The 64662-nt window shown below is 41.1% G+C and overlaps 1 protein-coding gene across 1 annotated transcript; it reads left to right on the top strand.

Annotated features, from left to right (window-relative positions):
- Positions 1-10721: 10721 nt before the first annotated feature.
- Positions 10722-58903, top strand: UBE2N (ubiquitin conjugating enzyme E2 N). The gene is made up of 4 exons (XM_079774241.1): positions 10722-10901; positions 56908-57154; positions 57342-57482; positions 58184-58903. Exons 1-4 carry the CDS (start codon positions 10872-10874, stop codon positions 58222-58224), a joined length of 459 nt encoding a protein of 152 aa, XP_079630367.1. The 5' UTR covers positions 10722-10871; the 3' UTR covers positions 58225-58903.
- The last annotated feature ends 5759 nt before the right edge of the window (positions 58904-64662 follow it).

Below are 64662 nucleotides of genomic sequence, written 5' to 3'. Positions count from 1 at the left end.
AATGCTCTATTTGCTGAGCCAAACTGACTAGGACAGGACTTCTTTAGATTATTAAAGATCCTTACAATATAGTTTTCTTCCCCCCCCCACCCCCGCCCCCACCTCCCATAGTTTTCATTTTAAAGTTATTTCATTATTAGGTGCTTTTCTGCAACTCCTAAATTTTAAATTTATTCTATATTCATTCATTTAACAAATATTTATTGAACACATATTAGATGTACAAGACACCAGCACAGTTTCTCTCTTCATAGATTGTACATCAAATGGCGATGACAGATATTAAGTATATAATTATATAATTAATTATCTTATTATCATTGCACTAAGTGTCTCAGAGGAAAGGAATTCCATGGAGCATATAACTAGTCCACTGACATCTGACTAGTCTGTTGGGGTTAGAAAAGGTTCCTCTGAGCATATGAATTTAAGCAGAAATCTGAAAGAAGGGTAGAAATTAGGAAGAGGAAGAGGGCAAGAGGGAACAGTCTGTGTGAAGGCCCTAAGATAGGAAGTAGTATGATTCCTTCAAGAGTCAAAAATAAGGTCAATGTGCCATGGCTCAGTTGGTTGGATGTCATGCCTGGCCCCAAAAGTCACCAGTTCCATTCCTGGTCAAAGCATATGCCTGGGTTGTGGGCTTGATCCCCAGTAGGGTGCATACAGGAATACAGGAGGTGGCTGATGCCGGTGGGTGTTTTCGGTATCTAGAAGGGTTAGGAATCTGGAGAAGGTGCTGCGGCGTAAATTAATAAAGAGACTAGAAATATAATATAAATTTGTAATCCATGGGGGAGCCAGAGGAGCTTAACTGTAGGAACCAAGTTCTCTGAGTCTCTGGACCCCTAGCTCTTTATTAATACAAATTGCCCTAAAGCAAAGCAGATATACATATCAAAGGTTAAGGTTTAGTCTACAGTAGGCATTGTTAGATTGGGAGAATTACCTTTGGCTGTTACTGTTTGACCAGCAGGAGGCAATAACATGTAGATTAAAATGCCCTCAGCTGTCTGATAACAGGCAATAATATATGCAGATCTTCAGGTTTGGGGAAATGCCTTCAGCCATTCCAACAGGCGATAATATGTATCTTCAGCCCTGCTGAAGCCTCAAGGTTCCATCAACCTTTTGATGAAACTTCTTGCATTTATGACATGCTAGGATTAGCCTCTGGCTGGCGACCAATCCAATAGATGATCTCTCTCTCTCTCTTTCTCTCTCCTTCTCCTTTTTTCTCTCTCTAAAAATCAATAAAATATTTTTAAAAATAATAAGGTCAATGTAACTAGAATACAGAGGGCTAGCAAAAAAAATAATGGGGTTGGTGATGGAGGCAGATCTATTGTATGTTTTTAAAAAATATTTCACACATGACAGGTGACACCGAAAAGGATTTTCTGTGTCTTTTTTGAAAAAATGTCTATTCATATCCTTTGCCCATTCTTTAATCAGATTATTTGGTTTTTGGTTGTTGAGACATACAGATGACCACCAGGCACATGAAAAATGTTCACTATCACTTTATTATTAGGGAGATCCAAATACAATGAGATATAAAATGGCTATTATAAAAAAGACAAGAAATAACAGGTGTTGGAAAAGATGTGGAGACAAGTGAATCCTTGCTCGCTGTTGGTGGGAATGTACTTTGGTACATGTGAGAAATGCTCACCTGTCTGAATTCAAATAACGGACTCAGAAACAGAAGTATGGTGAAAATGAGACTTTTAATGCATCCTCGAGAATGGGTGTCCACCCGGTTGTACAGGCACACCTGGGGCAGTGAATACAGCCCATTTATTCAGTCCCTCCTCCAGTTCCTCATTGGCTGAGCACTATGGGGTCACCTGTTTCCTCACAGGTCGCCTAGGTATTGCTGTCTCCCATTGGGTCGCTTTAAAAAATTGGGCTGAGGCCTTTTCTAGTTGCCTCCACCTACCTCTCTGTCTAGCTGAGGCAGGCGCCTGGGGATTTCCACCATGATGCTGGCCCACGTCCATAGTTCCTTGCTCTTACATCCTCCTCCCTCCTCCCTCCGACCTACATTCTGTTTGCCCTGGGGAAATTCAGGAACCGTTTCCATCAAAAGTCGACCATGGTGGAGATGGATCACAGCGGCCCACTTCCTGAAGTACAGCCACTATGGGAAACAGTATGGATATTCCGGTCAAGGGCACATGCCCAGGTTGCGGGCTGGATCCTCAGTGGGGAGCGTGCAGGAGGCAGCCAATCATTGATGTTTCTCTCTCTCTCTCTCTCTCTCTCTCTCTCTCTCTCTCTCTCCCTTCCTCTCTGAAATCAATAAAAATATATTTAAAATAAAACACTAATCTGTGAATAATCTCCTTGTGCAGGAAAGCTGCCTCAAAGACACCAAAATACTCATATCAGCATAAAGATGTTCTTGCCCTCTTCTCTCAAAAATCACACCTGAACAATGAGAACAAGGTTGGTAGCCAGCAGATGTAGGTATGGCACCTGACTTAGCAGAACACAGGAAAGTTAAGCCTACAGATTCCACCAAAGCTCAAAAAGTTGGTGGCACCACACATATTAAAGAAGAGGAAGTGAGTAGGGGGCTGAAATTTACGGAATGCTTAAAAGTCAGTGTAAGATACAATTAGACCTCAGACTCTCATACCCATGAGCCCACCCTGCTTTCCCTATTAGAAAATAAGCTCAAGATCAGAGATCTTACCTTGTTTATTTTTATTTGTTTGTTTGTTTGTTTGTTTAAATTATATCTTTATTGTTGAAAGTATTACATATATCCCTCTTTCCCCCATTGACCCCTTCTAGCCTACCCTCACCCCCACCTTGTTTATTTTTAAAACCCAGTTCTTAGGGAGGGTCCAGTACATGCTAGGTAGAGAATAAAGGAGGCAGGAAGGACAAAATATGTGCCAGGCATGATGTTACTGCTGGACTCACAGCACAAAGAATATGATGGTCCCTGCCTTAGAAAGGTGGGCAGTGTGGTGAGGGAAGTAGGTAAACAGATTACTGCAGTTAACATTTTTTAGAACATAATGTGCAAGATGTTTTATAGAGGATAGAGAAGATTTCTCAGAGCGGGGTGAGAGACTAGCAGGCAGATGGAGTGGGGAATTGCAGTTGAAAAGGCAAAATGAGGTGGGTGAAAAGTCAAGATGTGAAAATTATGGTGTTAGAGTGTAGGTATGATTGATCACAGGATATCCAAAGCAACAAGATTGTCCAGACTGTGGTCTGAGGTGGCCTCTGAGATGGAAAGTAAGCAGTAGGTTAAGAAAATATCAAGTGCTTTTATGATTAGAAGGGAAGAGGAGTAAGTTTTCTGTCTGATGAATTTAAAATAAGGAGCTTGGTCGCTGGGTCTGCTCGGCCTTGCCTCTTTCCCTCCTCTCATTCTCTCTATCCCTTTTCCTCTAAGTGACTGGGTGGCTATGCCTAAAATTGGGGAGCTGATGGAGGAATATTAGTATGCCCAAATTACTGCTGACTTAGAGCTGTGTTCTCCAATCAACTTTATTGGTAATGAAGGCAATATTTTTGTCTCCATCTCTTTCAATTGGTTATAATTTGAGGAGCGGAAAAGGGGTGGGGGGCTATTTAGTGATGAGGAACAAGTGAAAATAGGGAATATATAAAATGGGGCCACTTTAACCAAGCTGCCAAAATCATTAACATTATGAAAGTGGAGGCATGAGGAAATGATTCTGTTTTTGTTCTAACTAGCCTGGGAACTTAAACTTTTTGAACTATCCAGTCCTGTGTCAATGCCTGGTTATACATCTGGACATGTGCCAGAACTCCAGATAACCCTCTGAATACTCCCCTGAAGGACTCACGTAACTAAATCACCTGGCATCCATTATTCAGACCACAGGATGTGACCAGACCTCCTGGCACCCATCATCCAAACTGCCTGACATCTGACTGATAACTGTCCTGATCCAATCCTAAGGCTAAGAATGCAGGACTGGGTTCACAGGTGTCCATGTATTATTATGCTTCACAACTTACAGCTTACACATGTACATGTATATGTATGAAATTATTATGTAATAAAAACATTTTATGCACACAAAGAAGAATGCAGACTGATAATTGTCAAGAATGCACTTTTTACTATAAGAACTGTTAACTTTTTTTTCCTCTTTGGTACACTTCTGGGGTTCTTTTTGGAAACTTTAAAACCTTATTAAAAATCTTCACCATGCCCTCGCTGGTTTGGCTCAGTGGATAGAGCGTTGGCCTGCGGACGGAAGGGTCCCAGGTTCGATTCCGGTCAAGGACACATGCCTGGGTTGCGGGCTCGGTCCAACGTGCAGGAGGCAGCCAATCAATGATTCCCTCTCATCATTGATGTTTTTTCCTCTCTGAAATCAATAAAAAAATATAAAAAATCGTTATAATTTATTTCTAGGCAAAACCTCCAAATTCTTTTGAGTTCATTTGACATTGGCCTTCTCAAAACCTGGAATACTGAATAATATGGAATACTGAACACTTGGGCCAACTGAAGTCCCAACAATCTGAAATATCTAACACTTGGAGCAAGAGAATTAGACTAGGCAGGAGGAAATAGGGATCAAAAGGATAAAAAACAAACAAACAAACAAAAACTGGAATAAGAACCCTGGCTGGTGAGGCTCAGTTGCTTGGAGTGTTGTCCTGTACACCAAAAGGTGGTGGATTCAATTCCAGGTCAGGGCACATACCAGGTTTCTGATTAGATCTCCAGTCAGGATGTGTTCAAGAGGCAACCTGATAGAAGTTCCTCCTTTCCACCCTCTCTCCCTCTCTCCCTCATCCCCTCTCTATCCTCCTTCCCTCTCTATTTTCCCTCCCTTCCTCTCTTTCTCTAAGATCAATTTAAAAAACCAAAAAAAAACAGGAACGAGAAAATATAAGTCAAGGTTGATGTTGCAACTGTTTTGTTTCCTTGCGCAGATCAGACAATGTAGGACAGTGACTCTCAAGCTTCAGACACTTCAGTGGTACCTGGGAAGCTGTTAAAAACAGATGCATGGGGCCTATGACTACCACTCAGAAGATCTTGGGTGGGGCAGCGTGCAATCTTTTCTTCCTCCCCCACCCACTTCCTCCCTGAGTCAGTGTTCATGAACCCTCTTCTCACAGATACTTCTGTCTTGATCGCTCATAGTTTTCCTATGTTGCAGGAAATGATAAGGGTAGTTGCAAACAAATACTTCTGCCAGATGGCTATTGCTCATGAATGGAAACAGGGCCTCTATTAAAGGTGACTGATTTACTCCATGTTGTCTCTGAAAAGCATTAGGCAGTTTGTGAAAAAACCTCTGTTGCTGTACAGGAAGTCAAGTTGAAAAGTTTAGGGATGAACATAAACATCCTATGCTTTCCGTAAGCATTTACTTATGGATCATGAATCTACATCAACATTCTCAAACAGGTATTTATTTTCAGCCTGCAGTTATTGATACATTCCCTTGACAAATATTTATTTTTTTTGGAGATCTCATGTTGCAGGCCCTACACTGAAGCCTCAGGGATACAGTGGTGACCATATTGGAAGAAATCCATGACTCTGAGGAGCTCAAGTATAAATGCCCTAAGATATTACCTGCAGGGTTATGCATTCACTATTTTAGGACCAAAGTAAGGAACCTGGAATATTAAAGGGTAGGGGGTGGGGAAGTAGCAGGAGGCAGTGAAATAATGTTCTGGGGAGTAAAAGGTTTGCATAGAACAGGACTCCTCTAATTCCTCCAACACTGCATTCTTTTTTTTTTTTTTAATATGTTTTTTTGTTGTTGTTGTTAATCTTCACCTGAGGATATTTTTCCATTGATTTTTTTTTTTTTTTTTTGAGAATTGGAGGGAAGGAGGGAGGGAGGGAGAGAACATGGATGTGAGGTAGACCCATCTATTGGTTACCTCCTGCACACCCCTTCTGGGAACAGAGCCCGAAACCCAGGCATGTGCCCTGACAGAATGGAACTGGCGACCTCTAGGTACATGGGACTATGATCAACCAACTGAGCCACACCGGCCAGGGCTCCAACACAGCATTCTTGCTTTCTCTTTCCCTATATTATAATTAAAAGGCACTTGTAATCTGAGTCCAGGAAGGAACATGGAAAAAAAAAAACACATGGATGACAGTGAGGCCTGACAAATTGCTGAAGAAGGTTAATTAGCTAAAAGTTCTGCCTAGCACTGTTCAGCTCAGTGAAGCTCTCAATCACTGTAATTTACTCAAATGCCATGGACCAGCATCATTTTTATAAGTTTTGAGGATATAAGACTTTTTGATCAGTGTTGAAAGAACTTTGAATACCTCTTAGGCTGTTGAAATTAGTGAATTGGATTCTTATTTTAATGTTTTTGAATAGGTATCCACATGGTTCAAACTAAAAAGGGTACAGGAGTGAAGAGTGAAAATTCTTCCTTTTACCTCTGGTCTCCAGCTGTCCATCACCTCTCCTCTGAAAAAAATCCATTCAATTCATTTTGTGGATATCCTTATTTTAATCCATATTTTATGGATATCATAAGTAGAACTCTAAAGCAGCTTTCCAATGTGAGAATAAACCTCATCTTGGCCCTGTGGCAACCTGTCCTGGAATATATCCTGTTCGACAAAACTTTCATCAATCAGAAGTTCAGACTTTATTTTCCTGGTGACTACAATATGAACTGTTCTCAAGGAGGAAGAGTGGGAAAAACACCTAGCAGAGACATGAACATATACAGTGTTAATACCCTAACAGAATTTCTGCCATCAAACAGTCTCTGCCAAACTAGGTTATACTGTCAAGTTTTAAAAATCTGGTTTCCTAAGGAAATTATACCTAGTTCTATCAATATTCTACCTAATAAAAGGGTAACATGCTAATTGACTGTACCTTCGCTATGCCCACAGCCAATCAGGGCGCCATGCAAATTAACCAAGATGGCGGCCCCCACGCGCTGCCCTGCTCCCCATATCTGAGCGGCTGATGGAACCCAGCCAGTGGGAGGGGCGGGGCCTCCCGCCGCTCCAAATGCTGAGTGGCTGATGGAACCAGGCCAGCGGGAGGCGCCCAGATTGCTGCTGGCGGCGCGGGGCGGGCAGCGCCTGCCCTGTGCCACCGCCGCCCGGGGCCAAGCCCCGACCCTGAAAGAAAGTGGAAGACTTGGCCAGAGCCAAGGCCTGGGTCCCCCTGGTGCCAGCGGAAAACTGGTGCAGGCAGCCAGGTGAATGAATGTCTTGCACAAATCTTCGTGCAAACGGGCTTCTAGTTACAAAATAATAGCCATGCTAAGTGCTATGTCATCTTCTATACACATATAATTGAAACTTCACAAAAATCACCATAAAGTACATTTTATAGATGAAGAAAACCAAGGACAGGCAAAATTTGAAATCTGGGCAGGGGCTCCAAACCCCTCACTTTTTAAAAATTGATTAATTCAGAGAAAGGAAGGGGGAGAGAGAGAGATAGAAATACTAATGATGAGTGAGAATCATCCATGGGCTGCTTCCTGCACACCCCCGATTGGGGATAGAGCCTGAACCCCGGGCATGTGCCCTGACTGGGAATTGAACTGTGACAGGTTCACTGCTCAACCACTGAGACACACTGGCCCAGCAAACCCTCATTCTTTTTGTTTGTTTTGTAGTTGTTTTTAATCCTTACCCGGGGATATTTTTCCATTGATTTTTATGGAGAGTGGAAGAGAGAGGGAAAGACAGAGAGAAACATCGATGTAAGAGAAACACATCGATTGCTTGACTCCTGCACAAGCCTAGACCAGGGCCCAGGCCGGGGAGGAGCCTGCAACCAAGGTACGTGCCCTTGACCGGAATCGAACCTAGGACCCTTTGGTCCACAGACCAATGCTCTATCCACTGAGCCAAACCAACTAGGGCAGCAAATCTCTCATTCTTAATCTTCATGATACTTACCATTCTAATAGAGAATAGCCAAAAGAAGGTGGGTGACATTATTTTCTGTTTATATAGTTTGTTCTTGTTTATTCAAAAATTTTCACTCAAATATTAGGATCCATTAAAATTACCCATGCTGTTTATGCACACGAACAGTGTGGTGATTGTGAGGGATGGGATGTGGTGAACACACAATACAGTGCACAGATAATGTATTGTAGAACTGTGCACCTGAAACCTGTATAATTTGGCCAAACAGTGTCACTTCAATAAATTCAATTAAAAAAAATTACCCATGATGTTTAAATGCACATACCCAGGTCTCAGCACTGACCTAAAGAATTAGACTCTCTGGTGGGGTGAGTGGGGGGAGGGAGGGGAAAGTCAGCATCTGGGAGACTGAGGCCCAAAGGGAAACAGAGGCAGTGGTGGTCAGGGAAAATGGCAGCTGCTTTTCTGGCAGGGGCATGGGTGCCAGGTACAGCACAGAGAGCTGGGCCAAGCTTACTGAGAGCCTGGGAGACCAGACACTGCCTGGGATTATGTTTCTCTCTCTCTGTATATATATAAACTAGAGGCGGGGGCTTGAAGTTCATGCACAGGTAGGGTCCCTAGGCCTGGCTGGTGATCAGGACCGATTGGGGCCTTCCTTCCCCTTCCTTCTTTCCACGCTGCCCCCTGGTGGTCAGTGCCTGTCATAGCGAGTGGTCGAACTCCTGGTCTGTTGAACTCCCGAGGGGACAATTTGCATATTAGCCTTTTATTATATAGGATGAGTCCCTTGGTACATGTATTTAACCATGGGTACACATATGTGTCTGTGCGGTGTACATGTGGTCTTGCCACTCTACTTTCAAGAAGTGGAGTCTATGCCCCCTATTTTTTTTTTTTTAAGTTTTTCATGGATTTTTTTTTTGTTAATCCTTACCTGAGGGTATTTTTCCATTGATTTTTTTTTTTTTTTTTTTTTTTTTTTTTTTTTTTTTTTTTTTTTAGAGAGAGTGGAAAGGAGGGGGAGAGACACACACACACACACAGAGAGAGAGATAGACATTGATTGGTTACCTCCTGTATGTGCCCCGAGGTACGTGTCCTTGACTAGAATTGAACCTGAGACCCTTCAGTCCTCGGCCAATAATGTTAGGCAATAATATTCACTGAGCCAAATTGGTAGAGCTATGCCCCCTACCTTTGAATTGGGTGAGCCTTTGTAACTTAATCAGTAGATTGTGGTGGGAATGATGCTATGTGACTTCTAAGGCTAAGCCAAAAAGATGATTCAGCTTCTGACTCTAGTTTTGCTAGCTAGAACAATCACTCTTGGAACCTAGCCACCATGCAGTGAGGAAGCCCAAGCTGCCTCAGGGAGAGACCTACTTGGAGAGAAATTAACAGCCAGAACCAACTTGCCAGCTATGTGAACCGTGGTGGAAATGGATCTATCCCCAGTTATGCTGCCCAGACTAACGTAGCATGGAGTAGAGATGTGCCTTCCTGCCAAGTCCTGCCCAAATTTGAAGATTCAAGAGCAAAATAAATGCTTGCTGTTATTTTAAGCACTAAGTGAGCTGGTTTGTTAGGCAATAATACACTTCTAACCCAATAGTCATTCTGCCTTTCTTCCTATATGGATGAATTCTCCTGGGCTCTCTCTAAATATTCTGATAGTGTTAGGGGCAGAAATAGAATAGTGGGGACTAGCAATCATTATAAGAAGTATTAATCATGCTCTGTTAACCATGATTGCTCTGTTCTAATTAGAGAAAGCACATTCTAGCCTGGCTGAGTTGTATGCCCCTGGACATGGGAGTTAAGGAATACAGTCCATTCTCCTTCTCTGAGAACTGCCTATTATCATGGAAAGATTAACAACCTTATGACCTAAACAATGGAGTCATGGAGATGCCCCAGCCCACATTGCCAGTAACCTATAACCATTATACCCACTCTTATTCCTTTTGCCTCCTTCCCCATGCCTGTAATTCCATTTGCCCACTTCCCCATGTCATCTGTAGACGAAAAGGGGCCACATGCTAACCTGACTAGTTCAGGGAAGGCCTGTGTGGCAGCCTTGCAAACTCAGAGACCTAAAGGAACCACAAAGGATGGTACTGTTGATATTTGGCTCTGTTGACTAATGAGTTTGCCGACCACTGCTCTAAGCGATTACTCTGGGCTCTCTAGCCCTCTCCTTGGTCTTTCCTCTAGCTAATAACTCTGCGTTTCAACCACCTGGTCCAGGGGTTCAGAAGCCATTCTTCTTCCTTGCTCCCAACTCTCTCCAAACCCTTCTGTTTTAGCCTTCCCCAGGCTAAAGGGTGTGTCAAAGACGCCTGATTTTTTGCGAACTTTAGATATCAAAAACTCTCTGGCTGGGGTTTTCCTGGGTAACTTGCGAGCCATTAGAAGATTTGCTACCAAATTTTGGTCCTCCCACTCTATGGGAAAGAAGCCTGCGTTTCAACTACACCGAGGCCGTTCTCTGCAGCGCCAGCCACGGCCGCGCTCAGTGCAGGAACGTTGAATGGACAAACGAACGAACGAATGAATGGGCTACGTCGGCGGCCGGGCCTCTGTGACGTTGCCCCGGGCGCGGGCGTGGCCGCGGAGCGCACCGCCCACTCCCCCCCCCCCCCTCGCCCGGAAGGTTCAGCCTGGAGCACCGAAGCTCCCGCCGCCCTGCGCGCCTCCCCCGCCCCCCAAATCCCTGCCCCGTCGCGTTGCGTCACTTCCGCCACCTCAGGGCCGGGGCTGGGGCGGGGAGCGCGGGGGAGGGCCCAGGTCTGAGGGAACCCCACCCGCATCCGCGTTCGAGCAGGGACTACATTTCCCGAGGGGCCTCGGCGGCGGCGGCAGCGGCGGCGGCGGCGGGCGCGGCAACGTCCCCCCGGAAGTGGAGCCTGGGACTTCCACTCGTGCGTGAGGCGAGCGGAGCCGGAGACTAGACCGGAGGCCGAACTTGGGATCTGACAAGATGGCCGGGCTGCCCCGCAGGATTATCAAGGTAACCGCCCAGACCGGCCTCCGGCTCCCTGCTCTGCTCTTGCCTGCTCGGCAGCCCAGGCAGCGTGGTTGCTCGCTTCCGCCGGCCCGCGCTGGGAGGCCGGAGGCAGGCGGAGAGGGTCTGGCCAGGCGGCGAGCGAAGTCTGCGCTGGGGAGGGGGCGCGGGGAGACTTCCGGCCGCGGTGGGGCAGCCGGGCGGCGAACACCCGGGGCTTCCAGGCGGCCCCCTGAGAGCCGGGAAGGCCTGGCCTGCGCCCGGTGGAGGGTGGGGTTGTGGGGTTCTGGTCTTGGGCGCGGGCCTCCGCGGTCTTTCAGACCACCCCCAGGCGGAGGCCGCGGGCGCGCGGGAATCGCGGCGGGGCCCGGACTCTGGGCGGGGGTTGTGGCCCGACACGGTTCCCCGATCCTGGATCCCCCTTCTCAGCCGGGGCAGGAGCTCAGGGGCGCAGCAGCCGCAGGTTCAGAATGAATGAACCGGGAGGGTGAGGCCGGGCCGGGCCCTGCACCCAGGAGGGCCGCGCGTCCTGCCGCCGTTGGCACATGCTCGCACCTGGCATCCTGGGTCCGGGGACTGGGGGGCTCCGCGTCCGACTGCCGTAGCTTCCACGATCTCTTCCTTAAATACGTTTCCGCTCGTTGTCTCCGCGGTGATTTTACTCTGGTTTGCAAACTCAGACCTGTTTTTGTTCAGAGGAAATAGTTTAATAGGGGACTGGGGGGGGGGGGGTTCAGGTCTGGGGGGCCTTATGAAAACTTTTGCCTTTTGATTTTGTACACTTTTAATTATTAGACCGTTCTTCTGCTCTTTGTTAATGGCATACTTTGAGAAGTACATATTGAACCCTGTACAAATTCGGAATCTCGGTTTTGTAAATTCTTTGCCTAAGTCCTCAAAATGTGAAATGTTACTTGAACTCACAAAAAACCTTGCATTTTTTTTTTTGGTCAATTTTAATGAAGGAAATAAGTTGAATCTGTCTTGTTTAATATTAGGTGGGGCAAAAGTAGGTTTACCATTGTGAGTACGAGAAGCACTTTATTCTTGTATTATTTTTATTAAAACTACGGTGTTTTCCTTAGGAATACCTACGTTTGCCCCCACCCTGTATGTAAGTTAACGTGATAAAACCAGGTGAATGCGTTTGTTTCAAAGTTTGGGGGAGGAAACTACTATGTGAAAAGAAAGAAAGACCTGTTGAAGGATGATGTGTTGGGTAGTGCTTCGTGCAGTTTCAGTTAAATATGTATGGGTGTCTCTGATCTAAAAGGTGCTTGATGTAGAGAAACAGGACATTTTATGAGATAGAAATTATAATAATGTGGACCTTCATAGTGAGAAATTTGTTGTACTGTATTACAGATTTATCTTGGACTTTGTCCAAGGAAGTTTAATTGCTCTATGCATTGCGAGGGCCTTACAGTGTGGTTTTAGTTATAATGCAATCACACGGCTCCAATGGTCATGTTGATTGAGGGCTCAGTTGAAAATGAGGGGTGGAGGGAGGATAGAGCTGTACACCAGATATTCTCGAGTTATTATTTACTACTCAGGTTATTGATTAAGTGCATAATATAATTTGGCATTCAAGATTATTCTTCAAAATACATAATGAATTAAAGTCTTAACGTATTTTTCCATATTTGCTTCATTCTTAAGATACTGTGCAGTAACATGAAAGCCTTGGATGGAAAAATAAATTCTGTCTAACCTTGTTTAAAGTGATAATGACTTAAGGTAATAAGTTCAAGTTTTCATAATTCAATTCATTTGGCACACAATAATTTTGTTTACACTAGGCATTTATATTTTACTATTTAAACCAAGACAGCGATAACTCATAATTTTAATTTTACAGTATTTTGTTGGTATCATTGAACGGTGCTGTGATTTGGGTTTTATCTTATAAAACTTAGGTGGTTCTTACTTTATGCCATTTGTAGTTTAAAAGAACTGCTTTCTCCAATCTGTAGGAAGGATTAAAAGATTATGCTGTGTGTGTTTTTTAATGCCCATGCTTATATGATGTAGGTTTTTCCATAATCAATGAAAATGTCTATTTTTAAATATCAGAATTTTTTAAAAAAGTTTGCTGCTTCTCTCACACCCACAGTACAAATTTCTTTGTGGAATTTAATGGTGGTGGTGGTGGTATGGGTAACTCTACTGTCCTGAATGATAGGAACATACTATCCTTCATTGGACAACTGTAATATGATGCTATCTATCTCAAAATGGTCATCATTTACATTTGAAAAAATTCTCTAACCATTTGATACCTGCAGGAATCTTGTGATGTAGACAATACAGTTTGTAGTCTAAAAACCCATTGAAATCACTTTTGGCAAGAGGAAGAATTTGAATATTGATTCAGTGTGACCTTCCTCAGTGTCTTGTTATGAAATGAAATAATGTACTAGTATGTAAGAGTACCTTGAGATCTGTAAGTAACTATACAAATATAAGAATTACTATTCACCCAGTTGGATTTCCGTTTCCAATCCAGTAGCAAATCCTATAGGCTCCACTTTCAAAATATATCCTGAATCAGACTCATTTCATCATCTTTCTGAAACCATTGGTCAATTCCATCATTTGTTGCCTGGCCTACTATATCAGTCTCCTTTCGGCTTAAAAGGAGATTTTTAAAAATATAGATCATGTCACTCCCCTGCCCAGAACTTTACAAAGGTTCTCCATCAATCACACTTAGAATAAAATCTTGACTACCCCCCCCCCCCCCCAATACCTACAAGGTCCTTCATGTCACTGGGATCTGCCTACCTCTGAGATTATCTCCTGCACTTATCTCTTTGTGTTACTCCACTTCAACCACACTGTTGCTTTGCTGTATCCACTGGTACCTTGTTTATTCCAGTCACAGGGCTTTCCTCCTGTTTATTGCATTGCTTATTGTTCAGTTCTTGACTCACATGACATATCTTCTGAAAGTTTTACCTTAAGATTCCTAAAACACAGTTTTCCTCTCCCCCTCCCCATAGTTTCTCTTCATTCTCATATTTGCCTCCTCTTGGTTCTTGGGTCCACACTCAACCACCGAGCCACACTGGCCAGGCAGCACTGATATGTTGATTGGATGAATGGATGTGCTTCAGTTTCTTTGGAAGAAAGTTTTAGGAAAGTTATTCTATATCATAATTTGACAGTGTTACTACTTAGTAGATTCTATCTGAACCAATCATTGAGCTAAAAATTAGTCTCTTTTTCCACCCATAATCATTAAAAAAGAAGCCAATTTTTTAAAAATATATTTTATTGGTTTTTTACAGAGAGGAAGAGAGAGGGATAGAGAGTTAGAAACATTGATGAGAGAGAAACATCGATCAGCTGCCTCTTGCACACCCCCTACTGGGGATGTGCCCGCAACCAAGGTACATGCCCTTGACCGGAATCGAACCTGGGACCCTTGAGTCCGCAGGCCGACGCTCTATCCACTGAGCCAAACCGGTTTCGGCAAAACAAGCCAATTTTTTATTTTGTTGCCTAGGAAATATTTTAATTGAAAGGTTCTGAAAGGTACATATGAAGATTTAAGGTTCTAAAAGGGACGTAGAGGAAGATTTAAGACTCTCATCTGTCCTTCAGCATTCCAGTTATCCTTCCCAGACAACCACTATTTTCATTGTATACCCTTCCAGAAAGACCAGAGACTTAGTGCATGCATATATGTTAATCCCATTCCCTTCCTCATGCAAATACCTTGATTCCCTGCTCTCCCCCATTATATAGAGGTGAGTAATTTTTTTTAAAGGCGGGTTTTGTGGAACCTTGTGGTTAGACCTTTATTTAACTATTTGTTGATAACTTTTAGATTGTTCCCAAAATTTTGCTGTACAAACAATGCTGCAATGAATAGTCTTATATATAGTGGTATTTTGCACATGTGCGAGTTAATACTGAGTCTTAGCAGTTCCATGTTCAGCTAGAAGTTAAATTTTTATTTTCCTCTTCCCTCCAGGGCCAAAGCTCCTTTAGTCCCTAAAAGGGACTGAGCAATTAAAGCTTAAACTCATATAGGTTAAAGGGTACCTAAAGTAAGAGGTCTTTCCTAATTCCTCTGTCATAAAAAAGAACCAGTTATTTTGGGAACAAATAAATGAGATCAGTAGTTGTCGCCTTGGTCAAAAACAAATTTATTTCAGCTTTACATGTTGCACTGACAGTGACAGTCCTTTGTCTTCTCAAAATTAATCATGAAAACAATAAAATATAACCTTAGGAAACTGGTTAACTTACTCAAGGAGTTAATTACTTGGTTAAAACTTAGCAAACTAATCTGAGATTAGAATTTCATCAGTCTTTCCTAAAATTTACTTTTCTGTTTGGTGAGGTTTAGTTTCAAATTATGAAAAACCTGATATGGGAGTCTCAGGCCCGGTGCCATCTTCCACACTCTCATCTTGAGAGGCTCTGAGGGGACTCCCCTCTCACCTTGCTTCTGGGCTTTTGGACTGTTTTAATTCTGCTGTGATTTTTCCCACACCCAAATCCTCTCTTTCCTCACATCCCAGGTAGCTGAGACTCAGCACTGCCCTGACCAGGGTCTGAGGCTGCAGATGACCAGTACTCAAAAAACAAACAAACAAAAAAACATGATATGATCTGACTTTGCATTGAGACCTGAGTTCTGTTTATTTTTTACTTCAATAATTTTGATTTTAAAAATACAGATAGCACTTTTTCCTATCACTATTTAAAAGCCACTCATTTAAAATATGTAAGGCAGTTTTTAGTAAGAAAAGTGATTCAGAAAACTTGCGCCTTTAAAAAAAAATCTTCAGCGAGGATATGTTTTTATTGATATGAGAGAGAGAGAGAGAGAGAGAGAGGGAGAAAGAAACATCGATGTAAGAGAGAAATATTAATTGGTTGCTTCCCCTTAGCACCCTGATGGGGATTGAACCTAAAACCTAGGTATGTACCCTGACCAGGAATTGAACCCTTGACCTTTCTCTGTATACTAGACTAGACAATGCTCTAACCATCTGAGCCACGCTGGAGAGGACAAACTGAGCCTTTTTTTAAGCACTGAAAATCATTGATGAGTAAAGTATTGCCGTCGTCATCCGTCGGCTCCCCTCCCCCAACCATTTAAAGAAAGATATGAAAAACTTACCATGATGATGATGGACTTGTTATAAATTGTAATTAAAACATCTTTTTTTTTTAAAATTGATATTTTACAGAGAGGAAGGGAGAGAGATAGTCAGAAACATCGATCAGCTGCCTCCTGCACACCCCCTACTGGGGATGTGCCCGCAACCGACGTACATGCCCTTGACCAGAATCGAACCTGGGACCCTTCAGTATGCAGGCTGACGCTCTATCCACTGAGCCAAACCAGTTAGCTAAAGCATCTTTAGGAAACAAAATAAACTCATAGGAAAAATTTGACTAGAGACAGTATGGTTCTTAACTCTTTTGGTTGTTCCATTTGAGTTTTCTGACCTTCTTAGGACAATAAACCATGGTTTTTGCATATGACTTCTAGGGATTCTGTCTCCATGGATTCCAGGTAAGAATCCCTAAACTACTTTTGGTAATGATTAAACCTCCAAGCTTATAAAGATATTGTTTAATATACCACCTAATGTTTTTATTATTAAATATGAGCATAATTGAAAAGAAGTTAAAATAGTAGTTGAGCGTTATTTTTTAAGTTTCTCTGTGTCAAGCACTTTCTTCAGTTTAGACTGATCAACTCCCACACTATAGAAATTATGAAGCACTTTCTGAGTGCCCACCATGCTAAATGATGAAAGCATCAGAAATGTTATGTGTTTACTTTGTGGAAGTTCTGAGTTATTTTCACACTTGTGACCATTTATAGCCATAGAGATTTACACAGTAAAGAACACCATCCTTTTTCTTTTCCGATGAGTCTAGGCCAAAGGAGTTGGGTCACTAGGAGTCCCCACTTGCAAGTTAGTACCTTTGCTTTTTTCTTATACCTAGTAGTTTGGTTTACCTGTGGGTAAATGGGTTTAAGAAGAAAATAATTTACCCTATAGATTCATATAGTATGGATTCTGAACTTATATTTAAATCTGTTATTTATTGTGAGTTATCAGTGCATATGCCAGAAATGAGAAAATGAGGCTAGCATCCAGCAGGGGCTTTGAACATTACAGTTGTAGTCAACACAGTTGTGATGTAGGTGCCTAATCACTGTTATAATTTTACTTTCTAAACACAAAATAGATCTAAAAGGCATAGAATATGTAGTAATGTGATAATCAAGAAATAAACATTATTTTTTGTGTGTGAAAGATGAATCAGTGATATTATACAGTTGAAATTTTCTTTGCAAATGTAGTGAATGAAGGACAGCATGGATATACAAATTAGGAGATGTAATAATGGGGAGACAGTTAACTTCAGCTATATATTTTTTTTTAGAGAGAGAGGGAGAAAGAAACATCAGTGTGAGAGTGAAACATTGGTGGTTTCCTCCTGCACTCTCCCTACTGTGGATCTAGCCCAAAACCCGGGCATGTGCCCTGACCAGGAATTGAACTGGAAACCTCTGGGTGCATAGGATGACACCTAACCAACTGAGCCACACCCGTCAGGGCAATCTTAGCAGCTTTTAAAAATGCTTCTCAAATGAGATTTTGTGTGTGTGTGGTGGTGTTGTTTTTTTTAATCCTCACCCGAGGATATTTTTTCCATTGATTTTCCGAGAGAAAGGAAGGGAGGGAGGAGTGGTAGAGAGAGGGAGAGGGAGAGAGAGACACAGACATCGATTGGTTGCCTCCCGCATGCACTCTGACCTGGCCCTGGGTTGAACCTGCAGCCAGTCGGAATCTAGCTGGAGATCCTTTGGTGGGAGGGCCAACACTCTAACCACTGAGCCAAGGTGAAGTGTTTTTTTTTTTTTTTTTTAATGTTAAATATAGTCATCTTTAATTTGTAGATTAGATAGGATGTAGGATTACCATCACCATAGTCTAAGAGAGTGAGAACCATGGCCCTAGCGTCTCTGGTGGCAGAAGCCATTAGTGTGTGTGTGGTTGGAAGAACTGGATAACTGGTTAAGAGCCCTCAGAGAATCAACAGAAAGATTTCAGTCATTCTTTTAAGAGCTACACCATGTCATCCAGGCATCGTATATTTGCTAAAATCCTGGACATAGCTATTCGAAAATCTTCTAAGGGTACTTTAATTTTGAATTGGCCTGTAATTCAGCTGTTTCTAAATAATTTGGATTCAGCTATAATTTAAAGTATTTTAGATGTTGGTTTCAGAATCTAATGTTGACATATTTTACCTTTTAAGTATTTCCTCTTCAGATTTTTAAACTCTCTTAGTTTTCAGTACCATCACAATGTCACTATTAGAGGTTTGGTCTATTTTGGGCAAACCAATTTTTATTTTCAAAGTTTTTATAATCTAGTGATTGAAGGCATGATTACCAAGAAATATAATAAGTGTTATTTGTGTCTTGAGATCATGGGTGCTTTTTATTTCTTTATAACTTTTTAAGATTTCTTTATAGTTCATACTAAAAAAAATGTTGACCTTGTAAAGTTGCTATTTTTACTGACTCTTAAGGACTATTGGGATTACCATTCCCTACCCCCTTTTACCATGGGGTGGGGCACAAGTGGCTTTAGTAAACTAGTAAGAGCCCAAAGCCAAATTTGGGTCTTTTGTAACATTGTGATTTGTATGCCTTTTTATTATGCATTCATGAGATGTGTTTCAGTTCAATTAAATTAACATTTATTGAATACATAATATGTATTCAGCACGAAGCCAGGTGAACAAGATGGCTTCCTTACCTAGTAGAAAACACAGTTGTGAAACAATGAAACAAGAAGTTATAGTGAGGTGTGTTATGAAAGAAGATACACATGGGATTTAAGGATGTCTAAGGATGAAGGAAAGATATTTGTTGAGCAAGTGTTTTAAATTTGAAGAGGAGGGAGAGTTTTGGGAAAAAGGAATAGCAGATGTAAAAGTTGGAAGGAGAGAGAGAATGAATGAATGAATATGAATGAGAATATATATATAAATGCATAGCATATTCCAGAAATCCAGTGTGTGTGGTGCCTACTGTTGAACTACTAACTTCAGAGAGTTCGCATTAAGTATTCTTGGGCAAACAAAGCATTTGTTGGGTTTTGAATTGTTAAATTAATACTTAGTCTTTGAATTATATTTATCAGTGTGTGGCAACTATTCTCTAAGTGGGATTAGTCTTACAGTTTTTATTATGTAAACAATAGAAATCTTTTATTGAGCACTTAACTGTGTACGAGGCATTGTTGTAAGCATGTTACATGCATTGTTTTATTTTAACAGCAATCCTATGATGTGGGTACAGTTTTATCTCTATATTAGAGGCCCAGTGCACGGATTCATGCACTGGTGGGGTCCCTTGGCCTGGCTTGTGAGTATTGGGTCGAAACTGGGGATCGGGCCGAAACCAGCTCTCCGACATCCCCCAAGGAGTCCCGGATTGCTAGAGGGCGGTTCTCGGGTGACAAACCTAGGAATCAGGATCCCTCCTCTCTGGTTCCAGGTGCGTCACCTAAGTCACTGTAGCTGAGCATCTGCCCCCTGGTGGTCATTGTGCATCATAGCTACCAGAGGAATGGTTGGACGGTCACTTAGGCTTTTATATTTATAGATTACTGATATGGACAGCTGCACAGAGGGATTAAATAATTGGTGGAGTTGCGATATGAACCCAGGCAATTTGATTCTGTAGACTGTGGGTACTGTGGATGGAATGTGCCAGAACCGTGGTCGGCAAACCTGCGGCTCGCGAGCCACATGCGGCTCTTTGGCCCCTTGAGTGTGGCTCTTCCACAAAATACCATGGTCTGGGCGAGTCTATTTTGAAGAAGTGACATTAGAAGAAGTTTAAGTTTAAAAAATTTGGTTCTCAAAAGAAATTTCAATCGTTGTACTCTTGATATTTGGCTCTGTTGACTAATGAGTTTGCCTACCACTGTGCCAGAACATATCTGCTCCAACGTGATAACCGAGTACATGTATTTTTATATTTTACTAGAGGCTCAGTGCGCAAAATCACGCGAGACTCAGACCAACCGCGCCGGCGGGACCCAGACTGACTCCCGCCATGCCGCGAGACCCATCAATGCACCTCCTGGTGACCGGTCGTTTGGGCATTATGGAGTTATGGCCACTGGCCTTTTATAATATAGATCATTTGGATACAGGAAGTGAAAATATGTTCATGTGCAGAGTCTATAGTGCTTATTTAGCTTTCTACTTTATTTATTTATTTATTTATTTACTAGAGGCCAGGTGCACGAAATTCGTGCACTTGGGGGAGGGAGGGTCCCCCAAGCCTGGCCTGTGCCCTCTCACAGTGCAGGAGCCCTGCGATCGATGGGCCCAAAGAGGTAGGCCCCGCCCACCCATCCAGGGCTCCTCGATGGTTTGCCCCAAAGAGGTAGGCTGGAGCCGGGGGTCCCACCTCCGCGGCAGGTGTGGTGCCGCGGGAACCCCAGCAGAAGCCGCGCAGAGCTGCCGCTGGGCCCCACCTCCGCTGTGCATGCAGCCATCTTGTGATGGCGATGCCGTGAGGACCACCGAAATTTTTATTACTAAGGTAGATTAAGCAAAACAGATTGTTAGTACTTTTTAAAATGTTTTTTTTCTATGCAGTGATTAACATGTTTTTTTAGAATAGCATTTCACAAACAGTATAATTCTTTAGTCCTATTATAAGTATTCATATGTCCATTATATCAAACAGGCATATTCCTGTTATTAGACATTTGCAAGCATTTAGTTTGAAAATTTAAACTCAAGTGAAGAAATTATTAGAAAGGTGGTTCTAAAATAACAACCATTTCACAATGTGTTGAATATGGCAGTAATTATGGGATTTTTACATATCCAATCATGGGTTAGTCAATATCTAAAACTTTCTAAGACATAATATAGTTACAGATTTATATTGTACTAGAAGCCCAGTGCACGAAATTCGTGCACGGCGGGGGGTTGTCCCTCAGCCCAGCCTGTACCCTCTCCAATCTGGGACTCCGGGAGGGATGTCCGACTGCCCGTTTAAGCTGGGATAGGGCCTAAACGGGCAGTCGGACATCCCTCTCACAATCCAGGACTGCTGGCTCCCAACTGCTTGCCTGCCTGCCTTCCTGATTGCCCCTAATCGCTTCTGCCTGCCAGCCTGATCACCCCCTAACCACTCCGCTGCCAGCCTGGTTGATGCTTAACTGCTCCCCTGCCAGCCTGTTTGCCCCCAACTTCCCTCCTCTGCCGGCCTGGTCACCACTAACTGCCCTCTCCTGCAGGGTTGATCACCTCCAACTGCCCTCCCTTGCAAGCCTGGTCCCTCTCAACTGTCCTCCCTTGCAGGCTGGGTGCCTCCCAACTGCCCTCTCCTGCTGGCCATCTTGTGGTGGCCATCTTGTGTCCACATGGGGGCAGGATCTTTGACCACATGGGGGCAGCTATATTGTGTGTTGCAGTGATGGTCAATCTGTATATTAATTACTCTTTTATTAGATAGGATAGAGGCCTGGTGCACGGGTGGGGGCCAGGTGGTTTGCCCTGAAGGGTGTCCCGGATCAGGGTGGGGTTCCCTTGGGGCGTGGAGCGGCCTGAGCGAGGGGCCTGTGGTGGTTTGCAGGCCGGCCACGCCCCTTGGCAACCCAAGGGGAGGCCCTGGTATCTGGAATTTATTTTCCTTCTACAATTGAAACTTTGTAGCCTGGAGCGGAGCCAAGCCTGCTGCTCCCTCCGGGGCGGCAGCCATCTCTGTGGCAGTTAATTCACCTTCTACAGTTGAAACTTTGCAGCCTTAAGCGGGTGAGCCCAGCCAGGGTGTGCGGAAAGCTTTGCTTCCCCTGTTGCCGCCGGCAACCCTGGCCTGCTCTCTCAAGCTCCATTCTGCCGCCATTTGTTTGAATTTGTTTACCTTCTATAATTGAAACTTTGTAGCTTGAGTGGAGGCTTAGGCCTGCAACGGCTATGGAAAGCTTGGCTTGCTCTGTTACCTGAAAAACCTTGCTCACTGTGGCTGTAGCCATCTTGGATTTGGGTTAATTTGCATAGTCGCCCTGATTGGCTGGTGGGCGTGGCTTATGTAGCGGAGTGATGGTTAATTTGCATATTACCATTTTATTAGAGAGGATTTATTTATTTATTTGTTTGTTTGTTTTCTATTTTTTTTTTAAATCAAAGGTCTCCTTATTGTAGTTTAATTGAAGTCCCTGTTTCGTTTGCCTTAATGTGGCATGCCTCTGCTCTCTAGGGGCATATTCCTTACCTGCCCTCCTGGATGTCTGGATTTGGGGAAGTGTGGGGTTCCACTGAGAAGGAACTATAGAGCAGCTATTTCTCTATTGCTCGATCCTCCCTCCCTTCCTTCCTTCCCTCCCTTCCCTCCCTTCCCCTCCCCTCCCCTCCCCTCATACTTATATTTGATAGCTCACTTGCTATTTCTTACCAGCAAAATTCATTTTAGGTAATGCCGTGTTAGACTATACCACTCTAATGTTAATTTTAAACAAGTTTTTTTTTTTTTTTTTTTCATTTAGTAAGCCTAAAAATGAATTAGAATTAAATTGAATTTTGTGTTTTTCACTCAGGGATGGTATATGTACCTACTACTTAATTTTTGCTTTGGCTTTTACAATTGAGGCACAATGATTTATATAAAGTTTGAAATTTCTTTAGATGTGTAAGAGGTAGTACCCCTATTTATATGTATCTTTTCAAATACAACAATCTGTCCATCCTGTCTTTATTGTTGCAATTCAGATAAAGGGTTAAACTGAAAGTGCTGCAAACTCCATTGAGGTTCTGCCACTGACTGTGATTAGAGATCAGTGAGTATTTGGCCAAACCTTGCATATTTCTTATCAGAATCTTCTCCCAGTTTAATTTTGTGGGATGCTGATGTATTGAGTGGTAGGAACTAGAAGATAGTTTCTGTGAATACTGTTTTTATTTTTAATTTTTCAAACTGTAAGACAAAGTTTACTTAGAAAGTCACAGAGGTAGAAGTGAGTGGTAGAAGAAATGGGCTCTGGAAACAAAGTTACAGAGGTAAAAAAGGGGGCGGCCCTTGGAGCTTAGGAGAGAGAAAGGTAAAGGTGTAAAGCATTTAGGGGTAAGAGGAGGGGGATGGGAAGGGTGCCGGTGTGCTCCTGGGAGGAAGAGCGCCTGTGAACACTTGTTTTTAGTCAGAGGACTTAGTTCATGGTGTGTATCAGAATTATCTGGAACACGTATAAATTTAACAGTTGCTGGCCCAAACATGGTTTTTTATGTTTTGTTTTAAGATCTTCAGATGATTTTATTGTGTGCCTTGCAGAAACAATGGCTTTGTGTGTACTTGGCTTTAGTGCAAAGATGGGTAGAATGTGGAAATACAAGTAAAATCATACAGCCAGTACCTTCTCATATATAGAAAACAAAGGCGATAATGAGAACACCAAAGATGTGGCTATCTGGGTGGGGGAACCCTCAAGATTGGTTTAGGGAAAGATATTTTTAGAAGTCGGAGATTTGAGCTAAATTTTGAAAGATAAATAGAAAAGTTGGGTGGAGGAGTATAATGCCATTGCAGATTAACAGCAAACTCTAGGAAGGTATTTTAGCAGTGCTAAAACTACAACATGAATCAGCACATCTTTGCTTTTGTACCACAGACACTTCAAATGCGATCGTTCAATTTGAAAAGTTTTTCTTCCGAAGTACTAGTGTATGAATTTATGAGTTCATTACTAAAAATTCAGTTAATGTAATAAATATGCTATTTACTGAAAATAACCAAGTAGTACAGATAATTATTTCCCCTTCACTTTCTTTTGCTATTCCAACCTGTAATTTATAGGTAAAATACTATTTTGCTGAATATGAAAGGAAAATCTAAATGCTTCATTTATTTATTTTTTATTTTTTTTAAAAAATGTATTTCTTTATTGATTTCAGAGAGGAAGGGAGAAGGAGAGAGAGATAGAAACATCAATGATGAGAAAGAATCATTGATTGGCTGCCTCCTGCACACCCCCTAATGGGGGTCGAGCCCGCAACCCAGGCATGTGCCCTTAGCCAGAATTGAACCTGGGACCCTTCAGTCTGCAGGCTGACGCTCTATCCACTGAGCCAAGCCGGCTAGGGCTGCTTCATTTATTTTTTTGAGATATAATTCACATACCATAAAATTTACCCTTTTAAAATGTACAATTCACTCGTTTTAACATATTAACAAAATTGTGCAACCACCACCACTATCTAAACAGAACATTTTCATCACCCCCAAAAAGAAGCCCTATACCCTATACCAGTGATGGCGAACCTCTGACACGCGTGTCAGCACTGACACGCGTAGCCATTTCTGATGACACGCGGCCGCTGAGATGGCCGCATGCCGAGGATGAAACATTTGCTGCTCCTGAGGATGAAACATTTGCGAAATAATGTTTTTTCCTCAAAGTGACACACTACCCGAGTTATGCTCAGTTTTTTGGCGAAGTTGGACACACCAAGCTCAAAAGGTTGCCCATCACTGCCCTATACTCTCCACTTCAACCCCTGGCAACCACTTATCTACTGTTTCTATGCATTGGCCTCTTCTGGATATTTCATATAAATGGAATCATATATGGCTTTTTGTGTCTAGCTTCTTTCACTTAGCATGTTTTCAAGATCATCCATATTGTAGCATGCTTCGAATTTCATTCTCTTTAAAATTTTTTAGCTGGAGTTTTCTAATACTTTTAGGAAATGACAATGCTGAATGAAGCAAAGCAGAAGTTTCAGCAGGTAAATAATTCATATTGGCTCTCATAAACTAGTTACATTTGAAATCTCCATTGCTTAGAAAATGTCCTTCAGTCTTGTGAGCCCCCTCCCTCCCACCCCCACCCCCACCCCCGGGAAAAGACTACATTTATTATATGCAAGTGGGGATTTCAAAGACTGGTTTACTAGAATGTGGTTCTAAGAAAGCAATTTATTTTTTTAAATATTGATTTGAGAGAGAGAGGAAGGGAGAGGGAGAGAGTGAAACATCATCATGAGAGAAACATCAATCAGCTGCCTCCTGCATGTCCCCTACTGGGGATTGAGATAGCAACCCGGGCATGTGCCCTGACCTGGAATCGAACTAGGGACCTTTTATTGCATGGGATGACGCTCATCCAACTGAGCCACACTGGCCAGAGCTAAGAAAGCATCTTATATAAGAAAGGTGTTCCATTTCATATGCTGCATTTGTCTACCCGCCCCCCCCCCCCCCGCCCCACACACAAACACATACACCTTTAAAAGATTTGTCAGCTGTAGTAAATCTTTATCTTTAAAGATTACATTTAATTGCTGGACACTGAGAAATTCAAGCCACTTCTGGTGAATAAAATTGACTTTTATCTCTAGGATTAAGAAACTTTGCTACCTTGGTTAAGTCACTTTTCCTGGGCCTCAATTTTTCTAATTTCTATTTTAACTTGATGGTTATATGATCCCTTTGGCCATAATTTAAAATAATTAGAAGCTATTATCATACAATCCTGGAACTGATTTTCCCCTTTGGCTTTTAAACTGGCTGTTAGGCAATTCAAAGAAAAAAAATTTACACAAATGCTGAGCAGTAGCAGTATAGCTTTCCAGTAGAAGGTCTGTGTCATATCTGCTGCAATAATTTTAAAGCCTTTAAATATTCATGTTCTCTTGGGGTTCAGACCTTGGAACTCATTATGTATTCTCCTGAACACATTTAGTTACTTGGCTTTAGTCCATATTGATCATTGATTCCAAAATCTAGCACTGCGTTTCAGGTTTCTCCAGTTGCCTACTTTTATCACCACTTGCAGACATTTTAAATATCTTGCAGACATTTTAAAATCAACTTTTATTTTCAAGGAGTGTATTCATTTTACTGTCTTTTTCATATGCCTCAGCACTTGTAGTGTTTCTTTATTATTATATCAACATTAATCTAGTTGCCCAAGATTTACTCCTCTCTTCCACATGCAGTTTGTTATTAAGTCCAATTGATTCCAACCTCAGAAATGCCTCTGCTTCTCCTAACCCATTCCTGTCTTTCCTTCTCCCAGTTATTTTTGTATGTGGGCTCAGGATATTTTTGCAATAATTTCAGAACCCTCCCTCTCTTCCCTTCTTTTCTTTCCCACTCCCCCCCTTCCTTCTTCCATTTCCCATGCCCTCCTCCCAAATTTTCAACACTGCCACATTCTTCTGAAAATACAGATGCCATCATGTGGCTCTCCACTGTGTATAGAGGATTGTTCAAATTCATTAACTTGGTATATAAGGTTTTTCACAGCCTGGTCTTTTCACCTTAATTAATTTCATTGACGGCTCCTTCTTTGTCTCCCCTTTCATACAACCTTTGATACTGATATTGTTTACCAGTCAAAATGATGTGTTTTCTAACTCCTAAATTATGCTGTGATTGCAGAGGAACGCCTGCCATATGAAATGTGACTGCCCAGGTACTCTGTGTTGGTTGGGTTTGTTTCCTCTGCTCTTTGGGGGAACCTTGATGGTAGTCACCTTGTTTGTATTTCTAATACTAAGTAAATTATAGTTTAAGATCTAGAAGTACTATATTTTATTATTTCTATAGGTGCCATGAAAAGAAAATCAGGGATAAAATTTAAGTCATTTGCTTTATTTTCTAGGATCTTGTTAAGGCACTCTGGGAAACAAATGTTGGTCCTGTTACTATAGTGAAAAAAATATTTAAAAATTTTTTTACTTTTGACAAATAAAAATTATACACATTTAAGGTATACAAGGTGATGTTTTGATAAATGTGTACATTATGAACTAATTACCACAAACTAACATATCTATTATCTTTTTGTTGTTATTAGAACACTTGAAATTTCTCGTAGCAAACTTCAAGCATACAATACGTAATTATTTTTTAGGGTCTTTTTAAAAAATATATTTTTATTGATTTCAGAGAGGGAGAGAGAAACATCAATGATGAGAGAGAATCATTGATTGGCTGCCTCCTGCATGCCCTCCACTGGGGATCGAGCCCGCAACCCAGGCATGTGCCCTTGACTGGAATCAAACCTGGGACCCTTTGGTCTGCAGGCTGACGCTTTATCCACTGAGCCAAACTGGCTAGGGCCAATACATAATTATTTATTAACTACTAGGAGCCCAGCGCGGCGCTGCCCACCCTCGAGTCGCCCTGCCTCCCTCTCCGGCCTTTGAAGCAGCCATGGCCGCTGCTGATCAGGCCCTTTCCCAGCACAGGCGCGCGGAGGCCCCTGCCATCTCACCCCAAATGCTCCGCGCGCAACCTCCTGTCTGGTCGAACTGTTACAGCATCCCGGTTAATTAGCATATTCCTCTATTATCTATATAGATAGCCATCATACTGTACATTAGGTCTCCAGAACTTACTCATCTTATAACTGCAAGTTTGTACCCTTTGATCAATCTCTTTCCCCCCACCCCTAGCTCTGGTAACCACCATTCTCTCTGTTACTAAGAGTTTGACTTAGTTTTGTTTTGAAGATTCCACACATAAGTGAGATTATGCATATTTGTCTTTCTGTGTCTGGTTTATTTTGCTTACCATAATTTCCTCCAGGTTCACTCAGGTTATGCAAATGTCAGGATTTCCTTTTTTAAAAGTTGATTTGGAAAATAATTCGCTCCTTTTGACCTTCAGAAAAATAAAATATTTGTCACTTCCTGGGTCAATGTTTTGAGCATCATATAAATCTTAGAAGAGCCGTAGCTGGTTTAACTCAATGGTTAGAGTGTCGGCCTGCAGACTGAAGGGTCTCTGGTTCAATTCCAGTCAAGGGCATGTACCTCGGTTGCAGACTCCATCCCTGGTCCTCATTGGGGTGCGTGCGGAAGGCAACCAATCAATGTGTCTCGCTCACATTGGTATTCTTTCTCTCTGTCTTTCCCCCTCCCTTCCACTCTCTGAAAATCAATTGGGAAAAAATGTCCTCAGGTAAGGATTAACAATAAATCCTAGAAGAAAACATAGATAGTAAAATCTCAGACATCTCACATAGCAGAATTTTTGCCAATACATCTCATAGGGCATGAGAAACAAAGGAAAAAATAAACAAATGAGACTACATCAAACTTAAAAAGCTTCTGCACAGCAAAAGAAACTGTCCTCAACATGAAAAGGGAACCCATTATATGGGAGAATATATTTGCCAATGATGCATCTGATAAGGGGTTAATTTCCAATATATATGTAAAGAATTCATACAGGTCAACAAAAGGAAGACAAAGAACCCAATTAAAAAATGGTGAAAAGACCTGAATAGACACTTCTCCAAAGAGGACATGGAATAAACAAGAGACATATGAAAAATGCTCAATGTCACTAATCATCAGACATGCAAATTAAAACTACAACGAGGTATCACCTCCCACTTGCCATAATAATTACCAGTAAATCAGTAAATCAACAAGTGCTGTTGGGAATGCAGACTGGTGCAGCCTCTGTGGAAAACAGTATGGAGATTCCTCAAAAAAATTAAAAGTTGAACTTTCCTTTTTTTTGTTTTAATATGTCTATTGATTTCAGAGAGAGGAATGGAGAGGGAGAGAGAGAGAGATAGAAACATCAATGATGAGAGAGAATCATCAGTTGGCTGCCTCCTGCGTGCCTCCTATTGGGGATGGAACTGCAACCGGGCATGTGCCCTGACCGAGTATCGAATGCCACCTGGTTCATGGATCAATGCTGATCAGGCTGAAACTTCCTTTTGACCCAGTGACCCCACTTCTGGGAATATATCCTAAGGTTGCAAAACACCAGTCAGAAAGAATTTATGCACCCCTATTTTAATAGCAGTGTTCCAATAGCTAAGATCCGGAAGCAGCCAAGTGCCCATCAGTAGACAAGTGGATAAAAAAGCTGTGGTACATTGACACAATGGAATACTGTCTATATCTATAAAAGCCCAGTGACCCTTATGGCGGAATGATCAGAACGACTGGTCGCTATGATGTGCACTGACCACCAGGGGGCAGACACTCAATGCAGAAGCTGCCTCCTAGTGGTCAGTGCGCTCCCACAGTGGGAGCACCGCTCAGCCAGAAGCTGAGCTCTCGGCTGGTGAGCGCAGTGGCGGTGGCGGGAGCCTCTCCCACCTCTGTGACAGTGCTAAGGAACGAGCAGGCGGGTGGTTAGGAGTGAGGCGTCCCAGATTGTGAGAGGATGTCCAACTGCCGGTTTAGGCGCAATCAGGCATAAACTGGCAGTCGGACATCCCCCGAGGGGTCCCAGATTGCGAGAGGGTGCAGACCGGGCTGAAGGGGACTCCCCCGTGCACGAATTCCGTGCATCAGGCCTCTAGTACAGCTATAAAAAAGAAGGCTCTCTTACCCTTTGAGATAATGTGGAGGGACCTGGAGAGTATTATGCTAAGCCAGTCAGAGAGAGACAAATATCACATGATCTTACTTATATGTGGAATTTAATGAACAAAATAAACTGACTAGTAAATAGGTTCAGAGACATGGAAGCATGCAACAGACTGACAGATCTCAGAGGGAGGGGCATGGTCAGGAAGAGAATAACCAAAGAACTTATATACGTGTGTGCATAGCCCATGGTCACAGACAATATTGTGGTGAAGGCCTGGGGTGGGGTGGGGGCTGGGTGAAGGGGGGAAAAATAGAGGACATCTGTAATACCCTCAACAATAAAAAAATTTAAAAAGCCTATAGACCCTTGCTCTCATGGTTCACACACATATACACTAGCACTTTGTTTTCAACTGTTTAATTGATAACTGTGGATTAATCATAAGAGGGTCATATAGCAGGGTGAGGGGGGTCATTGGAGAACTCCAGTGTCATCCCCCTTCATTTTAAGGATTGCCCTAGCCTGTTTTCCTGTATTAGGATGCAACATGATCCTACCAGCAAAGAACACAGTTTTAGCCTGTGAACAGACTTTAGCTTCCTATGACCCACAGGTGTGTGCTTTAACAATGTAGATATTTAGGCTTACTATCTATGAAAAAAGAAAGTAAAACTAGCATATGTTTCCTCTTATGAGTTATTAGGTACAACAATTTTAATATTCTGAGAGTGCCCACACACACTTCTTTATAATACTTTATTTCTTGAGTTGGATCATCAAGCCAGTAATGGTTATATATTTATGTGTATAAATTATGACTCCTGTATGTTAATCTTTTAAACATTACAAGTATTAGTAAGGGTGTTGAATATTTACTGTGTTCCTTATACTGGTTGTACACAGTTCTGCCTATTTATGGCAGATTGGGAAAAATACTGAAGTTATTTCTGCATGGTATATATCAGCCACTTCATTTTAGCATTGGTTGGCATATGTAGTCAAAAAATGATTTAGTTTAGGTATTTGATTTTAGTAGATGAAAGCAAATGTAGATGGTTGGAGCAAGAAGGGAGGGATAATGTGGAAACACACCAATACTCATTTAAGAAAAAATAAGATTTTATTTTTTAAAGAATAGTTTGATTTTTTTTTTTTTTTTAAGAGAGAGAGAGAGATGGAGAGGGAAACATCCATGGACTGCCTCCTGCAAGCCTGAAACCCAGGCATGTGTCCTTGACTTGGAATCGAATTGGCACCCTCCTGGTGCAAGGGATGATATCTAACCAACTGAGCCATATCAGCCAGGTCCAACCAAGATTGTATATTTTTTAGAAGCCCCAAACAAATGTTGCATTCTAAGTCCAGAGATTCACTTTATAATTATAAATTTGTAGCTGTTTTACATTATCATGCTCTTTATTCTCTTTTATTATATCACTAGAGGCCCGGTGCACGAAATTCATGCACTGAGGTGTGTGTGGGGGGTGTCCCTGAGCCCGGCCTGTGCCCTCTCACAGTCTGGGACCCCTCGCTCCTTACCGCCCGCCTGCTTGCTGCTCCCTAGTGCTTGGCTCGCTGGTCCTTAGTGCTGCCGCGGAAGTTCCCGCCACCTCCGCTGCACTTGCCAGCCGTGAGTCTGGCTTCTGGCTGAGCAGCACTCCCCCTGTGGGAGCGCACTAACCACTAGGGGGCAGCTCCTACATTGAGCATCTGTCCCCTGGTGGTCGGTTCATAGCGACCAGTCATTTCACCGTTCGGTTGATTTGCATATTAGGGTTTTATTATATAGGATAGGATATTGAATGTGAACTGTAAATGAAAAATGAAATTTAAAAAGAACCAAATAAAATTTTAGACCTGAAAAATTTTAATACATTTATACTAGAGGCCCATTGCAGAAAGATTCCTGCAAGAATAGGGCTTCCTGCCCTAACTGGTTTGGCTCAGTGGATAGAGCGTCAGCCTGTGGACTGAAGGGTCCCAGGTTTGATTCTGGTCAAGACCATGTACCTTGATTATGGGCACATCCCCAGAAGGGGTGTGCAGGAGGCAGCTGATCAATATTCTAACTCTCTGTCCCTCATCCTTCCTCTCTGTAAAAAAAATCAATAAAATATATTAAAAAGAAGAAGAATAGGGCTTCCTCGGGCCTATTCCTGCAAGAATAGGGCTTCCTGTGGCTGGAGCGAAGTAGAGAAGGCTTCGCTACCTTCTCTGCTGCCTCTCTCCCTCCCGTCTCCGCTGCCTCTCTCCTTCCCGTCTCCGCTTACTCACTCCCTCCCTTCTCCGCTGCCTCACTCCCTTCTAGGCCACTTCGCTCTATTCTGCAGCGCTTGGCTTCTTTCTACACTGTCTTCAGTCTTTGCTCCATGCCTGTGTATGCAAATTAACCTCCAATTTTTGTTGGGCTAATTTGCATACTCGCTCCTGATTGGCTGGTGGGCATAGCAGAGGGATGGTCAATTTGCATGTTTCTCTTTTATTAGTGTAGATTTTTAATTCTCACCTGAGGATGTTTTTAAAATTGATTTTTAGAGAGAAAAACATCCATTTGACAGAGAAATACCAGTAGGCTGCATCTGGACCTGCTGACCCAGTGGGATCTAACCTAAACCTAAGTATGTGCCCTAACCTAGAATCCAACAGGAAATCCTTTGGTGTACAGGTTGAGACTCCAACCAATTGAGCCACCTGGCCAGGGCAGATCTGAAAAAAATTTTTTCAATGTACCTCCAGGTCCTGGTCAGTGTGGATCAGTAGTTAGAGTGTCCTCCCACGCACCAAAGGGTCATGGGTTCGATTCCAGGTGAGGGCCCATACACAGGTTGTGGGTTCCATCCCTGTCAGATTGCTTGGGCAACTGATCGATGCTTCCCTTTCTCTTTCCCTCTCCCTCTCTCTCTAGAATCAATGAAAAGAACATATCCTTAGAGGAGGACTTAAAAAGAAAAAAAATGCTGGTTTGGTTCAGTGGATAGTGCTTCTGCAGGAGGACTGAAGGGTACTGGGTTGGATTCCGATCAAGGGCACGTATCTGGGTTGCAGGCTTAATCCAGGGCCCTGGTCGGGGATTCAGCAATAGGCAACCAATTGATTTCTCTCACACTAGTTTGTCTTTCTCCTTCCCTTCCACTCTGTAAAAAAAAAAAAAAAATCCAAAAATATCCTCAGGTGAGGATTAACCAAAACAAACAAACATCCATTCCCAGTGTGATTATTGAAGGAGCATATGAAGTATTTGTTGAATTAATGGGAAGGGATGGGACTTTGCTTTCTGTTTTAGCAACTCCGCAAGCCAGAGGGCTTATTTTTATTTTTTTAAAATATGTTTTATTGCTTTTTTACAGAGAGGAAGGGAGAGGGATAGAGAGTTAGAAACATAGATGAGAGAGAAATATCGATCAGCTGCCTCCTGCATACCTCCCACTGGGGATGTGCCTTCAACCAAGGTACATGCCCTTGACCAGAATTGAACCCAGGACCCCTCAGTCCACACTGAGCCAAACCGGTTAGGGCCAGAGGGTTTATTTTTTGTTTTTATTTTTTAAAAATATATTTTATTGTTTTTTTACAGAGAGGAAGAGGGATAGAGAGTTAGAAACATCGATGAGAAACATCGATCAGCTGCCTCCTGCACACCTCCTACTGGGGATGTGCCCGCTACCAAGGTACATGCCCTTGACCGGAATTGAACCTGGGACCTTTCAGTCCGCAAGACAATGCTCTATCCATTGAGCCAAACCGGTTAGGGCTGGGTTTATTTTTTATTTCAATTTTTATTGATTGATTATTTTAGAAAGAGGAAGGGAGCAAGAGAAACACCAGTGTGTTGTTCCACTTACTATGCTCTCTTTGGTTGCTTCTTGTCTGTGCCCTGACCAGGGATCCAACCCTCAACCTTGCTGTATCAGGAGGAGGTTCTAACCCACTGCGCTGCGGGCTGCCTGTTAGGGCCCCTCAACAAAACCCCTCTGGCGTGCCCTAGCCCCTGATGTGGGCCGGAGCTCCTCTGCTATGGCAAAGGTTTGGGTTCCATTCTGTCAGGTTACCTACTTAGGTTTCAGGTTTGATCCCCGGTCCGGGCTGACTGCTGCTCAGGAAGTGGCCGAGGACCGTTGAGGTCCATGTACTCTAGTCATTCAGCGGGGAGCTGAGGTTCCATTGCTGACATGGCCGACTCTGATACCTGCTACCCCCGCTCCTCCATCGAGGGCGACTTCAACTATGGCAGCTACGTGGCCTCCGGGTAGGTCCCCCTCTCCCCGGCTTGCCAGGCCTGGCTGCTGCGCAGTTGCCCTGGGAGGCGGATTTCCGGGTTCCCAGGGGAAGCACTTTGCTCCACCTCCCTTTGGGGCTTCCAGCGCGGCCTGTCCTGCTCAGGGTTTGGAGGGGAGAGCCTCCCCAGAGAGTCCTCCTAGTTGGGTGTAAGAAAACGAAACTGGAGCCCTTCCTCCTTGAACACTGTCATCTTGGTCTTCGGGCCTGTGAACACGTTTTATTAATTAATGATTTTTAAAAATATATTTTATTGATTTTTTTACAGAGAGGAAGGGAGAGGGATAGAGTTAGAAACATCAATGAGAGAGAAACATTGATCGCTGCCTCCTGCACACCCTTCACTGAGGATGTGCCTGCAACCAAGGTACATGCCCCTGACCAGAATCGAACCTGGGACCCTTCAGTCCGCAGGCTGATGCTCTATCCACTGAGCCAAACGGGTTAGGGCTGCATTTTATTTTATTTGACGCAGCCTCACGTGCCCAGCCTTGTGTGGCACACAGCCACGCCCACCCACTCCTGCTGGACGTTATCCGTGAGGGTGTCCTGGCTAATTAGCATATTCCTTTCATTATATAGGATAGAGTTAATCATACTTCTGTTGGAAAGTAAAAGAAGTGTCTTGAAAAAATGTGTGTGAACAACAGAAATGTTGCTCATTTTGCTCAGATAAGAGTCTTACTGCCCTGGCCAGGTGGTTTGATTGGAGCATCATCCCATACACCAAAAGGTTGCGGGTTTGATTTCGGGTCAGGGTACCTACCTAGGTTGTGGGTTCCATCCCAGGGAGGCAATTGATCGATGTTTCTCTCTCTCTCTTCCTCTCTATCAGATTAATGGAAACATATCATCAGGTAAGGATTAGAAAAAAAGAGTCATACTGCTTGGCTGGCGTGGCTCAGTGGTTGAGCGTTGACCTATGAACCAGGTGGTTGTGGTTTGATTCCCAGTTCAGGGCATATGCCCAGGTTGTGGGCTTGATTTCCTGTGTGGGGTATGCAGGAGGCAGCCGATCAATGATTCTTTCTCATTATTGATGCTTCTATCTCTCTCTCTCCCTCTCCCTTCCTCTCTGAAATAAATAAAAATATATTTTAAAAAAGAAAGTTATACAGTTACCATGTCTCAATTGAAAACACTTTATAAGTGAGAAAGATCAAGAAAGAATATTTATATCGCTGGCAGGAAGATCCCAGAGTTTATTCCCCTTTTAATCCTGATTTTTGCAGCTTGCTTTTTTCTGTAGTTTCATTTGACTCAAATATTTGAAGGTGTTACCTCAAAGGATTAGCTAAACTGTGTGTACAATTGCTGGGCCCTCAATATTTTACCCTGGGCATGGCAGAAGTGTGGTTGTGGAGAAGTTGGTTGTGTGGTGGTTGGAAGTCTCAAAAATCTTCCTAGATTATGAAATTCGGTTTTGGTCATTCACACCTTGAGTGTGGCTTAGTTTGACCATATTATCAGATTCTCTGAAGAGCATCTATCGAGGTATGCTGCTTTGAAAGATGAGGAAGGATGGATCTTAGTATAGGGTTGGTCTTGACTTCTGTGAAACTCACATATTCATACCAGTAAACAACATTTTGAATACTGAATTTTATTATTTTCAAGTTGTTGCATCTGGGCATTGTGGCTTCTGCCCCTGTCAACTGGAAGGACTCCTAGATATCTGGGGACCTGAGATGTTTGCATGGGCACCCTCTCGGGTTGGCATTTCTTTTACTGGAATAACCCCTTCTACTTCCCAGCTGTCCTTGTATTGCATCCTTTTAGGCGGGGTAGTACTAGGTGGTATGCAGCCCACTGGGCTAATTCTTTTTTAAATTTTTCTTTTAAAATTTTTTATTGATTTCAGAAAGGAAGGGAGAGGAAGAGAGAGAAACATCAATGATGAAAGAGAATCATTGATTGGCTGCCTCCTGCACACCCTCTACTGGGGATCGAGCCCGAAACCCAGTCCTGTGCCCTTGACCGGAATCGAACCTGGGACCCTTCAGTCTACAAGCTGATGCTCTATCCACTGAGCCAAATCGGCTAGGGCTGGCTAATTCTTGCTCTGGCAATTCTGAGAACATGTGGCAATAGTCACATATATAAAGTTGTTACTTAGGTGACAGAATGGGAGAAAAGAGAACATTATGGTATTTTGGAGTTAGTAACTATAGAAAGCAGCTATCACGCCTGAGACAAAACAAAGGTTGAACTTATTAAAATTTAGAAACCCGGGAGAAGTAGCCCCAGCTGGGATCCAGACCTCTAGGGAGTGTGGTGATGATTAATTTAAGCTGTGTCTCTCAGTGTGAGATAAACTGCAATATGGGTGAATGTGCTACAGGCATCTCATGGGCCTAAGAAGCCCTGAAGGTGCAAGTCCCCTCTTGCAGCTTCCCTTTAGCAACCGCCTGCCCCCGCCCCCGCCCCCCCCACATCTGCAGAGTTTAGCGGGAAGTCCATGGCAAAGCAGAAATGTGGTTTGCAGAGTACCACCCCCAGAGTCATAAGTGAGAGAAAATTACATTACTTTACATCTGGCACAGATATAAATTTCCCAGTGTGGAGGGTTTTAAAAAGGTATATATTTTTATTGATTTCAGAGAGGAAGGAACGGGGGGAGGGGGGGAGAGGAGAGAAACATCAACGAGAGAATCATTTATTGGCTGCCTCCTCTGCACACCCCCAGTAGGGAGTCGAGCCCCCAACTCTGGGCATGTGCCCTAACTAGGAATCCAGCCATGACCTCCTGGTTCATAGGTTGACTTTCAACCACTGAACCACACCGGTTGGGCCCAGTGTAGAAGTTTTAAAGATAGAAAGCTGTCTGATCACCTGACCCCACCTTTGAGATGTGGCAGTACTTGACTTGCCTTCAGTCCTGCAGAATTAGAAATTTTATAGGGTTTTTAAAAATGTTTGTTTTTGTTTTGATTAAGCTTAGGGGAAGGACCCTTCCCCCCACTCCATTGGTTGACTGTCAGCTGTTTGTTTTTTTTAAAGTGAATTCTAGTGTATATTATAAATAAATGTCTTTGTTCTAGATCAGTTGAATCTTTCCCCTACTTGATTGGGCCAGCTCTCAAATCTCAAGACAGAACTATGTGCCTTCAAGCTAGGATGTTAGAGAAGAAAGTAGGATTAGAGAGAGAAAAGGCCAAGGGATTTAGGCAAATGGTGCCCTAAGAGTTTACCCTTCCCCCTATTCTTGGTGACTCCCTCTGCATTAGCTCTAAGGACACTTATACTATCAGAACAAATTAAGAAACCTTTTCTGTTTTTAGCTCTCATCCACCTTTTTTAGTGATAATCCTTGGTCTTTCATCTAACATGAATACATAGGTATAAACACTGCTGGATGCTGAAGATTCCAAGTTCTAGCTGTGAAATGTGAAAAGAGCTCTTGACTTGAGTGGGCTTCTATTCTGTGTTCTGCCACTTGATAAAATTTGGTGCACATTTCCAGATAGTGTTTTCAGAAGTGGTTCTGAGGATTAAATGAAACATGTATGTGAACATTCAGCTCAGTTTTAAGGATTAATCCACGTGTCAGTCCTTAACCTTGGAGTTCTTTTTTTTTTTAAATGTTTTATTGATTTTAGAGAGAGAGAAAGAGAAACATCGTTCGGCTGCTTCCCACACACACCCCAACTGGAATTGAGCCCTTATGTGTCCTGGGAGTAAATTCAACATAAAATAAATACTAATAAAAGTTTTAAAAAGTCCACCAATTGCAAGCATTTTGCAAGTTTAGTGATTATTAAGAGGAGTTTAGCAATAAATGGCCATAAGCCACCTTATTGGCTCTTGGTATTTTTTTCCTTTCTTTCCTGCATTGCTCTATTGCTCAAAAATTCGAATTCCTGGTCAAACAGTAGAGCTCCTGCCCTCAAATCTCAACAAGTATTCAGGTGAATAAAGAGCCCTGCCTTCCCAAATGAAGACCCAGTGCCTGCCCTCAATAAGATCTAGAGCCGAAACCGGTTTGGCTGCCGAAACCGGTTTGGCTCAGTGGATAGAGCATCAGCCTGCGGACTCAAGGGTCCCAGGTTCGATTCCGGTCAAGGGCATGTACATTGGTTGCGGGCACATCCCCGGTGGGGGGTGTGCAGGAGGCAGCTGGTCGATGATTCTCTCTCATCGATGTTTCTAGCTCTCTATCCCTCTCCCTTCCTCTCTGTAAAAAACCAATAAAATATATTTTAAAAAAAAAAAGCTCTAGATGCACATTACACATTTTTTTCCTTTTAAATTAACTTAATACTAAGGTGTAATTTACATATAATTAAGTGTATCCATTTAAGATTTAGAAATGTCATTTATTCCAGCACAACACTAATTAAAAGATTATACTGTTGGAAGGATGTTTTCATTTTATATAGAAGGGATTTTTTTTCTGGTGTTACACATTATATTTACAGTCTCTTTTTCCCATTGGCTTTGATGTGATCATTATTTCTGGAGGTGTACCTTTGAGCCCATACCCAGTTTTTCCTGCGAATAAATTCCAGGAGGTGGAATTGTTAAAGGTTAGGTCAGCCATGTATATATAGTCAGTTTTCTCCACAACACTAAATAGCATTTGTTTTTGTTTTTAATCTTTGTTCTGAGTTTTAAGAATTTCTTGATGATAATGAGACATTGTCACTTTCAAAATAGGATTACTCAAAATGCTTATTCAGTTTCTTTAGGTGATCTAATATATATATATATATATATATATATATTTATTGATTTCAGAGAGAAAGGGAGAGGGAGAGATAGACACATTAATGATGAGAACCACTGATTGGCTTCCTCCTGCATGCCCCCTACTGGGGATCAAGCCTGAAACCCGGGCATGTGCCCATGACTCAAATTGAACCCGGGACCCTTCAGTCCACAGGCTGATGCTCTATCCACTGAGCCAAACTGATCTAGGGCTTCCTTAGATGACTTTATTTAAAAAACACTTTTTGTTAATTTTTTGGTAAGTAGTACTTGCACATGTTACAGAATTCAACAAAAGGGTACCCTGGTCTGTGTGGCTTGGTTGCAGCGTCGTCCCGAGCACTGAAAGGTCGCTGGTTCAAATCCCAGTTTGGGCATGTACCCAGCTTAGGTTCAATCCCTGGTCTAGGTGCATATGGGAGGCAGCCAGTTGAGGTTTCTCTTTCTCTCTCTGTCCCTCTCCCTTCCTCTCTGTCTCTCTTAAAAAAACAAAACAAAACAAAAAAACCCAAGTGTCTTCCACACCTGTGTCCCAGTTACCTCATTCTTTTCCTCAAGAAAACCTCTTTTTACTTGAATCATTTAAATCAGTTATTTAATGATTTTGTAACCTCTTATTTTTATTTAGGTGCAGTTTTACATAATATCTTACCAGCTCACATTACTAGTAAGCCCAAAGTCTAGCATTCATACTATTTAAATGTATTGTTTCAGGGACTCCGGCCATTACATGAAGTGGATGAATTTGACCCAGTATTACTGTACACAGAGTTCTATCACATAATACGTCTGCCTCAGTATGTATATTTGTGTTTATTTCAGTTATACAGGCATACCATGTTTTATTGCACTTACAAAACACTTGCGTTGTTTTTTATAAATTGAAGGCAAGACCCTCCCAGCAAAAAGATTATGACTTGCTCTATTAAGAGACTCACTTTATTGATGCAGTCTGAAATTGAACTCACAATATCTCCAAGGTATACTGTATTAAAAATCTGAGTTTTCTGGGTCATTTCCTCCTCTGAATCAGTAGCACAGGACAAAATAATCCTCTGAAATTACAGAAGAATAAAAATATCTGAGTTATATACTCTAGCTGGATCTTAAGATTATTTAACTTTCAAACCAAATTGATAGTCTGTAAAATATTAAAATTTCTAAGCTTGTGTTAATTTGGTTTCTTGAGCAGTTTCATTTCAAATTTTTCTAAAAACCTTGAGGTAAAGGACTAATTTTTAATATGCTAACCAGTCAGTACTGAGCAAATGATCATTATTAAAATAGAAGGAAATGGCTATTAGATCATCATCAAAGCTGCTAGGGGACAAAAGAACCTTAAGCCTGGTATCTCTACTGCCTAGTTTTTGGTCCTTTAAGTGTACAACCTTTAGGAAAGATATCAAAGCCAAGGCTTTTGAGCAAAAGTATGAAATATTTGTGAATATTGGGTATGGAATTTTAAAAAGTCATTTTTTTTTCTACATACTCCTGCCATTTACAGCCACCATCTGGCTCTGTAAAGCCTTGGGCCTAGTGTTTTTGGAAGTTCTTGAAGTTATTTCTATTCATTCAACTGATATGGAATGTATGACACTCTGTAGAGCTCAGCATTGGGGTTGAAAACATTAGACCTGGGCCTTGGCCTATAGGAATTAGTATTGTTGGGGAGCAGACAGTGGGGTAGCACAGTATGTAAGGGATGTCTTTCTATAGAAGGTGCACCCCTACTTTTCATCAGTGAGCCAAACTGGGTAGGGCATGGAGCATAGATTTTTTAAAGCACAGTGAATGCCCATTTATCTACAGTGGGTTGGAAAATGGGATATTTGGGGTAATATGTTTCCATTTTATTAGAATTATCATATATAATCAATTTTCCATGAGTTAGACAATAATAAAGCTGATTTTTATAGCTGCTAGACTGAAATTTAATCCCCACTTTTTTAGGATCTTGCACTGCACAACTTGAGGGGGCCTGATTTATGCAGACTATGGTGTGAATGGTACTCTCTTGGGGCTGTCTGGTTTGGCAGACTTGTTCAAGGAAGCTTATGTTGGAGGAGACAGAAACCCTGATATCTGATTGCTTCCCAATTTATCTCAGTATGCAGAGTGTGAAGAAAACGAATTCTTCCTTCTTGGTGGCTTGGATTTTGGACAAAATTATGTTATTGGCACAATTGGATTCCAAATATGGAACAACTGTAACTTGTTTTTATTTGCCTCTCCAAAAATTTCAACTGCTCTGCTTTCATCTGTCTTGTCTGTTAATATAAACATATAGGCCTTTCCTATGGAGTCCTCAGGCATTAAGCACTTAAATTTGTTGTGATTACCCCTTTGGGAACCTGAAATAACTAGTGATCAAGGAAAAAGACTAAGATTACATGGTAACTGTAGCAGTGTAGCCTCTAGCTTGTAGGCCAGGAAAAGTGCCTGTTCCTGCCATATGGTTTGCAAAGTATATTGATTCATCCTATCCAATAAAGAGGGAATATGCTAATTGACCATCACTCCATCACAAAGATGGCTGCATCCACAGCTGAGGCCAAGTTCCCATAAGGAGCTTTAACGAACAATCAGCAGGGACCTGAGGCTAGGCCCTCCCTGTGGGGCTTGACAGGGGACCTCAGGCTGTGTCCCCCACCCGGCAGGGCTTGACAGGGGACCTCAGGCCGAACTCCCCACCTGGCGGGGCTTGACAGGGGACCTCAAGGTGTGCTTCCTGTCCTGGTGCTGGGCTAGGGGACCTCAGGCTGCTCCCCCCCACCTGGCACCAGGCCGGGGGACCTCAGACCGCACCCTCCACCCGGCGGGGCTTGACAGGGGACCTCAGGCTGTGCCCCCCACCCAGCGGGGCTTGATGGGGGACCTCAAGGTGCACCCCCAGTGCTGGGTCGGGGGAACTCAGGCCGCGCCCCTGCCCAGTGGGGCTTGACGGGAGACCTGAGGCTGCACCCCCCTGCCGGTGGGGCTTGACGGGGGACCTGAGGCTGCGCCCCCTACCGGTGCTGGGCCGGGGGACCTGAGGCTGCACCCCCCTGCCTGGCAGGGCTTGACGGGGGACCTCAGGCCGTGTCCTCCACCTGGCGGGGCTTGACGGAGGACCTCAAGGCAAGCCCCCCGCCCCTGTCTGGGCTGGGGGACCTGAGGCTACACCCCCTGCCTGGCAGGGTTTGACAAGGGTGGGACTGGCCGGGTCTGGACCTAGCCCAATGTGGGGGGGCCGGCTGGGTCTGGGTCTCATGTGATTTTGAGGTACATGTGTGTGGGCGGGGACTTGACTCTCGGTCCCGTGGTGAGCCCCAGACTCTGACAGGAGGAAGGTTTTCATATACATCTTACTAATTTTCTTTCATCTCTGACACTTCTATTATAGAGAAAGGGCAAATAGCAATATTATTTCCTCTAATTAATCCCCTTTTAATGTGCACGAATTTCGTGCACCGGGTCACTAGTTTACCTATAAAGCAACCAGTGACAAAGTAAAAAAACAAACAAATTACATATATTAAACTTTTTAAGGACTTTTGTTTTTATTAGAACAAAATAAAAACATACTAGAATGTTAACCAGATTTTGGTTACTAGGAGTATGGCTAATCTTAAATTGATCTTCTATTTTTCTGTAATCAGCAAGTGAAAAGAAAACTTGGGGAGAAAGTAGGAACCATTAGCAAAAATTTCTTCTTTTAAATATTGCACAAAAGGAAAAAAATTGCACATTAACATAGATGCTGGGGATACAGGTGTAAATTCTTCCCCTTAACCAGGAAGATGAAATATTCAACAGTTAATTATAAGTTCAAAGAGTATTTACAAAAAAGGCACCTTCCAGTAGAAAGAAGCATATGGTAGTAAGGTTTAACTCATTCCAGTAATAAAATGTTCAGTCACTTTCAGTGCCAGAGAACTTTTGAAATGCTCAAGGCACTAAATTTTAGAAGACTAGGGATGTAAATGAATTTGTGTGGTTGGGTAACAAATTGGTACAATTAGAATTGGGATTACAGTCAGATGTCCTATCTCTGACTTTTTTCCCTAGTAAGTACACAGGGCTGCCTAGTAGAAGTTAGCCCTCTAATGTGAAATTAGCTCCCTCTGTAAAGACTCTTAAACTAGGTAGTTCTTTGATAAAGAGGTCAGCTGGCTTTAGTGCTCTCCTCCTCTGACCCCATTTAATCCCAAAGATAATTTAGCTTCTTAACCTCTTCACTCTCTCTCACTCTCTCTCACTCACACACACACTATTATCTCTTACTGTTTCTTCACTTTCATAACTAGTTTAGACTTTGTATTTTTAGAAAGAATTGTTGAGGACCTAGAACCTCTTCTTAGTGCTGTGTAAGGTAACTACTGCTGTTCTCTCCAGAATGGAGCCTTCTTTTGTAGTTTAGCTTTTGATACACAGGTTTTAACTGAGCCTAGGTCTCACATGTGTACCTGCAAGAGAGTTAGGAAATACAACTAAAGCTTCTAGTGAAGGAGGTGAGAATCCATAAAGATTGGAAGGAGGGATATTATTTCCAAACAAGGGTGGGTGTTCTAGCTATAGGGTGGCCAAAGAAATGACAAATATTCACTTTGAACCTCATTTTGCCTTTTGCTGCCAGACGGTCCTCTGATAAGTTTTCTGTTTCCTAAAAACAATTACCGTATTTTTCCGTGTATAAGACGCTATTTTTTTCTAAAATTGTTAGACTGAAAATTGAGGGGCGTCTTATACACGGAAGTCAGCCAAGGAGGGAGCCGCACAGGTGCGAAGCTGCCCACACCTTGTCAAGGAGGCTTCCTCCAATCATCAGCCTTATTGTTACTGATGTCAGCTGATGCCATAATTGGAGGTGGAGGTGGAGAGTGCACAGATGCAACAGGGACTGGAGCGTTCTGAGCCCATAAAGATGTCAAAAGATAATTACCGGTAAGCGATTGTATTATTCTGCAAAATTCAAACTGAATGTAATCAGCTATGCAGAAGAGCATGGAAATAGAGCTGCAGAGAGAAATTTGGACCTCCTCCCCACTGAGTGTATGATCAGACAGTGGAGAAAACAGGAAGAACAACTCCTTAGGATGCCAACAAAGAAGAAGGCCTTAAGAGGAAAACCAGCAAAATGGGCAAACTTGGAGGCTTAAGACTTGGATTATGGAGCAGCGCCAGAGTGGCTTGTGTGTCAACCAAGCTTATTCAATATCAGGCAAGAATGTTTGCAAGTGAAACGAACATTGTTGATTTTACAGGAAAGGCAAAATGGTGCTTCAACTTCATGAGGGGAGAAGGATTGGCATGGGAACACGAACAAAGTTAGCTCAGAAAATGTCACCAGTTTATGAGGATGATCTCACATAATATAGACAGTGACTCAGAAGACAGCAGTGATACAATAGAAGTTGAAGAATTTGATAGGTCTGGAACTAATAGTGATAAAGAAGAGAGCAGTGGTATGTAAACATTATCTGCAGTACTTACTAAATAAAAATGTGTTCTGTTTTATGTTTAAAATACGGATTTCTTAACCCTTTGCATTCGCTTGCTTTTTTCTCGATTCCTTTATTCTAATGCTAACCGTCTCGAGTCACACTTGACATCTGAGTGCAAAAGGTTAATTTTGGGTTAGAAAAGGGGGGGGGGGTGCCTTATACACGGAAAAATACGTTACTTTAAATTTTCACATTGCTCAGCATGTGGCTCAGTGGTTGAGCATTGACCTATGATTCCTGGTCAGGGCACATGCCTGGGTTGTGGGCTTGATTCCCAGTAGGGGGCATGCAGATTGCAGCTAATCTGATGGGTGATTCTCTCTCATCGTTGATGGTTTCTCTCTCCCTTCCTCTCTCTGAAATCAATAAAAACTTTTTTTTTTATAAAAGAAGATTTTACCTTAATAAAACTGTATACTTCTTCAGTTGCAGTCCCAAAAGAAAAGGGGAAGGATGATATTGTGACTTAAATTAATTGACCTCTTTCATAAAGCACTTAATTGTGATTATGAAGGACTGAAAATAGCCCTTCCTTAACTTCTATGCTGTTACTGTCCTGCCAAACATTTGACATTTACTATCTTTTTGTTAACTGTCTTTCTATATCCCATTGAGATTAGGAAAACAAGCTCTGAAGCCAGACTGAATAGAGCCCAATAGCCTGGATTTCCATCTTGGCTCTGCCATTTGCTAACTTTGATTATACTCTTAAGTGGCCACTCTTACTTCTTTTCCTCATTTGTAAAATGGGTATGAGGAATAAAAAGTTAATGATACATGTAGAGCACTTAAGTCAGTGCTTGGCACTGTTTTTATTATTACTTGGACTTCTGTTGATTTTTTTGTATATCTGGGAATAGTACTTCATAATTGCATAGAAACCCTGACTTAAAGGAATTTACAGAATAATACTGGGAAGGGAAGGAAAAGAAACACAGAGTACAATATAACCTGATGTGTTCAGTAGGGCAGAATAATTGGGGGTGGGGGGAGGATGAAGGGGAAGAGACAAAGAAATCAAGGAATTCAGCCTAACAGTTTTCCTTGTTAAAGGCACAGTTTGTTAGTAGGATTTTCAGATTTTTGTCCATTGTGGGTCATTGGAATAATCTTAAGTGCCATTCCTGGGTTGGAAGTTAACCAACTAACACAGCAGATATATAGTAATCCTCATCAGCTCTGTGTGGTACCTAAGCATGCATGCATTTACTCATTGAACAAACATTTATAGCACTTACCACCACCATATGCTAGCTGGAGTTGCCATCTTCAAATAGTTTAGGGTCTGACAAGTAAACCAACAATTATTGTGATAGTTTTATTTTAGGAGTTGTGGTAATGCACAGTAAACTGGAAGTACAGGGGAGACAGTTCAGGTCTGAGAAACAATTTGGTTAGATACTTAGCCTTTTGGAAGTCCCTCTCTGACTTCCACGTCTCCGTTCTTTTTTTTTTTTTTTTTTTAATATATTTTATTGATTTTTCACAGAGAGGAAGGGAGAGGGATAGAGAGCCAGAAACATCGATGAGAGAGAAACATCGACCAGCTGCCTCCTGCACACCCCCTACCAGGGATGTGCCCGCAACCAATGTACATGCCCTTGACCGGAATCGAACCTGGGACCCCTCAGTCCGCAGACCGACGCTCTATCCACTGAGCCAAACCGGTTTCGGCCACGTCTCCGTTCTTTTCATGAACTTCACAGGAGCATTGATCTGGTTTTGGGGTGAGGGGTAAATTAGAACATAGAGATTTCTAGCCCATGTTGTCCTATCCTGTCTCTTGGAATACAGGGTACTTTCCTGTTCAAGTTAGTGAATTAGGGTAAAATAACTTTTATGAGTGTCAGTTTTTTCATTTGCAAAGGAAATGGGGTTGAAATAAGTAGATGTTGTCTAATGTCCACTAGGGGGTAGTGTGGACTGTAAAAATTAAAATTAGTCCTCAACCCTTACACCTTAATTTTATCATGAGGTTGCCTTGTTTTAGTTAATTTTTGTCCAAGCATTTTTTGAATTGCTACAAATATTTTCAATATTTGTGACTAACAAACAAAAGCAAATATACTCATCTCTGTTCCAGTGATTCAGATGTGCTGACATTACTTTTTGTATAGAAATTTTTTGAGGGGAAAATAGTGATAATTTAAAGTTTTTCTAACAAATTTTTTCTCACTATATAAGCTAAGTTCTTCTTAATGACCTCTAAGTAACTTCATTATAACAGGATTGTTGTGTGGTTTAACTGGTAGCTACTAGCCCCACGTGGCTATTGAGCAGTTGAAATGTGGCTAGTTGGAATTGAAGTGCTGTAAGTATAAATTACACATGGTATTTTGAATGCTTATATTGATTACAGGTTGAAATGATACTATTTTGAATTACCCATCTCTTTTTACTTTATAATGTGACTATTAGAAAATGTAAAATATGTGGCTTACATTATATTTTTGTTGGATAACACTGCTATAGAGTAAAGCATTCATCAACCATTTCTGTCATGGTGTACCTCTAGCTGGCCTTATGACTTATAAGTAAGTAGTATAGTTAGGAAATTGAGGACAACTTTGGTTCTCTTTCTAATCCCAACCGGAATACATACAGTCAATTCTATAATGAGATATATATGTTCCTAAAATTCATTGTGTTAAGCAAAATTGTGTTATAAAAAAAAAATGTTAGGGGTACTCAAAAACGTCATTGGTAACATTTAAAAAATGCCCACTCACATATAACAGGGTGAACTTCTAGATTCTTTCAAATAGTTTACAGTTGTGTATATAATGAAAATTTGACTTTTACTTTATTTGTAAAGGAGTCCCTGTTAATATTTTAGAATCATTTCAAAGATGTAGTCACAGAGGTTGGAGTAGACAGAGTAGGTATCATTGAGGCATCTCTCAATTTTGACTTATTTTTATTATAAAATTAATAATTATTGAGTCAGCTCTTGGGTGAGATGAACTAAAATATCTACATTTGGCATTATATTAGTCATATATTGCAGTTTTGTTTCAGAGAATATTTTTTATTTTACTTTTATTTTTATTGACACTATTATAGATGTCACCATTTCTCCCCTCAACCCCTACCCCTTTGCCCACCTCCACCCAGCTCCCTGCCCCCCTTTCCCTCTGGCCATCACCATACACTATTGTCTGTATATGGATTATGCATATATGTTCTTTGGCTAATCCCTTCACCTTTTTTTCAGAATATTTTAAATGGAGAACAACCTAATTGCTATACAGATGATGTGTTGTGTGTGTATATATATATATATATATATATATATATATATATATATATATATATATATATATATTAGTTATAAACTGGACCAACTTTTCTTATACGAAATTACCATTCTATCTAAGACTGGTAATTGTTTACCTAAAATGTCACTGTACTTAATTCAATCATTACCTTACAAAATGTATGAGAAATCTATTTCTCACAGGTCTGAAGGCTGGGAGTCTGAGATCATGGTGCTACCATGCTTGGAGGAGGGCCCTGCCCTTTTCTGCGTCGCAGATTTTTCATTGTATCCTCATCTGGCAGCAAGGGCCACCAATTGTTAATGAACTTAAAAATGGGAAAAGTACTAGTTAATGGGGTTTAGTTGACAAGTGTTGTACTTTAGTATAATTCTGAGATTTGCTTTTCCAGTCACAATAAATCTGTTGATAATCAGATCAGTTTGATATTTCTTTTTAAAGTATTTGCAACATGAACCATTGTATACATTCTGTGAGATGGGACAGTTTCCTGGAGACTTAATCTTGTTGCCACTTAAATCCATACTCTGTGTACTTCCTTTTCTACTTCTTTTTTTTTAAAAAAAATATATTTTTATTGATTTCAGAGAGGAAGGGAGAGGGAGAGAAACATCAATGATGAGAGAAAATCATTAATCAGCTGCCTCCTACAAGCCCCCTAGTATAGTTACGTTGTGCCCGGAGCAGGAATTGAACTTCGACCTCCTGATTCATAGGTTGACACTCAGCCACTAAGCCACACTGGCTGGGCAGCTTTTCTACTTCTTAGTAATAAATTTCCTTAACATAGTCTACAGTGCTTTCTGCTGCATGACTTATGCTCGGTTTTACTGGGATTCAGTTTTAGAATTACAAAATGCAACTAAGGGTTATACTGTTTTCATTAAAACAAATGCTATTACTTAATCTTGAAATTTGTTAAATTGTTCTTAACCTACATTCCTTTTTAGTTGGTTATATAAGATTATGGCCTTCTTATATGATCCATTTGTCAAGTCCTTTACAATGTTATTATTTCATTGGATCTTCATAGCAACTCTGCATGAGAAGTAATGTTAACTGTATAGATGAAGCTGAGACTCTGAGAAATGTAAATTACTTGCTCAAAAATATAGTTAAGTAAATAATGCAGTTAGGAATTTGAACTTGTTACTTCTAGACTTGAAGAAATCAAACTGTATTTCACTGTCTTTCTACCAAAGAGAAATATAAAACTAGAAGGTGTTCTACAGTTAACCCTGTGTTGAATAGTAGCAGGAAGGATTTTATTTCCTATCTAGTTTTTGCCTTTTTAGGGGAGGGAAATCAACACCAACTTCTGTGGGTGAGACTTGTCCATTTGGTTTGGATTTTATTCTTTTTCCCTCCTATAATTTATGCTGTGGGTTATTTGACTACAGTGCCATGTAGCCAAGTAATTATGCACCTCTTTATTGTATCAAAGTCCATTAGAACTTGAGAGCATATCAAACTATTTAAAAAAGTCTTCCATACCTAAAAGCTTATTCTAGAATATGTTCCAATTAAATCTTAACATTTGATCAGGCCACGTGAAATGTTTAATATATACATTTTTTAAGAAAGACCATCTGATTTTGAGGGTGAACTGAAGATGAAATGATTGCTGTATCTATCTCGCTGACTGAGAGTGATGTTGAAGCTATTTTGGGGTATGATCTTGGAGGCCCTTCTGGCAGCTTTTTATAGCTTTGAACAGAGCTGCTACTATTTTGTGTAATCAGGGAGTGGTGTTTTGGGGCTCTTGGAACTTAGCTTTATCTTTTTTTTCCAGTTTTACTCTTTATGACATTCTAAAAATATGAAGACCTGGGGCAAAACAAAAGGATAGAAGTGAGAGGTCAAAATAAAAGGAATTTTAGCATCCAGTTAAAAAGACCGGCCTCTTTTGTTCTAGCTACATATTGGAGGACTTCCCAAGATGGAAGAGGCTTCATTATTGGCCTCTTGAGATTTTTAATGCTCTAAAAATGTTTTACTTTAAACCTAAAGAACATTTTCCTGAATGTGGTTTACAGTATTTTAGCTTTCATTTACCCTTGCATTGCCACAATTAAAACAAAATCTAGTCTTGAATTAAAGTACTAAAGGCATTACTTTAAATGGCTATGGCTTTAACACATTCCGAGGAAGGAGTTGATTTTATATTGCATCTTGTGACTTTCAGTATATGACTGCTGACAGGTTTGTTTTTTTTTAAGAATATGAACTGTAGGCTGTAGAATGAAATGGTATAAGGTGTATAATTTTTTTTAAAAGCAAAAGCAGTGTAAATATAGTGTTTGCATTCATTTTTTTTATACCTAAAAGCATAGGTTTAGTAGTGTTCTAAATGTTTATTACTACATTTTGCTTATTCAAAATGTTGAAAATCTATTACTAATATATATAATGCACATACTGTTGTCAGTTTGTATATTGGATGTTAACACTTTTCTGGGTAGAAATAATTTATAAATAGATGTTAGATTATTTCTTCCCACACCTGAAATTATCCTTTTGTTTTCTTCCTATGAAGTGCACATCCTGCTGTGAATAACACTGCTTTAATATTAAAGATGAAATTCTCGCCCGGCCAGCATGGCTCAGTGGTTGAGCATCGACCTGTGAATCAGAAGGTCATGGTTCGATTCCTGGTCAGGGCGCATGCCTGTGTTGTGGGCCTGATCCCCAGTGGGAGGTGTGTAGGAGGTAGCCAATCAGTTATTCTCTCTCATCATTGATGTTTATATCTGTCCCTCTCCCTTTCTCTCTGAAATAAAAATATATTTTAAAAAGAAAACGACATTCTGAGTTTATTCCTTGTTCTTTATAATATCAAATAGATCCATAATTCAAGTATTTATTGTACATCTATGGTTATAGGCACTCTTTCAAATGCTGAGGAATAAAGCAGTAAATAAACCATGCAAATCTCTCCTTTTATGGCACTTTCATTTCTATTTAAGTGATATCCTACCTAATAAACCAATAATATGCAAATTGACCGTACCTTCGCTACACCCATAAGCCATGCCCACCAGCCAATCAGGAGCAAATATACACATTAAACCAGCAAAGATGGCGGGGGGTTGGGATCCAAGCAATGATGGTGGACTGGGGCAGGCGGTTAGCGCCGGCAGCCGGCTGACCAGGTCCTGGATAGGTGCTTCGAGTCAGCCGCCACTGGGGTGGCTGACTCGAAGCCCCTATCAGGGATGACGGACAGGGCAGGCGACGTGGGTTAGCGCCTGCAGCTGCCTGACCAGGTCCCGGATAGGGGCTTGGAGTCTAGCATAACAAAAAGAATATTCAGCAAAAGCAGGAGACAAGGTTTCATACGTTCTCCCCCAGGTCACCACTGTTCTCTTATACATTTTAATTATCCCAGACTTTGCCTGATGGGATTTGATTTGAATCATGCCTGATAGAGATTACATGGCATGAATTGTAGGCTCTTTCTTTTTGTGGTTGCCTGACTGAGAAAGGCCTTGGAATAAGAGAAGGCACTTTTATTTTCCTTTTTCATTCTATAGAGACTGAGGAATTACAGTTATATGAAGAAGTTAGTGAGAGAAGAAAGTCTCATGCTGTATTTTTCTGTAATTTTTATCATGTGGACTATCAAAAACTTGGTGGGATCCTTTTCAAGAGGTGTTACAAAAATTATGTTGGAATTAACATTCAGGAGTAAAAGGAGAGAAGTGAGTGGTGGGCAAAGGAAAGAACTTTGTCCTAGAAACCAAATAGAAGCCACATAAACCTTCAGATTCTTACTCATTATGCTTTGGAGGTATTAAAGGATAATTTTATTTTATTTTTAAATAAATCTTTATTGTTTAGATTATTACAATTGTTTCTCTCCCCCCCCCCCCCCCCCGTATCTCCCCTCCTCCCGGTTCCCACCCTTCCCTCTGCCCTTACCTCCCCCCCCTCTCTATCCTTATCCATAGGTGTATGATATTGTCCAGTCTCTTCCCGTACCCCCCCACACAGACACCCCCTTCCCCTGAGAATTATCAATCCACTCCCATTCTGTGCCCCTGATTCTATTATGTTCATCAGTCTATTCTGTTCTTCAGATTTTTAATTCACTTGACTTTTAGATTCACTTGTTGATAGGTGTGTATTTGTTGTTCATAATTTTTATCTTTACTTTTTTCTTCTTTTTCCTCCTTTTAAATAATACCTTTCAGCATTTCATGTAATACTGGTTTGGTGGTGATGAACTCCTTTAGCTTTTTCTTATCTGTGAAGCTCTTTATCTGCCCTTCAATTCTGAATGATAGCTTTGCTGGGTAGAGTAGTCTTGGTTGTAGGTTCTTGCTATTCATCACTTTGAATATTTCTTGCCATTCCCGTCTGGCCTGCATAGTTTCTGTTGAGAAATCAGCTGACAGTCGTATGGGTGCTCCCTTGTAGGTAACTAACTGTTTTTCTCTTGCTGCTTGTAAGATTCTCTCTTTGTCTTTTGCCCTTGGCATTTTAATTATGATGTGTCTTGGTGTGGTCATCTTTGGATTTCTTTTGTTTGGAGTTCTGTGCGCTTCCTGGACTTGTAAGTCTATTTCTTTTACCAGGTGGGGGAAGTTTTCTGTCATTATTTCTTCAAATAGGTTTTCAGCATCTTGCTCTCTCTCTTCTTCTGGTACCCCAAAAATTCGGATGCTGGTACGCTTGAAGTTGTCCCAGAGGCTTCTTACACTATCTTCTACTTTCTGAATTCTCTTCTCTTCTTGCTTTTCTGGAGGCGTGTCCTTTGCCTCTTTGTATTCCAAATCTTTGACTTGATTCTTGCGTTCCTCTAGTCTGCTGCTGGGTCTCTGTATAATATTTTTTATTTCAGTCAGTGTATGTTTCATTTCTAGTTGGACCTTTTTCATATCCTCGAGGGTCTCATTAAATTTATTGGCTTTTTCCATGAAATTCTTGAAAAACCTTATAACCGTGGTTTTGAACTCTATGTCCAGTCGTTTGTTCTCCTCCATTTCTTTTGTTTGTGATCTGTTTCCTTGCCTCCTCATTTTCGCTGCTTCCCTGAGTTGGTAGGGTAGCTTTGTGTCCTATTGTGTCCTATCGGTTCAATGGGTCAGCCTCCCAGTTACCTGAGGTGGACGCTCTTGGTGCAACCTTTTTTGGACTGTGTGTACAGCCTTGTTGTAGTTAAGTCTTGATTGTTGTTGGTGTTACTGGGAGGAATTGACCTCCAGGCCAATTGGCTGTGAGGACCCGCTGTGTCTATAAAGGAAGAATTGCTGTGCTGGAGACACGTTTATGGGCCGGGACTTGTTCCAGTAGGTCTTTGGCACTCACTGAGTCTGCCTCTTGAATGTGTCCCTTATGCGAGTGGTTGAAATCTGGTGTTGTCTCACACCGACCACTAGATGCCCTTGTTTCTGGATCTCCAATGGGGTGCAGGTCAGCTACTGTCTGAGGCCACTCAGCAGGAGTTACGGCAAAAACTGCAGTTTTCTCCTCTTTGCTTGAGTGGTTTTGGAGCAGTCTGACTGGAGCTGCAGTTTATTTGATTAAGCTGCTACAGGGCAGGCCATTTATATGCAAAAGCTGCTATTTGGAGCCTGGGCGGGTTTGTAGAATGTGCAGGACGAGTCTCAGGGCGGGGCGGGGTCTCAGGGTGTCACTAGGCTAGGGCGTGGCAAACAGCAATGGCTGCCATCAGCCATCCCTGCCTTTCTACGTTTCCAAGTCCCTGCGTCCCACACTCCAGCGCAGTAAACACTGATTGCTGGGCGCACCTCTGCAAGAAAGTCACTCTCACTTTCCGACACAATGGCCGAGAGTCCAGCTTCTCCCCGTAGGTGTCTGGGTCCCCCGCGCGTCCCCAGAAACTGGGTTTCAGAGTGATCGGGAGCTTATCTCCCTTTAGGTTGGAAAAAAAGCTGCGCATCCCGTCGCCCGCCACCAGCCCGATTCTCGCGCCTCTGTACCTCAGCCCTTCTGCGTTTGTTCTTTCTTTTTCCTTCTTAGTTGTAAATCTACTATTCAGCCAGCTTTCCCGTGGTTCTGGGTGGTAGACGCTTTGTCTTTTAGTTGTATTTTTGAAATTGTTGTGCGCGGCGGCAGTTTAGTTGTTTAACTTTGCCGCCATCTTGGTTCCTCAAGGATAATTTTTTTAAAAAGTTAAAATTACGACTCATAATCTGTATAGATAAAAGGCTAAGTGACCGACATTTGTCCATCCGTCTGACCAACTGGTACATATGACGCACACTGGAAATTTAAAAATAAACTTTGACTCGCACACGTGCCATACATATAAGCTCTCGCTGGCGCTAATTTGAATGTTGCATTTGGTGGGAAAGTTCTTTTCAGAAGGGATATTTGTGTCACCATGCTATACGATTGGCCATAGTACAAACGAGTTTAAAGTACTGTAATGTTTGGGGATGTTTCGGACAGTTGTCTCTTAAAACAAATATGAGATCAGAGGATTCTGCTTATAGTGAATGGTTAGTAAAACTTGGAGATGGCAAACTTGATAGCAGTTTCATTTAGGAATGGATATTATTGAAATTCCCCATGAAATGATTTTTAATGGATCTATTATTAAAGCCACCTTTGGAAATAGTATATCTATAGATAATATTAAAAATATATCTAAACGTGCAATTCTTTGTCCAAAAAATGAGCACGTTCAAAAATTAAATGAAGAAATTTTGGATATACTTGATGGAGATTTTCACACCTATTTGAGTGATGATTCCATTGACTCAACAGATGATGCTGAAAAGGAAAATTTTCCTATTGAATTTCTTAATAGTATTACTCCTTTTGGAATGCCGTGTCATAAATTAAAATTGAAAGTGGGTGCAATCATCATGCTATTGAGAAATCTTAATAGTAAATGGGGTCTTTGTAATGGTACCAGATTTATTATCAAAAGATTGCGACCTAACATTATCAAAGCTGAAATATTAACAGGATCTGCAGAGGGAGAGATTATTCTGATTCCAAGAATTGATTTGTCCCTATCTGACACTGGCCACCCATTTAAATTAATTCGAAGATAGTTTCCCGTTATGCCAACATTTGTGATGACTATTAACAAATCACAAGGACAAACTCTAGACAGAGTAGGAATATTCCTACCTGAACCCGTTTTTGGACATGGTCAGTTATATGTTGCTTTCTCTTTCTCTCTCTTTTTTTAAAGTATTTTTAAAAAATATTTTATTGATTTTTTTTTTTTTTTTTTTTTTTTTTTTTTACACAGAAGAAGGGAGAGGGGTAGAGAGTTATAAACATCGATGAGAGAGAAACATCGATCAGCTGCCTCCTGCACACCTCCTACGGGGATGTGCCCGCAACCAAGGTACATGCCCTTGACCGGAATCGAACCTGAGACCTTTCAGTCCACAGGGCGACACTCTATCCACTGAGACAAACCAGTTACAGCTGTTGCTTTCTCTTGAGTTCAAAGAGCATGTTACGTTAAAGTTGTAAATACTTTATCTCAAGGGAAATTAGTCAAGCACTCTGAAATTGTTTTTACTCTTAATGTGGTATACAGGGAGATATTAGAATAAGTTTAATCACTTTATCAGTCATTATTTACATCAATGTTGTTTTTATATTATGAGTTTGTTGTTGTTATATCATTTTGTTATTGTTTAGTTATTAATAAAATTATGTATTATTTTCATATACCTTGTACTCATTTCTTTTATCTCTCACACTTTTATTATAGAGAAAGGGCAAATAGCAATATTAAAATATTTCATCTAATTAATTCCCTTCCAATGTGCACGAATTTCATGCACCGGGCTACTAGTATATGTAATATGTTAGTAGTGCTGAGGAGATAAAGTAGGGGAGCAAGGATAGGGAGGATTTAGGATAGGGTAATATGAGGTTTTTGCAGCTTCAATCATGGAGATTTTACTGAGAAAACACATTAGAATGAAGATCTTAGGAGCTGAGGAAGTAAGCCAGAGAGAAATTTGGAAAGAAGAGCAAATGCAAAGCCCCTGAGGGAGGAGTGTGCCTAGCAGGATGAAGAACTACAAAGAAGCTAGTCTGGCTGGAACAAAGCGGGTGAGGTTGGGGGTAAAGTGTGGAAAGCATAGCTGAAGATGAGTGAAAGGATCATTTAAACTTTAAATTTTAAAGCCTCTTGCGGGGGGTGTATTATAATTACTTTGGGTATATTTCAGAGTTCAAGCTAACAAAATTGGTTGATCAGGTTAAGTGTGTGGGTTATGAGGGAAAAAATGGATCAGTTGGAATGATGGGTCTGTGGTTAACTGACATGAGGAAGGCTTTGCGAGTAGGAACAGGTTGAAGGTGATAGTCATGCTAAGTTTGGGATGCTTATTAGACATTCAAAAGGAGCTGTCAAGCAGGCGGTTATGGATAGAAGAGGCAAGATCGGGATAGATTTGTGCTGGATATGATTTTGGAGAAACTTCAAGTATAGAGTTTATTTAGTATAAATTGATTGTGCTAGATGAGATCACTACGGAAATGCATAGACAGGGAAGAAGCCCTAGTATAGAGCCTGGGCACACTTCAGCTTTAGGGTGTTGGGGCGATTAGGGAGGAATCAGCTAGGAGGTTGCTGCCAGATAAATCTGAAAAGAGCGCCCAGAGAGTTGTGGCTACAGGAAGCTAGATAAAATCTTGCAAGGAGGCCTAGCCAGCTGGGTAAGATGTTATATTTAGGTCAAGAAAAATGAAGATTAAAACATTGGTCATTTGATTTAACCATGTGGGGAATCATTGGTGACTTTAAGAAGCAGGTTAGTGGCAAGCCTGATTGGAGAATTGTGTTCAAGATAGGAGGGGAGAGATTGGAAACAAGCAGGTATAGATAACTTGAAAGAGGAGCGAAGTCATGAGGCAGTAGCTGGTAGGGAGTCAGGTCAAAGTCAGATTCTTCTCTTACTGGGAGAAGCCACAGCAAGTTTGTACAGTTTAGAGAAAGACCCACTAAAAGGGGAAAAACATGATTTAGGAGAGGAAAGAGATGCTAGAGCAATGTCCTTGAGTAGGAGAGGAGGAGTTAAGATCTAGTTCTTAAGAGGAGAGGTTGGCCTTAGCCCAGAGTGATAGCCATTCCATCCGTAGTGACAGGAGAAAAGGCAGAGCACAAATTTAGGGAGGTGTACAAATGCTACAGAGGAAACTTCAGGAAGTTTTTGTTTTCTCATGAACTATTGAAAGCAGAGTCATCAGCCAAAAGTGAGGATGAAGATGGAGATGTCAGAGGTTTGGAGAGAGGAGGAAGAATGTTACAGTTTTTTTCCGAGGGAGAAAGATGGAAAACTAATATGATAGTTGGGACCAGTAAGAGTCCCTTTAAGTTTCATCAATCTTATAGACTTAATTGGCATGGTTGTATGTTATATTTCTCTAGACCTGATTAGGAGGAGAGATTTTCAGTGGCTTTAAAACTAATTTTACTTTTTAAACAACTTGGTTTTGGTAGAGTTTTAAAGGGCAAGTTGCCTTAGCTATGTGGTAATCCTAGTGTTATTCCCCTCCCCTCCCCTCCCCTCCCCTCCCCTCCCCTCCCCTCCCCTCCCCTCCCCTCCCCTCCCCTCCCCTCCCCTCCCCTCCCCTCCCCTCCCCTCCCCTCCCCTCCCCATTTTTCTTCTCCCCTCTCCTAAGTATAAAATCAGTTTCATTAGTCTTAATTTATCATCAACATATTTGTAGACATTGTACCTGGAATGTATATGTCACCAGCATTTACTTGTAGTTGCATTAGCTGACTGATTATTTGGATGGCCTTTTCTGTGAACTTTGTGTTTTATAAGCTATATAAAAACCCCATCAGGAGATAGGAAAGGTTCAGTTGTGTTCAATTTTAAGAGATGAGCTTTCTAATTTTTATATAGGTGTCTAACTAAATGACATTTGTTTCACAAATGTGTTCTGTTTTTCTGTTGTAGGAAACCCAGCGTTTGCTGGCAGAACCAGTTCCCGGCATTAAAGCAGAACCAGATGAGAGCAACGCCCGTTATTTTCATGTGGTCATTGCTGGCCCCCAGGATTCCCCCTTTGAGGGAGGGACTTTTAAACTTGAACTATTCCTTCCAGAAGAATACCCAATGGCAGCACCTAAAGTACGTTTCATGACCAAAATTTATCATCCTAATGTAGACAAGTTGGGAAGAATATGTTTAGATATTTTGAAAGGTAAGTGTTACCTTTATCATTATGCACTATTAAGATTTCTTCATTTTGTCTTAGGCATTCCATATTGAGAATCTGTACATTATAATCTTGCCTTATCCAAAGACCACAGAGGTCTGTGGGAGGGCAGTGCAGCAGTTCTGGGGCTGGTTTTCCCTGTTTGATCATTCTGGGCCTATTGCCTTCATAGATAAGTGGTCCCCAGCACTGCAGATTCGCACAGTTCTGCTATCGATCCAGGCTTTGTTAAGTGCTCCCAATCCAGATGACCCATTAGCAAATGATGTAGCGGAGCAATGGAAGACCAACGAAGCCCAAGCCATAGAAACAGGTATTTAATATTCATTCTCTTTTACACCGTCTCCACTTTTTAAACATACCTGTGCTACCTTTAAAAAACTTCTTTTAGAGTCTTAACAAGAAAAAGGAAATATATATTAAAGGGAATAAATCAGATCCTGCTTATAATATGTAAATAAATACCTCTTAACAAAAGATCTTCACGCTCCATCTTATGACCTACTTACTCCGTGACCCCCAAGTTTAAAGACAACATGTAATTGGGAGATCTTGGACTCTTGTGTAACCACGCCTAATTTAACAAATACTGAGTGTCTACCATTCATCTAGCAAATACACAAAGGTAATGGAAAACTTTTGAACTCTTTGAGTTGTTTTTGCAAGCCATTTGATTAAATTACATTGGTTTATGTAGCTAGGGACTTTGAAATCCATAAGCTTTTTCTACAGATTATAACAGAATTAGTGGGGGGACATTATATATCTAGAAATAAAGGTGACAGAAGGAGATAATTCTTTTCATCCTGTTGAATTTTGTAGAACTTTTGGTAATTAAACATATACTAGTAGACAATCTTTCTGCCCTGGTCGATTATGAAAAATGGCATGAATTTAAGAGATAATAACATGATATTTCCACAATTAATATCAGAGTGTTTGCTTACTTTTTATAGAGCTTGGAAAGTAACATTGAACTAAGTAAAATAATTGCATGTTTGTTTTTGTCTACAGCTAGAGCATGGACTAGGCTATATGCCATGAATAATATTTAAATCGATCTGATCATCAAGTGTGCATCACTTCTCCTGTTCTGCCAAGACTTCTTCCTTTTTTGTTTGCATTTAATGGACACAGTCTTAGAAACATTACAGAATAAAAGCCCAGACATCTTCAGTCCTTTGGTGATTAAATGCACATTAGCAAATCTATGTCTTGTCCTGATTCACTGTTATAAAGCATGAGCAGAGGCTAGAAGTACCATCTGGACTGTTGTGAAACGTTTAAAAGCAGTGACCCCTCTCTGCTTTTATTCACTTCTCCCCATCATGGTTTAAGTATAAAGCACTGTGAATGAAGGTAGTTGTCAGGGTTAGCTGCAGGGGTGTGGGTGTTTTTTTTGAGGGGGTAAGTAGTTTAATTTTAATTTTATGGGCTCCTTTCCCCCTTTTTATGGTGATCTAATTGCATTGGTTAAATGCAGCTAACCAGTTCTTTAGAATATGCTCTCTAGCCAAGTCTAACTTTATTTAGATGCTGTAGGTGGACAAGCTTGATTATTTGAACCAAAATGGGAACATTAAACAAACACCATGGCCCTCACAAATAACATTGTGACTTTGCTGTCAAATGTAGAATCCCCCCCCTTCAAGAAAAGCTTGTGACCATTTTGTATGGCTTGTCTGGAAACTTCTGTAAATCTTATGTTTTAGTAAAATATTTTTTGTTATTCTACTTTGCCTTTGTACAGTTTATTTTACTGTGTTTATTTCATTTTCCCAATGTGACAATTGTATTTAAAAATTAAAACTAGTGAAATATTCTGTTTTGGTCTTCACCATCTGACAAGTTGAATGGTAAGAGGTGGATTATGCCAGTTTCTTTCCACTGATGCAAACTTGTGTTATGATATCACTGAATGGAGTATTTTTAAGTTGGCCCTGAGCATGCATAAAACATCCATATCTTAACATTTTTTTACCTCCTTGAAATTTGAAATAAATGTGTTTGTGTTGTCTGATTAGCTAGATGAGCATTGGTGTCTTGCCACAATGTTTGAAAATTACTGTACATGAGAGTCCCAGCAAATCAGCAGTGTGACTGACTTTGTGTAGGACTTTCCCATGTTGTGCCACATTTGTGACAGGCATTTGGGTTATGACCCTTTCCTTAATTCTTGTCTGAAAACTTCATGTAATCACTGATGGGTATTATTAGGAAACACCAATCTGATAAGCATTTGGGATTTGCTGAGAAATTTGAGTCTTCCTAATAGACCCAATGAGCAAATCTTAAGCTACCAGTTTGCAGAAGTATCATCAGAAAGGCTTCATTTGAGAGTGTCAAATTCTCAATTACTTATTCTTATATTTATCCCTTTAGTATTTGCTATGGGAGCTCCTTTTATTCTTTAATTTGATATTCAGTAATTTTTTTCATCATTGACAGTCCTGTGCCCCACAAAACTGTTCTTTCCCACACCTCTCCATATCTAATTCAGATTGTTGTTATTTTGAAGTCATCAATGTAGCCAGTCCTAAGTATGTATATGTTAACCTATGGGTTGGAACCCTTATCTCTTGCAGTTTCAAGGTAATGGATATTGTAGCCCATCTGAATTGCCCCCACTTTTAATCTCGTAACTTTTGGAGTTTCTTCAGAATGTGGTGTATTTTATTGTGCTCCTATGTAAGATGAAGAATTATCTATTAAAATTACATTTTCAACATACAAAAGTTTTTTATGACTGGTAACTGGTATCCTACTGAGTAAATGCATTGCTTGGAAACAAATATAAGTTTAATTCAGAATAAAATTGTTCATAACCCGAATATTGTAAATTTAAAAACTATTCTTAGGCTATTTAGAGAGTGTTTTAGAACTAAGGAAATAATCTTATTCTTGGGCTAAAATGAATATTCAAGGTGGCACTGCTCATGATAGCTAGTCTCATATAGTGATTTATAATTATAAAATTATACATTTAAATCTATTGCACTATAAAAATCTGTCTAAAATAGGACATGTATACTAAGTTTGTAATAGAAGTAATGAAATGGAATAATTCAGTTTTCATTTCAAATATATAAATTCCTAATGTCATGGCATGTTTTTTTCCTTTGTAAATTTGATGAGTCCGGACTGTTTGGTAAAATCTGCTTTCTCAACCTTTGGATTGAAACAAGAGTCAGTGTATTCCCTGAGCTTTCAGAGGATTTCAGGGAGAGGCCTACGCAGGGTTTGCAGCTGTCTGGATTTTGGGCCTATTTTTCTTGGCCTCCACAGTGTGGTTGGTTAAACATTTTAAATTCATTGCCAACATTTATAAGAATTGGGAGATTTTAATGAAAATCCAGAATTTTGGTAACTTGATCTTACTATCTGGCAACAGAGGACATGACCCACCTTTGCATGTCACTGGCTGGGAAGAACCGAGTGGCAGCCTTGTCCTCTTATCCAGTGGCTCTTCAGTTGGCCAAAGTCTCTCCTGCCTCTCAGCACACCTGCTTCTTTATGCAGTCCTGTTTCCTTATAAGCCTTTGACTTCGTAACTCCTAAGCTTAAGGAAACAATTTATTTGACAAATAAAAGTCTTTAATGTGTGCTCAAGACCTGACTACTTGTTGGGGATGATTAGGGCCTTTCTTTCCCTCATGGCCTTTTGAATCTAATGAAGGGAGGACAGTGGATAAATAGTTGCAGCTGTCTTGGAGAAGGGAAATAAGTACTTGGGAAGGCTGTTCTGGAGTCCAGGCACATGAACACCTCCAGGCAGGGGGAACAGCATGTGCGAAGTCCTGGGAGCAAGGAGAATCTGCATATACCAGGTGTATCAGTTAATAATGCGGACTTTGTAATCAAAGAAAACACGATAATTTCAAGAGAAACATCAAAAGTGCTTTATTCAAAGTAATGTCCATTGCTAGCTACACATTTCCCCCATCTTTCAGGTAATTTGTGGATACAGTCCCAATAGAACTTTTCTTGTTTTGAGGCAAACCATTCAGAGACCCAATTTTCCACTTCTTCGTACGTTTTGAAGTGCTGCTCAGAAAGTGCGTGTGCCATCGATCGGAACAAGTGGCAATCTGAAGGAGCAAGGTCTGGTGAATACAGCGGGTGGGTTAATACTTCCCAGGCAAGATCTTTTAACGTGTCTTTAACTGGTTTTGAAGTGTGTCATGGTGCGTCATCATGAAGCAAAATTACTTTGCCATGTCTTCTGGAACATTCTGGTCATTTCACGATCAAAGCGTGGTTCAGATTGATTATTTGTTGTCAGTAGCGATCAGTATTAACGGTTTCACCTGGTTTTAGAAGCTCATCATACACCACACCTTCCTTATCTCACCAAACACAGAGCGTTGTCTTCTTTCCGAAGCGATTTGGCCTTGCAGTCAGTGTTGATGGTTGACCTGGATCAACCCATAATATTGTGCATTTGGGATTCTCATAGCCACTTTTCATCGCCAGTCATAATTTGATGCAAAAACGTCTTTCGTGCCATTGAAGCAACATTTTACTGATGACTTTTCGGTTTTCCATTTGTCTTTCATTCAGTTGATGTGGCTCCCATTTTCCTTCCTTTAAAACCTTTCCCATTGCTTGTAAATGATCGGAAATTGTTTGCTGAGCAACGCTTAATCTTTCTGCAAGTTGTTTTTGAGTTTGACATGCATCTTCATCCAATATAATTGTTGGTCTTCAAACTTTTTTGGTTGACCCTCGACATTCTTTGTCTTTCCTGAATCGAATGCATCACTTTTAAAGCATTTAAACCAGTGTTCACAAGTATCTTGAGATGGAGCATGTTCACCATAAGCTTCCTGAAGTATACGATAACTTTCAGCAGCACCTTTCTTCAAAATAATGAATTAAAACTTCTCGCAAATGCTTTTTTTTGCATGAAATTCGACATTTTAAAGGGTAAAAATATGATGTTAACACCTTCAGAAAAGTTGAGATACGAAGTTTTGAAGCTTGCTGTTAATACAAAATAGCATACATATCAAATCGCATATATATCAACATATGTGTAACTCCATCTATTGAAAAAAAAAACCTGAATTATTAACCGGTACACCTGGTATTGATAAGTGGCTTGAGTCGACTCTGCCCAAACTCTGAGGTATTGATACAGGAGCTTTGTGTTACTTGATTTTAAATTTTGTTGTAATCTACTTTGCTGTGATTTGCTTCCATAGTAGTTCTCTGAGGTAGCCTAATAAGATCTTTGTCTGATACAGAACTTAAACCCGGCTCTAGACCGAGATTAAATACAAATCGATACAAAAAGCACAGGTGGTGCTATGGGTTAGCACTGTTTAAGGGTAGGGTAGGGGGAAGGAAATCTGGCATTCTACAAGACATTATGAACACAATTCTTGCTAAATGGAACTAAATGATGTCATGGGAATGACAGGGATTTGGCTTTATATTTCTGCTAGAGGCCCGATGCACCAAATTCGTGCAAGGGGGTTGGCCCTCACAGCCCCGGCTTCGTCTGGAAGGTTGGTGTTCTGCTGTTCAGTCTAATTAGCATATTATATAGGATTTGATAGCCCAGGAATCTTTTGGCTATTCTAGCTACATCCACTTTTGTTGCAGTAGCAAACAGTTTAAAAATAGTCTTTATTAAAAAAGCTACCCCTTTCCCCCAAATACCACGATTTATAGAACAGCTAATTAATCAATCTGTTTAAAGGAAATGTAATAATTCATTGGAATAATGTATTTTGGGGCCTGGGGCAACATTTCATTTAGCTATTTGGCATGCTTAGTTTAAGGAATTAAATCAAGGATTTACTTTTTAAAAGACTTGATCACAAAAGCAAAACATATTGAATGTAATAACTTGAAAGAAATAGAAAGAATATAAAGACTGATGATACTTTGTTTTCGTAATTATACCCCCTGCGTTAATTTCCATTTTATCATTGAGGTTGGAATTTGGTAGGATTGGTTCCAAGAGTTGGCTTTGCTGCAGCTGTTACAAATTGGTCACGTTCCCATTGGCTGCAAAACTAGGAGTTGGACTAAAGTTTTTTCTGTTAAGTGTAGAGTTCAACATGAAGAGTTTGGGTCCTCCCTCCTGCCCCCAATTTCACCTTTGTCACCCTTCAGCTGCTCTCATTTCTTTTATTTTTTTTTTATTTTTTTAATGTTTGAACTATTTTATTTTTTTTATTATTTTTAAAAAAATTTCTTTATTGATTAAGGTATCACATATTTGTCCTCATGCCCCCATCAGCTGCTCTCATTTCATATGGGCCTGAGACATTTAAAGTGTGTGAACGTAGACTTGCTACCAAGCGGAGTCTCTACTGACTTGATAGAATTCTTTCAGTTTCTGGTTGTAGAAGCATATAGTAATTGCCTGAATATTTGGACCTTGCTAATGGTCTCCAGTTGGCAGAGCGACTGAAATTCTATTATCTTGTAAAAGTACATTTTATGGTGCTCATTAAGGAGCTTTAACATTTTACCTCTTCTAATCATTGGGTCAAAACATGTTTTAGAAATTAGAAGATTGATAACCTCATGTTCTTACCAAGAATAAGTATTTACTTTTTATACACTCCTGAGCCATTTTCACCCACCACGATTCCTTTTGAAATAGTTCCATTATCTAGGTTAGTAAATTCCAATAGCTCAAATGTCATTATAACCTAAAGTAGCAAGTTTACAAAATAGACTACTTAAGACTTAGACCAGTCAAAAGCAGCTTAGACCCGTTAGATTGGCTGCACTAAATTTATGATTTTGTGCTGTTTTCCTTCAGTTTTGGCAGGAAACCAAGGGCCACATTCTTGCAATCTACTTTTCCCTTCTAAATCTAAGTATTTTGGGCTTTGCAGGCCATGGGTATGTCTACAGTAAATTACTCAGCTCTGCTATTGTAGTGAGAAAATGTCCATAGACAATTTTAAACAAAGAGGCTTCTGCACTCTGATAACTTTAATTTTTACATGTCACAAAGTTGTTTTTTTTTTAAATCACTGAATGTTAACATTCTAAGTTTCTGGGCTGTTACAAACAGGTTGGGGCTAGGTTTGACCTATAGGTTCAGCTTACTTCCTCCTTGGCAATGATTGCTAAGTCACTGCTATAGTTTTAGAAGCAAATGTGTCAATACTTCCCCTTTTAAAAAGTGATACATTACTGTTACTCCAGTAACAATTAGATGAAACATTTGTATAAGTTTCTTCTTTCCCCTTTGGATTTTTTGATAAATGTATAGATCAGGTCGTTAAGCCCATTTTTTCATGTAAGATTATTGAACATTGTCACATAGAAAGTTTCAACATTTAATTTAAAAATAAAATCTGAAATATGTACAGTCTCCTTTTTAAAAAGTGAGCTTTAACAGGTAATGCTGTGGAGTGATTTTTAAAATCACTGTTACTAAAGGGACCTCCACCTGTGGCAGTATAATTTGATAGTGATATCGACTAGAGGACCATAACTTTAACACCCTCCATTTGCAATTCAAA

The sequence above is a fragment of the Cnephaeus nilssonii genome (assembly GCF_951640355.1).
Source record: "Cnephaeus nilssonii genome assembly, chromosome: 6".
Lineage (NCBI taxonomy): Eukaryota > Metazoa > Chordata > Mammalia > Chiroptera > Vespertilionidae > Cnephaeus > Cnephaeus nilssonii.
The sequence above is the reverse complement of the archived record's forward strand: the minus strand, read 5'-3'. Positions and strand labels throughout refer to the sequence as shown.

Bases quoted from the DNA above. Each gene is read 5' to 3' on its own strand.
- UBE2N (XM_079774241.1), top strand. From the start codon at position 10,872: ATGGCCGGGCTGCCCCGCAGGATTATCAAG. The intron at 57,155-57,341 runs GTAAGTGTTACC...TTGCCTTCATAG, and splicing joins ATGTTTAGATATTTTGAAAG to ATAAGTGGTCCCCAGCACTG. The intron at 57,483-58,183 runs GTATTTAATATT...TTTTGTCTACAG, and splicing joins AGCCCAAGCCATAGAAACAG to CTAGAGCATGGACTAGGCTA.